This window comes from Xenopus laevis, chromosome 2S (genome assembly GCF_017654675.1).
Source record: "Xenopus laevis strain J_2021 chromosome 2S, Xenopus_laevis_v10.1, whole genome shotgun sequence".
Classification (NCBI taxonomy): Eukaryota; Metazoa; Chordata; class Amphibia; order Anura; family Pipidae; genus Xenopus; species Xenopus laevis.
This window is the reverse complement of record NC_054374.1, coordinates 116,854,606-116,926,694: the sequence shown is the minus strand read 5'-3', so window position 1 is coordinate 116,926,694 and position 72,089 is coordinate 116,854,606. Positions and strand designations below refer to the sequence as shown.

General features: G+C 37.1%; 1 protein-coding gene across 1 annotated transcript; it reads right to left on the bottom strand.

Moving 5' to 3' along the window:
- Positions 1 to 32,685: 32,685 nt before the first annotated feature.
- On the bottom strand, positions 32,686 to 57,224 carry ednrb.S (endothelin receptor type B S homeolog). The gene is made up of 8 exons (XM_018249890.2): positions 56,576 to 57,224; positions 55,687 to 56,191; positions 42,996 to 43,108; positions 40,186 to 40,390; positions 38,487 to 38,636; positions 36,175 to 36,308; positions 35,629 to 35,737; positions 32,686 to 34,045 (listed from the first exon to the last, which is right to left on the bottom strand). Exons 2-8 carry the CDS (start codon positions 56,137 to 56,139, stop codon positions 33,914 to 33,916), a joined length of 1,296 nt encoding a protein of 431 aa, XP_018105379.1. The 5' UTR covers positions 56,140 to 56,191; positions 56,576 to 57,224; the 3' UTR covers positions 32,686 to 33,913.
- Positions 57,225 to 72,089: the final 14,865 nt, after the last annotated feature.

Here is a 72,089-nt window from a genome sequence, read left to right as displayed (position 1 = left end):
CTAGATTCCAGATTACCCTAGCAACCATGCATTGATTTAAATGAGAATATGGAATATTAAAAGGGGAGGGCCTGAATAGAAAGATGAGTAATAAAAAGTAGCAATAACAATAAATATAGTCAAAAAGAAAAATTGAACACCTGTGATACCTCTTTCTAATTAACTGCAATAACAATAAATGTGTAGCCTTACAGAGCATTTGTTTTTAGATGTGGTCAGTGACCCACATTTGAAAGCTGGAAAGAATCAGAATAAGAAGGCAAATAATTAAAAAAACTATACAAAATAAATAATGAAGACCAATTGAAAAGTTGTTTAGAATTTACATTCTATAACATACTCAAAGTTAACGTGAAGGTGAACCACCCCTTTAACACTTTGGTCTCCCCGCCCACAGTGTCTCACCAATCAATCTGCCATTCAGATTGCCCATTGCTGAATTTGCATTGCACCAAATGCAACAAAAAAATAAAATAAACAAAAAAATATCTCTTTATTTTTTTTAGCAAATAATGTGTATTTGTTTAAATGATTTCCTTTTTCTCTATAATAATAAAACAGTACGTGTACTTCATGTAAGTTGCATGAATCCATATTGGTGGCAAAACAGCCCAACTGGGTTTGCTACACTTCTTATCATGTACAGTACAGCAACTAATCAGCAGGTAACATTTACTGATCATCTGATTGGTTGCTATGGGTTACTGCTCCTGGGCAAACCTATTGCCTTTTATTACATATGAGGATTACTCTCTTATGTTCTCTTAGACTGGCCTGCCAGAGTCTCAGTGGATTTACTGGTGGGTTCAGACCATTGTGGGATGTTGCCAAGGGCAAGGTCTAGCATCCCTTTTACATTCAGTGTTGGACTGGCCCATGGGATACCAGGAAAACTCCAGGTGGGCCCAGGTTTCAGTGGGCCTCTCATTTCTAAACATTTGGCCTATTTCATGGTAATTCCCCTAATTATTGGGAAAAATGCTTAATAATGGGAGAATATTGTAAGTATATATATATACACGTAAGACTAAGAGAATAAAGTTTGGAAAGGTCCACTGTCTAAAGGTTTTCTGGTGGGCGCACGGTTTTAGGTTTTCTAGTGGGCCCAAGGTCTAAGGCTTTCTGGTGCGCCCCTGGCATCTCAGTCCGACACTGCTTACATTACACCATAGACAAATAATAATTATAACATGTAGGACTGTCTGCATTTCATTTGTTATGAAAGAGGGCTCTGCATCAGTATTGTTGGTGGGTCCTAGAAGAGTCAGTTTGGCAATATTGCCACATGTTAATATTTTGGGCAGACAAATGATTTCATATTTTACCACAGGCTACCTTTTGGAGGACTATAGATATGGAATAAATTACTATACGTTGATAAGCTGAACTTTTTGTGAAGCTGTTTCAGTGCTTGGGAAACTTTATTCTGCATGATTTGAAAGCCAAATTTGTTGAACGTATTTTATATTTTTTCCATATAGACTATGATTTCCATTAATACAAATTAAGAAAATTCGAGCACTATAAGATATCGAAACATCCTGCTGCAACTAGCATTTGTTCATAAAAATGAATTATGTGTTGCTGTGTTGCTAGGATTAGTACTTTTTAGAAAAAAGTCATTGAACCTGGCTGATATTGTTTCCTATGTAACATTAAACATTCTTATGGCACGTAATTAACGTAGCTTGAAGTTTTTAATACACCATTTTTTTTTACCAATTTTATTGTAAACAGTGCAGGAAAAACTGTGTTGTTTTGTTCCTCAAAAAAGAAATTGTAAGTATATGTAATTTATTATGTAATAATTATAGCATAGACCACTTCTATGTCCCAGAACTACATCTGTACAGGGCGGAACACACGGATTATGAAGATGATCATAAATGCTGAATACCTTTGAAGAAATTCAGTGATCTCGAATGAAGCATGACTGCCTGTGTTTGAAACAGTCTCGTAATAATTGGAAACATTCACTTTTTTTCCTAAATTGCTCTGATTTAGCTGACAAAAATCACCACAGAAAAGAATGTTGTGTCAAGGTTAATTGTTAGGGAAATCAGCCAGTGCAAACAGTGCCAAGTTTTTTGGGAAAAACCATCATAGCGATAATAAAACAAATAAAAGGAAGGAATTCAATTAAGCAATGTGTCTTTTAATGGAAATGAATTTTTATAGATAATTTACATAAATCTAGAAATGTAAGTATTAATGTTCCATTCATTAGTGGCAACACTCTCATTTGCGACAGCAGATGGCAACCATAGGACTTCTTTGCATCCCGACAAAAGAACTACAATAGAATCATGAACTTCTTTTAACCTCAGATATTGTAGTTGAACACATATCCATGCTCCAAGCTATTCATTTTAATGATCATTTCCTTCATAAGTATCACAGAAAAAATGTCTCTGGCTTGGCTTAGGTAATATCAAAGGGTTTATTTTCCAGAATAAGGGAAAGTTGGAATCATTAGCTTGTAGATCATTAGCTTGCAGGGCAATAAAATATTCTAAAGTAACACAATTATTTAGAAATGTCCATGAGGAGCTAAGGTTTTTGTTTCAAATCCTTCCAAGGGCTAAAGGTAACTTTCATATTTTGAGGGTGGAGGTTTGAGCACTTGCAGTAGATAGACAGTACTTGGCATAGGAGGCAAAAATGTGCAAACAGATAAAACTTCAATTTGGCCTATCTAGCAAAAAAATTCACATAAGTCCATGTTCTGCAGAAATGCAAGACTCAACTTTAGTGTATTTAATCTGTATACTTTATATTTAATATATGTTGCTATAATCAAGCCATATAGACCTTCCAGAAAAACACCATAGAGCAGTATTCTATAATTTCTGGTATTTACTAGTTCCTGAAAACAATCTTTACATATGTTGAAGGGAGATAACAAATGTTGTGTTGAGATTCCAGTTAATACCACAATTATATGGTGTGTTGCATTTGTAATTGTATGTGTATAGGGCTGCTAAGTGTAAAATAATGTAAAGGATGATGGAATATGAAGTTAAGGCTTATTTACTAAGTGGATCAAAATGCAAAGTGCAAAAACTTTCCTTTCCCACTGGAGGTGAAAATTTTGCTTGACAAAAGATTATGGGGCAGATTTACTAACGGGCAAAATTTCCCCAGCGTCAGCTTCACACCCATCACACCACTTCGCCAGGCGCAAATGCAATATGAATACACTAATTCACTAAAATGCGAAGTTTCGTCCTGGGCGTCTAATGACTTCGCTAGTGATCTTTGCATAGGGCGGGAAATTTAAAGTTGTTTGAACGTCTTTATTATAAATGTTGCTTCAAATGGTTTAAGTTACTGGTTTACAGTCATGTGAAAAAGTTTTGTTTATCATTGGTTGAGCTTTCAAGTAGCAGCTTCCTTTTAATATATAACATGCCTTATGGAAACAGTAGTATTTCAGCAGTGACATAATAAATTAAATTTGATAGCTGCCGAGCATGGACAGTCTGCTTCAAATCATCCCATAGATTTTTGATGATATTGAAGTTGGGGGACTGCGACAGCCATTCCAGAATATTGTACTTCTCCCTTTTTAGATTTTGAAGTGTGTTAAGGGTCATTGACTTGTTCGAATATCCAAATATCCAACACCTACAATATCCGAATATCCAAAACCTATATACGTATATTCACATTTGTTAAGAATTTGTTGATATTGGGTTGAACTGGGTGTACCTCCTCGCTGCTGTATATGTTCTCTTCCGACCAAAGGTGCTGTGAGTATATACCTATCCACTGATGCTGTATGATCCTGCTTGCTCTTCATGTACACCCCTTTGTGGATTCTCTTGTTCAATAAATATATTCTTTGGTTAAATTATAAAAACCACTGGTGTCCAATTATTGTACCCTGCACCAAGTTACAGTTATACTACACCCTGCCTTCACACCATTGAGAGGGCTTACCCCTGAGTAAATAAGGTCTCATCCAGAGCACAGTATAGGGGATGAAGCTCATAGTAGAGAACGGTGCACTCAATTTACTATAGCACTACATTAACAATATAACAATAAGGGCAACCAAGTGTAGGAGTTTTATCTTGAAAGCAGCAAGTAAGTTGCAGGTAAAACTTAGTCCCTGTATACAATGTAAAATGAAGTAATAGAATTCTTAATGAATCAGAAGACAGTTCAGTGTAGGACTGGCCAGATCAGGGATGACTTTAACAAAGTTGGGCAGCTTAAATATATTGCAATATATGGACAAACAATCCCTGTTTTGTTTAAAGGAGAGGGCATTTTTCAGTAGCAGCACAAAATGTCTTAAATATATTGTTAATTGGTTGAGTGCAGAGGACCTATTGTATTTGTTCGCTCATTAGCAAGGCTTTGGCACAAATGTGCTCTGAGAATCTTATTTTCATATATAACATTAAGGGGCCCATTCACTTAGTTCGAGTGAAGGAATAGAATAAAAAATACTTCGAATTTCAAATGTTTTTTTGGCTACTTTCACCATCGAATGGGCTACTTCAACTATGACTTTGAATTGAACGATTCGAACTAAAAATCGTTCGACTATTCGACCATTCGATAGTCGAAGTACTGTCTATTTAAAAAAAAACTTCAACCCCCTACTTCGCCACCTTAAACCTAGCGAAGTCAATGTTAGCCTATGGGGAAGGCCCCCATAGGCTTTGCTATCTTTTTTAGGTCGAAGAAAAATCGTTCGATCGATGGATTAAAATCCTTAGAATCGAACGATTCGAAGGATTTAATCATTCGATCGTTTGATCGAACGAATTGCGGTAAATCCTTCGACTTTGATATTCACAGTCTAATGATTTCAATTCGGCAGTCGAATATCGAGGGTTAATTAACCCTCGATATTCGACCATAAGTAAATATGCCCCTAATAGTACAGAACCAAAAAAGTGAAGCAATTACAGTGACCGTTTCTAAATATGATTCCTGCACAACGGCGCATATAGTAAAAACTGTGAGGCACCCTGCACACATTTCACACAATAATAATAATAATCGTGTATAAAAGTGTTTAAAGGAAAACCTGTCCACACACCCATCAAAAAGAGAACATTGTTATGAGCTGAATAATTCAGCAAAGAGTTTCCTTTCACAGCAATGAGTTTCCTTTCCGTTAAGACGTAAATAACTTGACAGCTATTACAGTTGTTTGGCTGTGAAGAAAAAAAATAGTTGACACTTATTTTTAAATATATACTTCCTTTTCCTTAATGACAGACACAGTAGCAAAAGCTTGTCTGAATGAATAACTGAGTCTTTCCTGCCCTCAAGGGACTTTTTTTAAAGAGTGCACAGACCAACATTGTTGGAAGTCATTCACACGTTATTAATATGTTATCTGACACAAAGCATTTCTTGTTTTTGCCATCAGATGGTGCTAGAAAATTGCCAGAAGATTACTTTCAATGCAGTATGTGAGGTATGAAAGATTTGGTCACTGCAGTAGAGTGATGGAATGTGGGTTTGTGCATTAAACTATAAACATAGTTTTATTATTTCCAGAGGGTGCCCTTGCACCCAGTCTCAATAGGCACAGGGCAGTGACACCTAAAGAATTAGGCACAGATGTTACTCACAAGGCGAGTTAATATTGGCTACGTCCCCTTGCGACTTCAATGGTGCTGGGAAAAATGCTGCACTGCTGGAAAAATACTTGGCGAAATACAATTGAAATTGAACTTTGCTCACTGCTCTTGCAGACGTAAATATTATGCTTTGATGAAAATTTAGTGAAACCACAAACCTTCACCATGATTGAATTGGAGTCAAAGGCAACATTGCATTGCCATTATGTTTTTAACTCTACTCTCTGTTAGAGAAGCTCCTTTCGACTATGCTACAACTGTTCTTGAGAAAAAAAGTTTCCATTTTGCAAATTTCTTCTAAATATGGTGCCCAAAAAGATCCTTAGATAGACAGGGAGTAGGGCTCTGTTATAGTTTTTGCTCTGTTGTAATCACAGAGGGAAATTGTTTTTCCCTCCATACCTTTAGCAAGTTCAGTTAAGAGTAACCCTTTAACATCTAAGGATTCTAACAGGCCATTGGAAACAAACATGCAATTTTTACCAGTGCAGGGTGACTCTATATTATATTTAATTACATGACACATTTATTTTTTGGTGTTACTGGTCCTTTAGCATTTACTGACTGCTGCTTGAAATGGCTGTGGCTTATTTAAAAATTGTGTAAAATATAGGAAAGCTTAGTTATAAAGCAAGTGAAATGTGGATTCAAATTGTAAATTCTCATAATGCAATTTTTTATCCAAGAATTTTATTGTTTTTAAGGTAATGCCTGCCATAGCTTTTCATGATTATTAGGCAAGTCATTTTTTGTCCATGAATGCAAATCGCTAGCACATAATTAAACAGAACATGCCAAACACAAATTGGTAGAAGCATGTATGGGTATGAGAATAGCATCAATGCGTGTTCAGTTTTGAATCCATTCTAGTGCTTTGCATTTCTTTGGGAAATGAACCATACGGAAGCAAATACATACATTGGACTTATGAACAATATGAATGTATGAAATTCGATCTCATAATGGCAGAAACAAATAGAACATTTTAAACACTTGTAAAATAAATTAAAGTGGCCATATACCCTGCTTTTTCCAGTTCAGTGAACAAAGCTTTTGCTATACATATTATTTGCTTGTTATCAGGAAAATGTGTGTTTTTTGTTATTCTTTGAGCTAAATAGGGAGTCTGAAGCTACTCCTTGTGAAGCTGACTATTAGACTTCAGTTTATGTGTGCACTGGTAAGTGAATTATCTACCTCTCAAGTACCAAACATGGAGTAGCTTAACATTAGGGATGAAGCGAACTGCCGATTTGGTGTTCGAATCGAACGATTTTAGCGGGTGTTCGAAGTTCGCGAACTGTTCGCGAACGTTCGCATTTTTTGCCGGTGTTCGCGAACGTTCGCGAACAGTTCGCGAACTTCGAACACCCGCTAAAATCGTTCGATTCGAACGATCGAAGGATTTTAATCGTTCGATCGAAGGATTTTCATTCGAAACGAACGATCGAAGCATTCGATCGAATGCTTTTCATTCGATCGAATGCTTACAATCGTTCGAACGAATGGAAATCATTCGATTTTTAGCGGTCGAAGGAATTCGAATGGTCGAATGGTCGAACGATTTGTATTCGAATCGAACGCGAACTCAAAATGCGAACGTCGCGCGACGTTCGCGAACATTCGGCGGACGCGAACGGTCGAAGTTCGCGCGAACAAGTTCGCCGGCGAACAGTTCGCTACATCCCTACTTAACATTGAGTATCTTCGTTTTTTTTCCTAGAAATCATCAGGCATAAAGTACTGTATATTATGCACAAGCCCTATTCACTGACCTCATGTTGAAAAGGGAATGTACTTCCCTTTTAAACAGCCTTAAAATAAAAATTGCAATTATGTGATGGCAATATCCCTTTAATAATTGTTTTTGTATTTTGGAGTAATTAATTAACACTTAACTTTTATTTACGGTATGTTTCACTTCTGTCTCTAAGTAGATATGAGTCCCTCTGCAAATACTGTATATATGTTCTATATAACTGATAACCCAGGTTTACAGAATCAAGCCTGCCTACGTGAGGAAGTACAGTAAAGAGGAGAAGATGAAATGGAAATACTGTGTTATCAGAAATAATAATAAAATGTGTTTGATTTGAGCCTACAGATGAACCCTTTAGTGTATAACTGTAACAGTAATTAGGGCTAAGGACCCAGAGTACAAAGTACAGAACTACCAAAAACCGTAATCTGAACACTGCAAGTCTACCATACAATGTATCAGTTGTTTCATCTATATTTCCTAACACCAGGGATCCCCAACCTTTTTTCCCCATTTACACATTTAAATATAAAAAAATTGGGGAGCAAAACAAGCTTGAAAAAAGGCTGTAATTGGTTATTTGGTAGCCTCTGTGTAGACTGGCAAAATACAGGTGTGTCTTTTTGGCAGTACTCATGGTCTTTATGCCTTCGAAATGTCATATCCAAAACAGAAATCCAAACATAAGCACCTGCCTTGAGGCCACTGGGAGCAAAATTAAAAGTTTTGGTGCGCAACATGTTGCTTGTGAGCCACTGGTTGGGGATCATTTCCTAACACTCTTTATCTTTTGATTTGGCTGCTTCCTTTCTAAAGTAGGAATACCCAATGATCTTGTTTGGATTATATGTTCTTACAATAAATTTCATTTGGAATGTTATATAAAGGATTACCCATGCTAATACATATGGCTATCTTTCTATGCACGCACTTAGTGCAGTATCTGTATTACAAAGGGGACAAGAGCAAGACCCTTTGGGCCATTATGCAAAGAAATGCCCCAAAATCTCAAATCATGTTGATTATATTTACATATATCAGTTCTAAAAATATTGGAAAATGTGTTCGAAGTTCTATTATATTCTATGAAACATCTATTAAAGTGCCATTCACTTGTTACATATATTGTGCATGAAATGTAATAGTAGAGCACACTTTCTGTATTGCAGTTAGGGTTGCCACCCGGCCGGTATTTTAACCAGCCTAGCCGGTAAAATACCTGCCAAGGCCGGGGCCGGTATTACAAATTTACCGGCAATGTAGCTTCCGGTAAATTTGTAATACGATTAAAAGGAGCCCTCAGCCTGCCACCAAACGCACCCGATCCCCTGCAACTTACCTTTTCTTTTGCCTCTTCTAGTGTCCGTGGTGTCCGTGGCGTGGTCCGGCTCCTTTTGATGTCACGGCCCTCCCCTTTGTGTCCCCGCCCCCCAGCAGCCGGTATATGTATTGGTCTAACCATGTTTACAAGTTGGATAAAAAAGAAGACTACACTTAGATGAATATATTATGATAAAAGCATTGCTGTGTTGCAGTTTTCTGTGCAGTTAGAGTCCCCACAAAAGGGAAAAATAGTATATATTAACATATATCTTGCTAATGCATATGGTTAATGCATATGGCTAATTATTATAGCCTCTGTTGTTTAATATGCTGAATAACACAGAAACTTTAAATACTAGTCCGATAGTATAACCTTTAGGTTGAAGAGTAACATTGGTGCACTTTATTGATCCAGACGTTTATGGTAAACTGTCACTTTAAGGTTTCCTGAATTTGAGGAATTTCATGAACAGTTTTAGATATGTTGATGTAAAGCTGCCCCAGACACTCAGGGACACATTTATTGTAGATAATAAACTTATCTGGTTGGGCTTTTTGTCTCAAAAAATCAGAAAATGTTCCTAGACAAACCTAGACAAATAAGGGTTGTGATTGGCCATTTGATAGCCCCTATGTCGAGTGGCAGCCTATAGGAGACTCTGTTTGGCCATACATCTGGTTATTATGCAACCAAAAGATGCTTTCAAGCCTGGAATTAAAAAATAAGCACCTGCTCTGAGGCCACTGGGAACAATATATAAGGGGTTGGTTAAAGTTACTCACAAGCCATTGGTTGGGGATCACTGGTCTAGAGTCTAGAATCACCCTAAAGTAACAACTCCTCTCCCTTCCAAACAATAAAAAAGTGCAGAAGCTGTGATATTCTTAGTGATATTATTTGATATTGAGGTCTCGGCATCATCCTTAATGTGTTACGCTAATGCCTGTGAACAATTAGTAGTATTCAGGGTCCTGGGTGAGGGGGGAAGGGATACACAATGGTAGTGCAGAGACTATGATTGCACTCTTTGGACTAAGGCTATGGGCACACAGGCTGTTTGCTCTGGCTTCAGCTTCAGCTCCACTGTGTGTGAGCACACACAGGCTGATTGGATTCAAATCAATGGAACTGCGGCACTAAGCAGATCTGCTTCTTTCAGCCTGGAGAAATATGCAGGCTGAGATAAGCAGATCTGCTCAGTGCCCCTGCCTGTTCTATTGATTTGAATCTGATCAACTACACAGAATCTACAGCTCTGTGAATTTCTTCAGATGTCACCTCTTTGAAGAGTTACAATGTGCCATTGTGAATGGATTAGTGGAAGAGTTTATATGCCGAAAACTTCCCACACCAGTCAGTTGAACTGAAGAAGCTGCTCGGATGAGTAGTGAAACGTCTTCAATGATTACTCAGCAAGTCCAGTTGTTTTTAGATTGACCTATACTAGATATACCATGACCTGGATGAATGAAAATCTTAATAGTCATTGATTACTGTTGCATGATGTACTACTAACTTTTAGAGACATCATAGATTCACCCCAGTCACAGGTATTGCTTAATTTTATGAAAGATTAAATAGATTAACTAAAAGATAGTGAACATCCTACCAGTAGGTAAAAATGCATTATGGGGTAGATGGGTCTATGCAATAAAAGCATTGCAGATAGATCTGAAACATGCAAAGCTAGATATATTGCTTGAGGATACAGTCAAGTAAAGGGAATTGATTACACAGAGACATTTTATTCTATATGCATTTTGATGCAAATGACAGTACAGTAGAATTTTGTTATCCATAAGATGGATGTGAAAACAGCTTATTTACATGCCCCAATTGATTGTGAGGTTTATATGGACCAACCAGAGGGATTCAAGATCAAAACTGAAACAAATGATAGGATGGTCCTCAAGAGGAAAAAATCACTGAATTGTCTTAAACAATCAGGTCGAAACTGGAATAAAATGCTGCATAACTACCTATACACAAATGAATTTGTACAGAATTCAGTAGACCATTGTGTATACATCCAACAAGCTGGAAATGAGAGAGTAATACTGTTGATATGGGTTGATCTTATTATTGCTGCTAGTAATGAGATTTATTTTCTAGGTGTTCATTTTAAACAAACCGGTGAAATGCTAAATATGAATCAAAAGAAATATATATATACACACACATATATATATATATATATATATATATATATATATATATATATATATATATATATATATATATATATGTATTACATACTGTATATATCAAAGATACTTGAAAAATGTGTTATATCATATTGTAAATCAAGACTGATCCCACAGATGCAAAATGTATCCAGAGGTAGTAGGCAGTAGTGATGGGTTAAATAATTTGCCAGGCATGAATTCACAATTGAATTTACTAGTGAATAAATTTGAAAAACTGCAGCAAAAATTAAAATTCACTGCCAAAAATTCCACTGCGGCCAAAATAATTGTTGCGCACCAGAATGGCTGCGCATAAAATTAGCGCATGTCAGTAGTATTCAGACACCGATTTGCTTGCATTTGGACAAAATAGTTACGCATATAAAAATTGTTGATCACGCCAAAATAATTTTGACACCCATTGGGGGTCATTTATCAACACTGGACAAATTTGCCCATGGGCAATAACCCATGGAAACCAATCAGATTTTTGCATTCATTGTTCTACTTGCAGTTGGCTTTAACAAGCTAATCACTGATTGGTTGCTATGGGTAACTGCCCATGGGCAAATTTGCCCAGTGTTGATAAATGAGCCCTTTTGACTTCAGTCAGTTTTGCAAATTGTTTGCTGTTTTGTGAATTTTTGGGTAAATTTGTGAATTTTTTTGGTGAACTGAAATGGCACAGATTTGCCCATCACTAGTAGGCAGTTTAACTTATGTGATAATATGTACAAGACCAGATTTAAGATGGACGATAACTAAGCTGTCACATTACTTTTCAGAACCAAATGAAGAATACTGGACTATTGCTAAACAGGTACTTGAAAGGTACTATTGATTTTGAGTTACAGTATTCTACAGGAAATGTAAAGAAAACATACAACTTGAGGCATACAGTGATGCTCGTGTGCCCTTAGACATAAATGACAGAAGAAGCTTTCCTATGAGGTTGAATACATAGCATTGGCTGCTAACCACACAGGAGAGTTTATACCTTGTACAGTTACTCAAATACATTTGCCATCAGATTTGCAAACATGTTGATATCAAATACAATTTCCTTAGATCTGTACTAAGTGAGGGTAACACAAATGGAAGAATTTATAAGCTACATATTTGAAGTATAAACTATACATTTATGCTAAATAAGTCTTTCTGTAATATGAGAACAAGTGTTAAGATGTGTATTTATTAGTGTGCTCTGATACAGATTTCATACTGATACAGTGTCATGTGATATGATCTTTGTCTGCTAATGCAGAACCCAACTTAGTTACACTTGAATGGAAACTTGTCTTTGGTAAACTGCTGCTGTCACTTCTTGACCATTCACTGACTCCCAAGATGGCAACTGTGACCACCAGTGTCACCACACTGAAACTGAAACAAGGCTTTAACACTTGTTATCTTTGCCACTCTCTTCCACCTGATTCATCACTCCAGGTCATGCACTTTCTAGAAGTGCTTAGTGCTTGCTAGGGACTGCAGGCTGTCCCACATTGTCCATATCTAATGTAATATTATTTGGAGCTGTACCACTCTTTGTGATACTGTCTTCCCTTGCCACAGTCAGATCTGGTGTGTTCAGATCTTCAACTGATAGAGCATGCGTATGTCACATGGGGCTCTCTCTCCTAGGTGGGCCTTTGCTGTTGCAGAAAGAAAGGATTCAACACACTGATATCACATACTTGAACTTGAGTGCTAGTGGTTCTTTAAAGAAGCTTTTTATTTGTTGGGTCTCAATCAGTCTCTTAGGTTTGTTTTTTTGTAACTGTTGGGGCTTTTTTTGTAATGTTTAGAGAAAGTCAAGGTAAAACACATTGGCACAGAGACTTCCATACAATATAACATGGCAGATGAGTGACCATTTCTCAAGGGCACCACTTAGAAATCAGAAAATATCCTACATATATAAAGGTCTTTAGTTTAACAAACTGGAATTTTGTAGGTAACTTTTTGGTCTTGAAAAAAGCTAGTGGAATGGTAAGTGAAGCTTCATAGATCCTTTAAGGGTAGAAAAAAAAGCATGCGCATATCAATATTATTCGACCAGCACTGCGTGTTGCATAGAGGTCTCCTATGGATAAAATTATTTCATACTGTGGATGTAGGCCCTGTAGTCATCATATAGTCTTATATTCCATTTCCCACATATTTCTTACTATGGACAGTGTATCTGCTATTTTGGGCGGGTAAGGGTTTTTCCACTGAAAGGTGATGGACAGTCTGGAAGCAGTTAAGAAAAAATATGTGAGCTTTTGATCTGCAGCAGTATTATGGGGAACAGATTTACTTTAATCAATTTCTTTCAAGAATGGTATAATTTTGAGGCATTGCTACATTACAGGGGTTATTTATTAAAATCCAAAACTCCTGTCAACATTTTTACTGTATTTATCAATAAATTACATTGAAAAAATCTGGTGTAGGAAAAGACTTGATTAAACCGTGAAACCGAAAACTCAGAAATTTTGTAATATCGCCTGAAAACCACAAATTAATGGGATTATTGTACAAAACCCAGAGCAGATCATGATATCTTCAAATAGTAAACAGGACATCTGCCATTGACTTCTACATCTTGGCCGGTTTGAGATGGAGTACTTTTTTTATTCAGACTTTGAGCAGCACCAGGGTTGAATAAATTATGAAACATTCGAGTTTTTTTCTGCAAAAAACGATGTTTTCCCCTTTAAAACTCTGACCGGAAAAATCAGACTTTAATAAATAACCCCCTATATGTTGTTTGTTTCCTCCTATCTCCACAATTTCTTCAAAACAATGGGGTATCATAAGTCCGAAAATCTTTGGTTTCAAAATGATGAATCATATCCATTGTTTGTTATATTGAGTGTTTTAGTTTCACTGTAGCAACAATCATATATTCTTTATATTAGTTTTAAAATTATGGCTGAATATGGCAACATTGTTCCGATTTGAAGTGATCTGATTAGTGTCATTAATCAGATAAAACAATATCAAGATGTCAGACAACATATGGACCATAATCAGCACATGAAAGTCTGTAGAAGTGGCCAACCCAGGATATTAACAATGCTATTTTGGGGCTCCACCTCGCTGCATAACTCTAGGTACTATACTGTCTAACAATAGCTTCCTAAAAACACACGGCCACTGTTAACAACCTAATTGTCTGTAAGGCAAGAGGTTATGCAATTTCCTGTCTTTACTTACTCCTTAGATTTGCCCATGCCTTTGTGTAAATAAATTATACAAAAAAAACATTTGAAGCAACATTCCACAAAACTTGAATTCACATAATAAATATGGAGTTTTAAAACAATGAGTTACATGCTTTGTGTAATATATTGAGTGATTCAGATTTTTATTTTCATGAAGGCTGCAAACAACTCCAAATTGATCCCAGAACGCCCCCTATAGGCTAAAACAGCAAGGTTTAGGTGGTGAATAGTCAAATTAGAAGGGCCAGTACATGATACATTTCGAAAATCAAATTAGAATTTTTTTAAAAACTCAAATAGAATTGTAACTATTCTCTATTCGAATTTCATGAAAGAAACTTATTTAATTTAAAAATTCGAAATTCGACCTTTGATAAATCTGCCTCTTATAGTCAAAAATGGATAATATTCTGTCTAAGGAATGGCAAAAGTAGTTTAAACTTGAATTCACAGAAAAATATGAATCTGGATTTTAAAATAACGAGTTACATGCTTTGTGTGATATATTGAGTGATTCAGTTTTGCCTAGCAACAACATCTATGGTCAAAAATGGATACAATTCTGTCTAAAGAATGGCAAAAGTAGTTTAAGCAAAGTAGATGATCAAAGAGCAAGGAAGCAAAACACATCCCTTATAACCAGTATCATATGGGAGAAAGTGTTGACTTTATAGTACACAGTTGCTGCTTTGCTTGATATTTTATATATTCCATAGGAAGCATAAGTATTTTTGCTTTTGTGCTAATCATTACCATATGCAATGAGAAGAGTTTCCAGTTGCATAATATACAGATTATAACTCATGTATATGCATCAAAGCACTACCAGTGAGCATAACACATGCTATAAAGGGATTTAACATAAACCTTCTGTTAAACTGCCATGCAAGGTTATAAATGCTGTTCTCCTGATATAACTTTTATCATAGCCTAAAACAAAGTTTCAGGTTGATGGGTTTCCAAAACATGCCTATATTTTAGTAGGAATTATTCATTGCATTGGGGCATCAAAGTGTTCGAAATACTGGCAACATTGATTTTAATATGGTTGATTTTTCTTAAATGAAAGTAAGAAAGAACCATAAAGTGTATCAAAACCAATATAGAAACTTATTTAGGGAGGTTCCTGATACTGTCCTTGTCATGAAATATTGGTTTTCTGGGATTATATAATAAAGGGTCTCATGAACTATAGCAACCAATCAGCAAGTAGCATTAACTGACCACCTGTTTGAACATGAAACTGTTAATATGAAAATGAAGAGACATTCCTTGTCTAAATTACCTATCTCTTTGGGGTTAGATTCCCTTACACACAAAGTTCACATAGGGACAGATTTATTAAGGTTCGAATGGTAAATCCGATTTTTTTTTGGTCCAAATTCGAATTTAATTCACCAACTCAAATTCGAATTTAATTCACCAACTCAAATTCGAATGTGAGAGCTAATTTACAAGTCAATGGCAGAGGTCCTTTGAACTATTTGAATATGCTAATTGCCTTCCTGACATTCAGGGTTTTTTTCAGAGAAATTAGAATTCAATTAGAATTTTCTGGTCTTTCGTACTCGATCATATATTAGACATTCACGTTTTTTCATAAATGAAAAAATTCACATGACTTCGGAATTCGACCTTTGATAAATCTGCCCCATAGTCTGGACCATTTTTGAAAAGTATAATACTTGTAATAGGACTCAATGTGTGGTGTAATTAGGAATAGTGAATGAAAGACACCGTCCAGGCTGAAACCAGCTACACCCTCATCCAAGGCTAAACAAATGTAATGTTTGTTACTGGCCCTGCTCCAATCTAAATTGCAAGATGGTCAGATGAAGGCTAATTTCTAGTAGTAGCCTATCTATGATGTCAGCAATGATATTTTTATTCCCATACCTAGATCATTCCTAGATCATATATGGCTACAATGGGCAACCTGGTCAGCTACATGGCAATAACAAGAGACGATGCAGCATCATGGCTTTACCTACTCCACAAATTTGCTCATAACTTTGTATGAACTAAGGTAAAATATAATACACTTTTTTTTTCTGACTCTAAACTGAAGCAGCATTCCACAACATTTTTTTCAAATAATAAATATTCAGTAGTGTATAGATCCCTTGTGCTATTAATAACTAAGAAATATGACATTGTAATCATTTGTTTCCCGTTGGCATCCATAAGCGAGGAAGTATACAGCAATATGGGCACAAGATGATTCTAAAAAAGACATCATAATAAAAGTAAAGTATCTGGCAGAATATACATCTGCCTTTTGTGAATGTGGCATGGGACTGTGGACTTTGAGATCATCAAAGAAGCTGCTAATGAGCTTGCTTTGTTCTCTGAATAACATACATCTGAAATCTGGATACACTCTATACTGTTTAGTATAATTTATGGCAGTGGCATTTAAGGCCTTGTTTTTAATAGAAGGCTATAAGACACAAATGCAGAGAAACATTTCTTGAATTGTGTCAGTTGCCAAAATGTACTTTTTTTTCCATGGCTTCAATAGCATTACTGGAATGTGATGCTTAAATGGAGGGTCAGAAGAAACAATCATAAGCAGCAAAAAGAAGTGCCATGGTGTATTGTGTCCCAGCGGGGACGTTATTTTAACAATGAATTTGTTTCCTTTCAAAAAAGGATTTTCAAAATATGATTTGTTGCATGCACACAGCATCGCTAAAACAATGGGATCTGTTTACTAAAGCGCGGTAAATTTGATGATATGTTTCCGCATGTTATCACCGAATATTTTTCTGCCAGAATATTTGCAGCGACTAAGTTTAATGTGCTCAGAAGTCATTGCAATCACTTGCGGTAACTACGTTGACGAAAAAGCTTATGCTAGCGGTAATTTTAGCTGTGAATTTTCTGGCGACAAATTAAGTCTGCGAATATTTATGCTATAACATTTTTGGCGTTTTGTTGTATGGCGTTTATTATGGCATGATTCATGGCAGTATAGCAATTTAGCAGTATCTTCAAAACTGCTAAACTTTATAGATATTATCAACAACACAGTAAACAGATTTCACCCAGTCAAAAGTATGCATCATATAAATCCACAATTCAATACATCCAGTCACAAGACTTACCCCCTGCCAATAGAATCATATAAATAAAATTCATAAACAAGTTTTACCAATAAATCTGTGTGCATCATATAAATGTAGTTTAATCTAGGCTGACGAAGCCTTTGGTCCCTCCTAGCCGCAATAAATCGTCTTTCATCTGAAAAAGCTGCTGTAGCAGCAGACAAAAGAATTATCCAAAACATCTTTGATTATCCTGTCACTTCTCTCTTCTCCTGTCAGGAACAGAATGATGGGTAAAACAAGGTGTTATGGGATATTTCCTGTCCCCTTGAGAATTTTCTGGCGAAAAAATTAATTACTGCCACTATATAGATGGCGGTAAAATTTTGTGAATATTTTGGCATTAATTATGTCTTTCGTACATTTTGCTGTTTAGTAAACCAGGCATTAATGTGTACGTAGCATTATTTTTAGCAAATGCGATAACTGGCAAAAACATATTCTTTTGCAAGAAAATTCGCAAATTTATATTTGCCTCAGGTTAGTAAACTGGCGAAAACATATTTGGCGACAAATTTGTCAATATTTTATTTGCATATTTTTACTTTGCTTTAGTAAACGGACCCCAATATACACATATCAGACTGATCCCTGTCAGTCTGCCATTCCCCAACTGAACAACAATATCCTCACCTCGGACAGAGGATACACCCTCATTTCCAAATATTATAATATTAGATTTATTAAAGTGTGAAATTAGATCTCAACACAGAAAAACTCACACTTTCTATTCCTTTCTAAGGGATTTTTATAATGTGTATATTTATATTGTGGATAATGTACCCCCTACTGTAATTTCTAAAGATATTATTAGTTACCGAGGAGTTATGTGACCATATAAAAGCACAAGGCCTTGACTTCCTCTGGCATTGCTTTATGTGCTACAAAAAACCTGTTGCAATTGTCATGCCAATGTTCCCAGTACACAACCTCCAACTGCAATAGCAGTTCATGGACGTAAAGGTGTCCAGGGTATATCTGCAATGAATCCAAAGGCCCTTCTATATATATGTGAGTGTGAAATTGCATTCCCAGGATTCTGAGCTGTAAATGGGTTTTCATGTGACTAAATTAAAGTCTGGAGGGTCATAATGCTCTTTCCTATTATGGTTATAGCCATTGGACAGTTTCATCTACAAAAAAGTAACTACAGGGAAAAAAATAAATTGGAGGGTGGGGGGTGTAGGGTAGGGCAAAATGTCTTAAAAGTGAAATTTTGCTGAAAATTCTTTTTAAACACAATTATGAGTGATTTGTTACCCTCTTTGCTCAACACAAGTTTAATTCATAGGTCTTGTGTAGTCATGGGCGAATCTGTTGCACCAAAAAAAAATGTATTTTTGAGTTAAACAGGGCAAACAGGAAAACTGAAGCTTGGTCCTTGCAAGAGTGCTCGTTAAATACCAGTATACAACCCTTTACCGTGTGTTGTGACTGTTGTGTTAGCAGGATTCTATTATGCAAGAGGATTATCTGCATGCTGGTAACCTTCTACTCTACAAAACTCAACAGGCAGATGCGTTTCGGGAGAATATCCCTTAGTCATAGGTTACGTAACCTATGAATAAGGGATATACTCCTGACACGCGTTAGGTTTCTACAGCTGTAACTCCAATAAACCTTATCCCAGATGTGCCGTCTGCCTGCTGAGTTTTGTAGCGTTCACAGTGGGGACATTGTTGCTTGAGAACCTGGATTGAGGGAAGAGCGGTGAGCTGTAGCAGTCTTTTTTTGTTCCTAACCTTCTACTCTACCTTGCAAGGGCCAAACATAGAGTCCAGATTGGGTCTTTGTGAAAACATTAAGGTCAAGCAAAAAGATCAGACCAACACAGAGAGGGGAAGCCCCTAGCTGAAACAACATAATTATGCCATATGTGGCTGGAAATGTTCAAGAATTTTTAGCAAACATCACATGTTTTTCAAACCAAGCAACATCCAGAGACATACTGTAAACTGGTACAACCAAAACACAAGAAAAGGTAATATGATCTATGCTGTCTGATGTAGTGAAGAGTGCACTGATCTATACACTGGGGAGACTAAACAAGCAATAAGTAAGCAATTGGCCCAGCATAAGAGAACTAACTCCTCAGGACAAGACTCAACAGTCTATATACATCTAAGCAGCGGTCACCAACCTTTTTTTACCCGTGAGACACATTCACAGTAAGAAGAGTTGGGGAGCAACATAAGCATGAAAAAAGGGGGTGCAAAATAAAGGCTGTGATTGGCTGTTTGGTAGCCCCCCATGTGGACTGCCAGCCTATAGGAGGCTCTGTTTGACAGTGCACCTGGTTTTTATGCAGCTAAAGCTTTCCTTCAAACCAGGAATACAAAAATAAACACCTGCTCTGAGGCCACTGGGAGCAACATTCAAGGGGCTGGGGAGCAACATGCTGCTCGCGAGCTACTGGTTGGGGATCAATCATCTAAAGGAAAAGGGATGATCCTTTGTGAACAGGTGTGAAGGAGGCCATTTATGCCAAGCTGGAACAACCATCCCTGACAGGAGGAGGTGGCCTGTGTCACTACTTATCTGCACTCTATCTCCACTAGATACTGCAAACCTGGAGTAGTTTCAATTTCCCCGTTTGCCATGTTTAGTTTAGTGTAAGAGTTAGGGTAGGACTCCATGGGCGATCCGATGCTCTACGCAAAAACGCAGGCATCACGTTGGATGCAACAGAAATAAGGTAAGAGATGGAAATGTCGGATGGTGTCGCAGCGTTGATGAGACGTGGCGCGACTGTCGGATGCACCCGCTGCACACTGCATCTACAACCGTTAGTCGCGTTGCATTGGATCAACGATGCAACTTCATCCGACATTTCAATCTCTTACCTTATTTCTGTCGCATCTGACATGACGCCTGCATTTTTGCACAGCTCGTCGGATCGTGCGGAAATCACCCGTGGAGTCCTACCCTTAACTAATCAAAACAACAGGTGAAGTATGTTCAGTTCAGTTCCAATTCATTGAACTTATCTTAAACAAATGGTTATACTGCCTGTTTAAATCTAAAACATTGTGAACCAATTGACGTGGTGTACTTGTAAGAAAGTAAAATATGCCTGAGGAGAATAATAAAGTAATGAAGGTACCACTTTACCAGGGGTAGCAAAAAGCTATGCATTTAAGAGCCATTTTTTTTTGTGAAAATGTGGTTCTTACATTGTACAAACCACAGCTGAACCCCTATAATAACAAATTCACCCCATTGCCTACACTGCAGAAAAGAAAGGGGGAAATCAGGTAATTTTCTCCAGGCAGTGGAGCCAAAAAACCCTCCTTCATAAAAAAAGTCTGATGAATCTTAAAATCTACATAGATTATGGTTAAATTATATAGTATTGCATTTCGCATGAACTTTTACAAAAAAATATATTCCCTTATATATCTGTTCCAGTATTATCTCAAACAGCTTTGCTGAAGTTATTTAATCTATAAAATTGTAAATACTAGAACCCAAAATAAAAATGCATGTTTTGCCAGGATTTTGCTAAGGATATGTTTAAGAGACGAATGCTGTGAACAATTTGCATGTCTGTGTTATGTTGAACAATGTATCACTGAAACGACTTCTTCTGAAGTGAAGAATACTTATTGCACACATTATGGTATAAAAGGGTCTGGAAGAAATTGAGTTAACGTGGAAGTTATTTACAGTACAATTGTAGCTTCAGTAATGGTACGCATCTGTGAAGCAAAAGAAAAAAACCTAATCACAGACAAAACAATTGGATGTCCAATTCAAAAATATTTTGGAAACATATTAAACAACTCAGTTCACCATCTGACATTTTTCTGATTTTGTTTCATAGCATTAGGAAGGTTTCATATTATATCTTAAAGGAACAGTAGCACCAAAAAAATTAAAGTGTTTTAAAGAAATAAAAATATAATGTAGTGTTGCCCTGCACTGGTAAAACTGCTGTGTTTGCTTCAGAAACACTACTATTGTTTATATAAATAAGTTGCTGTGTAGCCATGGGGGCAGCCATTCAAAGGAGAAAAGGCTCCGGTTACACATCAGATAGCAGATAAGCTCTGTAGAACTTAATTATGTTATCTGTTATTCACTATTTAACCTGTGCCATATAGCCTTTTTTAATTTCCACCATTGCTACACATAATTTTTTGATTTTTAGGGCACAAATCAGAAAAAAATCAGAGTTTTCGGGTCGAAAATGCGAAAAATTTAAGTTTATTTTTTTCACAAATTGTTTTCTGTTTTTTTCCCCGCACAGGAAATGTACGGGAAAATGTATTGATAAATAAGGGTAAAAAACTGTGCGGATTTGGTCAGAGTATTTTTCAGAAAATAATGAGATATTCTGACTTTGATAAATGGGCCTCTATGTGTTTCATGGTCAGGTTGCAGGACACTATGGGGTAAATGTACTAAGAGGCGAAAACTCGCCATCGATGACTTCACAGCCATCACAACACTTGGCCAGGCGAAAACTCGCTCAGACAACGCTAATTTACTAAAATGTGATGTTGCGTCCAGGGCGCTGAACGCTGGTGAATTTTCACTATCGTTACTTCGGCAATCAAAGGGAAGATGCGCTAGCGTTCAATTATGGCTAGCGCAAATTCGTTAGGGGTCTTCGATCAGGTTAATTTGCAAGTGCAGTAAAGAAAAGACAGCCTATACATAAATCTTGGCACCAGTTTAGGCAAGCTTAACCAGCAAAACCTAGTTCTATATAATAAAAAACAAGTGGTATTGCTCATTATCATTTAGACGGTTATTTATTAAAGTCCGAATGCCAAAAACTCGAAAAAATTCTGTTTTTTTTAGCTAAAAAAATGATTTTTTAGTGGAAAAAAGTAGAATTTTTTGGAGATATATTAAACCCCGAGGATGGAAAAAGTCAGAATCCAAAAATCTGGCATCTCAGACCTGCCGAGTTTATATATAAGTCAATGGGAGAGGGTCCCTATCATACTTGGAAGTTTCTGTGGTCTGCGCTGGAATTAGCCAGAGAATCCAACTATTTCGAGCTTTTTGGTCAATATTCCGAAAATTCAGACTTCTCATGAAAAAGTCTGAAAAAATCTAGTGATTTGGGAAAAAAATCCGAAAAAAATTCAAGATTCAAACACACTTGATTTTTTTGTGTTTGTCCCCAATCCAATAAAAACTTGATTTTTTTAAATAATAAATAAGGTCCAATCGTGGATTCTAGTTTGGTCAAACTTTTTTAATAAGAATAGTCAGATAAATTCAGACTTTTATAAATAAGGCCCATATAGTGTTCATAAGCCTGCCATTCCTATAAGGTATGTGATTCGTTATCCAGAAACCCATTATCTAGAAAACTATAAATTACAGGAAGGCCATATCCCATAGACTTCATTTTAATCAAATAATTCTAAATTTTTAAAATGATTTCTTTTTCTTCTGTAATAATAACAACATTGTTCTTGTACTTGATCCCAACTAAAATATAATTAATACTTATTGGAGGCACAACAATGCTATTGAGTTTATTTTAAGTTTAAATAATTTTTTTAGTAGGTATAAAATATGAAGTCCCAAATTAAGTAAAGACTCTTTATCTGGAAAACCCCCACCCCCAAGAATTCGGTATAGTGGGTCCCATACCTGTATAGTTTTTTAAATTAACAAACTGGGTCTTGAATAAAAGAGGACATTGTACAATTTTATTATAAATATATATATAAAATTATTTTGTTATGTAAATTGTTTTGTCATGAGTGGAGAATACACCCTGTGTATTCTATGCTGTCAGCTAATACATCTGCATGCCTCTGTGATCTGACATTTTCCAGTGCTCTAGACACACCCAGGCACAAACATAGTGTGAGAAATCTGAGGATCTGCTGGATATATTGGTGCTGTTTTCTTTAGATCATCATTGGAATAGGTCATTAAAAGACCATTGGAGTTATGTAATAAAAGGCTCTAAGTTTGCCCAAGAGCAGTAACCCATAGCAACCAATATGAGGTTTGCTTTTAAACAGATGACCAGTGCTACCCACTGATTGGTTGCTATGGGTTACTGCTCCTCAGCAAACTTAATGCATTTTAATACATATAATCCACTCTTTAATCTTTTTCCCTAAAAAACAAATATTCTTGAACTTTTTTTTCAATTACATCTCTCTCCTCATTAAAATAGTGTTCAGTCAGTAGAAGAGAATGCTGTCCTTATTTTATTGGAAAGTTGTACCTAAACAAGCATTCTTGCATTAAAGGGATTATGTCATGATATTTATGGTGTAATTTTTGTTTATAAATGACCCTGTTTACACTGCAAATAATTCACTCTACCATGTAAAATTTCATTCCTGAACCAGCAAGTGTATTTTTTAGTTGTAATGTTGGTGTGTAGACAGCCATCTCAGGTCATTTTGCCTGGTCACGTGCTTTCAGAAAGAGCTACACTATGGAACTGTTTTCTGACAGGCTATTGTTTCTCCTACTCAGTATAACAAAAGGAGTTGCAGTGGGACATGGATTTTTACAGTTAAGTGCTGTTCTTAGATCTACCAGGGAGCTGTAATCTGGTTACCTTCCCATTGTTCTGATGATGGTTTGATGGGGGGGGGGGGGGTGAAATCACTCCAACTTGCAGTATTGCAGTAAAGATTGACTGAAGTTTATCAGAGCACAAGTCACATGACTGGGGGCACCTGTGAAATTGGCAATATGTTGAGTCTCAAGCCAGATTTCAAAATTAAATCGAAAAAAATCTGTTTGCTGTTTTGAAAAATGGTTTTCAGTGCTGAAGTCTGCTGCAGCAACACTATTAACTGATGTATTGTGAAAAAAAACATGTTTTCCCATGACAGTATCCCTTTAATGTGGAGACCCTTTGTGATGTTTTGTTGACATATGCATTACTGCTTAATAATTATTGTACCTAATATACTTGATTTAAAAATCACGTTTTAGGAGCCTCTGAGATCTACCTAGGGGAGGTTGGGCAGCACCCATAGAAGTATTATTGACTTGTTTAGGGAAAGCTTTTGAAGAAATAGGCAATAGCAAAAATAATTATGGTGTTGCTCATATTCTATTGAGCTCAGTGTGGCACACTGCACACTGGTTATATGGGCTGAAGTAATTTTCAAAGGACACCCCCATCAGCATACAAATTAGTTCCCCAGTTGACACTAACACATTTGGCTGCAGGCTATAGGGCTATAGTCCAGCCACATTCTGGTTTAGCTCCTCCTTTATTCATTCTTACATTAGCTGGGCTTCTTCCTTCTTTTTGCTCTCTCAAACCATCACTGTGTGGCATGAGTTTTCTCTACACTAAAATTTTCATAACTTAATTGCATCCGCATATACAAATCTTTAACATAACACTTTAATTATCTCCTTTAAACCACTTTTAAAATTACCAAGGCAATCCGTAAAGGTGACACAGTACAAAGAAGCTGGACAAGCATGTTAGGCGGCAGAAAGCTTTTCTTTCCAAACTGCTAAAAATAGTAAACATAATTAAATCATTACTTCATCTCCTCTCATCAGCTGAACCAAATCTCAATAATAAACCAAGTAATGTTGTGAGCATTTTTTAAAACATTTATTTGCCTCCATTGCAGGATAGAACAAAAATAAAAGAGGAAGTACACAGTTATTCCAAAATTACCCCTATACTTATACATATATTTTACACTACAACATAACACAACAAAATGAAAATGTTAAGTAAACAAATAATATGTTGCTGCCCTGCACTACTTGTGGGTTTGCTTCAGAAACACTACTATAGTTCATATAAATAAGCTGCTGTTTAGCCATGGGTTAGCTTTTTAAGATGGGAAAGGAGTAAAGGCACAGAGCAGAATACAATGGTGTCTGACAGAGCTTATTCACTATCTGCCTTATATATTTAGCCTTATTTCAACGTACCAGTGTTTTTATAACTCTGATGCATTTTCATTTTTTATGTTTCTGTTCCTTTAACTCTTCTTTAAGTGTGGATTTTATTTTATTCTCTAATGTTAAAAAAGCCACCTGCAGTGGGTTTTTAGCACTTTTTGTTTTAGCTGTTTTTGGTGAAACAACATCTAAAAGAAATGACAACTAGAGTATTGTCACGATTGGTATCCTAAACCCAGAACAAACCCCAAGGTTCTGGCCGTGACTCACGCTTCTGCTTATAACAGTTGCCTTTCACATCCGGAGAAGCCCTTCTTAACTCAGATACCACCAGATCTTAAAGTGAGAGAACCAAGACAAGAGTTCTGGGAAGGCAAGGGAACTGGAATGTGTGACTGGAGTATTGGGGAAAGAGCTAGGTGTATTCAAAGAATAGGGTTAGGGTCAAAACCAATCAGTTAACTCAGGACAAAGTCAGGATTTGGAAGAAAAGTCAATAGCAGGCAAAAATCGGATCAGGCAGTAATACTGCGGTGGTCAAGGACAGGCAGAGGTAAAGGAACTTAAAATAGATCTACAGTATGTTGGGCAAGAAAAATCAGACAAGCACGATGACATCAGACACCCCTCTAGACCACCAGGTATGATGTTTTGTTATCAGTCGATTAAAAACATCCTTCAGTAGTATCATAATGCATTATTAACATTTGACCATTGTTTGAAACATACAGGCAACCAAATATGTACTAATTCCCATAATGTGAAGGCAATATAAATAATGTTATTTTGACTGTTAGCCCTGCTGACGATGTTGCGTCTCGTCTGTTTAGTTTAAAATTTCCACTTGCTTTCGTCAGTGATCTCCGTCCTCCTTGATCTCTGGCTTTGTTTGCAAAAGTGGTGCAATGGAAAAATTATTTTATTTCCTTTGTTGAAGTAATTAGTAGTGTTGAAAATGGAACTATAAAAGTTTTAGGATGAACAAACTAGCCATGTATCTTGTTTTGCCAACAATGACCTCTGAATGGAAAGCCTTTTATATACTTTTAAGTCATTGTGCACCATCAAAGTTTTTTGCTTGTATTAATTTATTGTAAAATGGACTCCTAATCCTAGATTATTTCAAGCGTCTTCATAAACATGTTGTTTTCATTGTAGGTTCTTTCTCAATGGGTAATAGATCTAATAGCTCAGTGATTGATTTCTTTCATTGCTTATTGTTTTATTAACTGTAAGTTTGCGACACATTAAAAAAAAAAACAGGATTAGTGAACAAATTTAAAATGTTTACATTACCATTAATGTTTCTTGGAGACTACTACATCACACAAGGACCATCTTTTCCAGCAGTCTCCCAAGACATATTACTGTTAGGGAATACAGTCTTATATTCTATAGTAGTGATGGGCGAATTTGCGCCATTTCGCCGAAAAATTAGCGAATTTCGCGAAACAGCGAAAAATTCGCGAAACGGGGCCGGCGCCCGTTTTTCAACGCCGGCGCCCGTTTTTGACGCCGGCGTCCGTTTTTTCGAAAAAAAATTTGACGCCGGCGATTTTTTTCCGCGAATTTTCGCGGGCGTTTCGCGAATTTATTCGCCTGCCGCGAATCGCGCAAATTTGCCGCGAATTCGCGCCTGGCGATTAAATTCGCCCATCACTATTCTATAGGATAAACAACACCAGTAAAGCAATGGTGTTAGCCCTCCTTACTTTACCCTTGAAGTTATGTTCTCCATACTTAAATATAAGTAAGTTTTGGTTTACAGTGTTAATGGTTTTAAGTGTTGTAATGGTTCTGCACTCATCCCTATACATCATGTTGCAGATAATCCGATTGACACTACCTAATCAGCCACCAGTTAAAGAAATACTGGTAACTACCCAACATTACCAGAGGATACATATAGACATGGAATCTAAGGTGCAATACTCACTAACATCAGCCACACTGTTTAACCATAATGATATCTGTGAATATAATGTTTTACTCCGGTACAGGTTAACAGGTTGACCAGATGGCAGACCCCCCGGCAGGAGGTGTCAATTGAAATTGCTAGAAGCTCTCACCTTGCAGTCAACCATGATGCTTAAATTAGTCTCATTGAATGTCAAGGGCCTTAATATCCCTAACAAAACACATGCTAGCAATGAAATATCTCAAGACTAAAAGCAGATATAGCTATGTTTCAAGAATCACATTTCAAGGCCTCAGAAGAGGCACGCTTAAACTCCAGAAATTACACCCAGATTTATCAAGCCTGCAACTCTCAAAAAAAAAAGCTGGAGTGATAACCTTAATTCATACACCATTACCTGCATACTTATTACTGGGACAACCTATCTCGAAAATTAAGCGCCCAGCCCAGAAATTGATTAATCATATCACGACTGCTCTTAGCCTAGCACTTACATCTAAATGGAAACACAAATGATACCCACCATAACAGAGGTTATTTAGAGAATGAGTAACAATAAAAACTTCGAAACCATGACAGAGTATATAACTAATGCAACCCAACTTGAAGAACAGACCTGGTCCCCATGGGTAACATATTTCTCTGCAAGAACCTAAAATGAGCCAACAGGAAAATATCACCACCAAGGCACAAGCAGTTAATCTGGAATGTAGGGCAAGGTGTCAGGTCTTAAGATATACACAACAAAATAAAGACACACTTGGGTAGGGTATAACAAAGGTAATTCCAGGTTCTTTTTATTGTTACTTTCTTCTTCTTTTTCTTTTGTTGGTATAGTTAAAGGTCTCAATATTTGTTCATATTGTAGGCTATATTTGTACAACTAAAAATTGCAAAAACAAACTGGCATGAACGAAACTTAACATGTGAAATGTGTGTAATACTTATTTACCTGGCAAATAAAAGTACGACTGAATCAAAATGTGGAACTAATCCGAATACCAACATGTAAACCTCAAAATCCTTTTGCCAACACCAATGAAAAAAACTACTGAAAAAACTACTGAAAATCTTGAAATAAAGAAAGATTTAACATTTAGAAAAGGACAACTCCCATTGACTTCTACATGACTTTGACAGCTTTTAGATGGCAAAGTCTTGTATAAGTGTTCATTTGTGGTTTTTAATACTTAGGGGTCCATTTACTAAAGTGCGGTAAATCTGACTTTAAGTTTCTGCATGTTATCGCTGAGAATATTTTTCCGCCAGAATATTCGCAGTGACTACGTTTACTAAACAGAGATGCGCTCAGAGGTCATTGCGATCACTTGCGGTAACTACGTTATGGAACCAGCTTACGTTATCGGTAATTTTAGCAAGTTGCGAATTTTCTGGCGACAAATTACATTTTGCGAATAAATATGCTATAAAATAGTCTTGTTTTATGGCGGTTATTATGGCAAATTTTACTGTGACATTTATGGCCAGAAATACATCTTCAAAACTCAAACTTTATTGACTGATGATTATACCATCCAACAACATTACCAGAGTAACACCAATCAAACATTTAGGCATCATATAAACCCAAGAGAATCATATGAACAAGAAATCATACCAGTCAATCTCTTTGCTTCATAGAAATGCACAGTTTAATGTAGCCAATCACAATGAAACCAAAAAAACGTAGAGGCTGACGAATCCTTGGACTGTGATGCCGCTGCCAATAATACACCTCTGAGCTGAAACTGCTGCTTTTGCAGCAGATAAAAGCAGAAGCCAAAACATCCTGTCAGCAATAGCTGCAGATCTGTCTCCTGTCAGCAAAGAATGATGGGTAAAAAAAAAGTATTATGGGATATTTCCTGCCCCTTGAGAATTTTCTGGCGAAAAAATACTTTTACGCCACTACATAGGTGGCGGTAAAATGTTGCGAATATTCTTGTGTAAATTTAGTCTTTTGCACATTTCGCTGTTTAATAAACCAGGCGTTAATGTGTACGTAGCGTTATTGCAATAACTGTCGAAAACATATTTTTGTGCAAGAAAATTCACAAATTTATATTTACCGGAGGTTAGTAAACTGGCGAAAACATATTTGGCGACAAATTTGTCTATATTTTGTGCGAATATTTTTACCGCGCTTTAGTAAACGGACCCCTTAATGAATTAACAGTTAATGAAGGTTCTTAATAGTCCCAATTCTAGTAATACAGCTAATGATGCATGGTTCACACATGAGGAAATTCAAAAGAGACTAGAACATGTTAAGATAAACAAAAGTGCAGGCCGGATGTTATTCATCCCAGGGTACTTAGTGAGTTAGCTCTGTGATTGCCAAACCTCTTTACTTAATTTTTCAGGATTTATTGAGGTCTGGCATGGTGCTGAGAGACTGGAGAATTGCTAATGTGGTGCCACAATTAAAACAGGGATCCTGTTCTCAGCCTCAAAACTATAGGCCAGTTAGTCTGACGTCTGTGGTAGGAAAGCTTTTTGAAGGGTTAATAAAGGAATAGATACTGGACTTCATAGCAAATCATAATACTATGAGTCTGTGCCAGCATGGTTTTATGCATAATAGATCTTTCCAGACTAACTTAATTTTTTTTTATGAAAAGGTGAGCAGGGACCTCGTGTCAGGGGGCCTATCAGCTCGCAGTCGGGAGTAGTCGGGGCCAAGGAGGAAGGAAACAGGAGTAATCATTGTCTATTCCAGGCAAAAGTTCAGTAGGCAGGCAGTAGAGTAGCAGAATCCAAGTTCAGGCAGGGTCAGGAATTTCAGGAAACAATAAACACAAATTATAGAAGCACCCAGGAACCAAACAGAAAATCCTACAATCGGGCATCCAACCCGTGAGCTGGAAGTCCTTAAGCATTTGAATTTCGCGCCAGGCGCATGACATCATTGCACCGGCATCGTCTCGGACCACGTGGCTCATGGGCGCCGCCATCTTGGATGCGGCACCATAGAGGAGCGGAGCGCCATTGGGCGCTTCTGACACCTCAATTCTGGGATGGCAGTGGATGTGATTTACTTGTGATTGACTTTGCTAAAGCATTCGATACAGTGCCACACAGAAGGTTACTAGTTAAATTAAGGAATTCTGACCTGAAACATAGTATTTGTACATGGATAGAGAACTGGCCAAAAGATAGACTACAAAGAGTGGTGGTAAATGGAACATTTTCTAATTGGACCAGTGTTGTTAGTGGAGTACCGCAGGGCTCTGTATTAGGTCCTTTGCTTTTCAACTTGTTTATTAATGACCTGGAGGTGGGCATTGAAAGTACTGTTTCTATTTTTGCAGTTGATACTAAATTGTGCAGAACTATAGGTTCCATGCCGGATGCTGCCACTTTGTAGAGTGATTTGTCTAAGTTGGGAAACTGGGCAGCAAACTGGTAAATGAGGTTCAATGCTGATAAATGCAAGGTTATGCACTAAATGGCAGTGTGTTGGGCGTTTCCTTAAATGAGAGGGTTCAAGGAGTTTTTGTAGATTACAAGTTGTCTTATTCTGGGCAGTGTCATTCTGTGGCTACTAAAGTAAATAAAGTTCTGTCTTGCACTTAAATTATGAGGGTAGACTGTAAAGGTTGGGGTTGTTTTCTCTGGTAAAAAGGCGCTTGCGAGGGGACATGATTACACTTTACAAGTACATTAGAGGACATTATAGACAAATAGCAGGGGACCTTTTTACCCATAAAGAGGATCACTGTACCAGAGGCCACCCCTTCAGACTAGAAGAAAAGAACTTTCATTTGAAGCAACATAGGTGGTTCTTCACAGTTAGGAAAGTGAGGTTATGGAATGCACTGCCGGGTGATGTTGTGATGGCTGATTCTGTTAACGCTTTTAAGAATGGCTTGGATGATTTCTTGGACAGACATTATATCAAAGGCTATTGATTGTGATACTAAACTCTATAGTTAGTGTAGATATGGGTATATATAATTTATGTGAAGGTATGGAAGGGTGTGTGTATGGATGCTGGGTTTTTATTTGGAGGGGTTGAACTTGATGGACTTTTTTTCAACCTGATTTATCTATGTAACTATGTAACTATTAATATGCCATACCTCCCCTGATGAATGCCAGGAAACACATTTGGAGGGTGGAGCTCAGGGATCATGTAGTATTAGGTGACTATATGTGCATGGGGAAATATCTGATTTATTATAGCACTATAGTAGGGTACTATGAGAGTGGCTATTTCCTTTTATGCTATAAAATGGTATAGGGTGTTGTGGAGCTTCTATATGATTTTTGGCTCATTATTGACATGACAGTTTTTATGCTGTTAGATATTTTTTTCTTTTTAGAAATATCATTTATCAGTTGTATCAATTGCCAATTATAAATACTAGAATTATAATCTTTCGATAATGGAATGGTTGGGTGCAATATCCTGGCTGGAGTTGAACCAGTGACCTGGTGTTTCTTTGCTGCCTGAATTACCTCTGCCCTATGTGAGCAGACAGATAAGGTCCTGGTTCACTCCTTTTGCTATCCTTGTATTTGCAAGTTGGCATGGCTTGTTTCACCTGTTACCAATATGGCCACAGTTGATCTGTGTAAGCCATTGGTCTGCCTATAAAACCCCCTGCTCTGCACTGACTTGTAGTTCCTGGGTGTGATTCTTATCTGTTCTGACCTTTGCCTGTGTTTGACCTCACTGTATCGCTGCCTGAACTGACCCATGCCTATTTGACCACTCTTCTTGATCTTGACTTTGTACCGTGTTACAGATTGATCTTGACCCCGGCCTGTTTATCCTGACTACGCTACTGGTTCCTGAATCTGTACTTCACTATCTGGTTGGTATTATCACTGCTTGTTCCACAACTTCACTCTCTGTTCCCAATTCCTCCTGTATACTTTATGTTTCCCTTGCCTGCCCAGAACTTTCTCCCTGGTCTTCTTACTTTAAGACTTGGCAGCATCTGATTAGCAAAGGGCTCCTCCCGAAGCCAAAGGCGGCTGCTACGGGCAGACGTGTGAGACCAGGACCTTGGGGTTTGTTCTGGGTTTGGGATACCATACATTACTTTGGGTTTGTGGCAACACACAATTTTCCACATAATATGAAGGCATCATTATCCTGTCAACCATTTTCTTTTATATTCTTTACAATTATATATATATATTTACAAATGTATTTTACAAAATAAATGAACAGTTTCCCTTTCACATATTCTTGTTATCATTTGGCAGTTCACTGTTTACTTTACATCAGAGAAGAAACTATAAACTAAATTGGCATTCTTTATAAAAGAAAATACAGATTCTGTTTAACACAACATGCCATGGAATTAAGTTTATATTTTGAGAAGAATCATGCAGAAGCATTTAGTGACTCAAGCAAAAACACATTTTTTTGAATTTTTATTTTATAATAAACAATGAATGTCTCTCTATTAAACAAAACATTCACCCGTTTTGAGTATAAAATGCATTTGTTGTCATCTAAATTTGTGTTAACTAAAGCGGATACAGAGACAACTCTCAACCATAGTAACAACTGTAATTTAAGAATTTAACAGCCTCTTAGCTTAACTACAACCACTTCATAAGGCATGTCATACTCTAACTGAAACAGTGCTATTATAAAATATATCTTAAATTAAATAGATATTAACCCTCTATTGTTTGAAAGATACACATATATTTTAATAGTACATTAAATATCTGCCACACGATCCATTTATTTTTCGATTTTAACCAGTTATGGAATGTCTTTATTACATGTTATATACAGTAAATAAATAACCTGGATTGTGGTTGCTTGGCAGAATCCTAGGGCAATTAAGTTTGCTATATTTATAGTTATGGTAATGTTATGAAACACAGAAGATTATATTTCTGTCCTTGTTCAGTAATATATCAATTAGGTGTTTATATGAATGCAGATATTTATCCTGCAAACTATTTTTTTACATTGCATGTATTCAAAATAAATGTATTCAAAATAGGCCAGACTAACATATGCAGGCAGCTTGTTGTCAATCAGTATTAAAAATTATACATTCCTTAAAGGACATGTACACCCTACATTCTCCTACCATGTACTGTATATATGTTGGAAACCCCCAACCAAACCATAATTTGTACTCCATATATATCCTCTGTTCGCCAGCGGTATCCCATTTCCCCAAACAAATAGCAGCTATCACCTACAAGCCATTTTCACTGACACTCTATTTACATCTGCTAGCAGCACATGTGAACATGTGTGTTTAGTAATCAGAGTTAAGAAGAACTGAGCATGCTCAGTAGCCGAAAGGCAAGATAAATTGCTAAGGAAGGGGGCCGAGTGGGTTGGAGGAGGAGAAGGAATCCTAAGTGATTAAGTGTATGCTGCAACCTTACTATTAACATTTTAACAAGCAGAGAGGCAGATATTTAAATATTTCAAAGAGGCTGTTTACTGAGTACATCTTTGTGGGGGATTTACATGTCCTTTAAATCTATTGAAATATTAATACTTTTGAGTTTTTGGGACACTTATTTTATTGTATGGTGGGTGGTTTAGGTAATTTCTGGGTAGGTTAACAAAAAAAGTGAATATACCAGTAATGGTCCATTGGTTTAACGTAAAAAACACTGCAATGTTTGTAATTGTAATATTTGATGTTGGTAATAATGATTCCACTGTTTAATACACGCCAGTTAGGGCCTTTCACAAAGTTTTTCAAGATCCCACATCAATCCTTGCTTAACTTGATAAATCTGACATTTCTTCCACTTGCTTTATCAGTGACAAAGTTCCTGTTCTAATGCATAGCTTTATATAATGTAATGTAGTTGTTGACCTAGGAACTAGGAATAATATGTTAGGGCCTGCAAGTATTCTTACTGGAAAAAAAAACGTATTTTCCTGGAAGTTCCTATTCACTGATCACTAATATCAATGTGAGTTGATAGCATCTTTTGTTTCATGATGAGCTGTCTTTGCTTATGGAGTGGAGTTTGTCATATTCGTGATCATGAGCTTTCAACTGCATGCAAGAACGCTTATCTTCCAAGCTCAGCATCTCTTTAGACTGGCACCAGCAGAACAAACATGACTGGAAAAGACAAATTTGTTAAAAATGAAACAAATGCAAATGGATAATGGGTAGGATAGTCATTATGAAGTGTTGAATTATTTCTATCTTGAAAAAAAGGATACCAATATTCAATCTTTTTATCACCTACTTGTGATCTTAAAGGAGAACTAAAAATTATGTTTTGGGCTTTTATACCAGCCAAAAACAACCACAGTCCTTCAGCAGTAAAGATCTATGTCTCCAAAGAAGCCTCGTTAGCTCCCCATCTTCTTTTCTGCTTTTCTTAGCTTCTCAACAGCTACTCAAAGCTTACTGAGGATGCGCATGTTGCAGACATTCCTAAAAATATCCAAAATCGGAAACTTCTGTGACAGCCTTGAAAGCCAGGATTATTACTACTTTAATGATTGTTGGTTCAATAAGATCAGTATATAAAATATGGCATTTTTAGGGTTTAATCCTCCTTTAATAGACTAATTTTATATTCACAGTTATTCACAATAAAGGAGATATAAAATGAAGCGGTGTTAGCTAGTTGTAACTAGTGATGGGTGAATCTATTCCATTTCAATTTGCTGTGACATTGGGTGTCTATGGGTGTTTTGTCTCTGCATTTTTCGACCAACTTTTGCAATGCTTTCTCAAAACTATTTACTTATGGTGAAATATGAAATTTCCCTGTGAAAGTTCACTCATCATTAATTGCAACACAAAGACCTTTATCTATTTAAGGTATTTATACAAAATTGTTTTACAGGTATGGTACATGTTATCCAGAATGCTCAGAACCTGGAGTTTCAGGATAACGGATCGTTCCATAATTTGGATCATCATACCTTAAGTCTATTAGAAAATCATATAAACATTAAATAAACCCAATAGGCTTGTTTTGCCTCCAATAAGGATTAATTATATCCTAGTTGTGATCAAGTACAAGGTACTGTTTTATTAGTACACAGGAAAAGGAAATCATTTTTAAAAATTTGGATTATTTGGATAAAATAAAAATTTCTGGATAACAGGTTTCCGGATAATGGATCCTATATCTGTATCATCCCAAATTGTTTTCAAATGTAGTAAATGCTAAGTATGGCTTAAAAATATATATTTACATCCCAATTTCCATAGTCATGAAAGGAAGAGGGAGTTGTGAATCCTGTGACTTTAAGGATTGTTATAAAAAACAGAAAGAATCACAAAAACACAGTCAAACTGCCAATTTGTCGAAAGGAAAATGACAGCCCCAGGTTTATGAGTATCAAGAACCATATTACTCTAGTTCCACTCTTATAGAATTCAATTTTATCGACATTAAATGCAACATAAAATAAACTCTGTGCATTCTTGTCAAAATCCCCCCTGCCTATCATTGTTCTGCATTGTACTGAGAGAATCAGATCATTTGTAAGATGACATAAACAGATACAATTAGCTCACATGCTTTACTTTAGTAGGAACCATTTAAGATCCAGTGACCAGTTTGTGAGTCTGTGCAGTGTTTTATTAAACTTGTTACGTTATTATTATTTACAAACAGATAAAGAATGAAAGAAAGCAAATCAAAAAATAGTACTAAAATATGTGTTATATTTGCAACATACCTTAAAGCAGTTTCTAAACCTTGTGCTCACTAAGTAGAGAGCTATTGGTTTGATGCACGAATTCAAATTAGCCATGTTTATACCAATGTAATCCAACAGCAAGAGGAAACTGTAATGGCAAAAAAAAGTTCAGATATACTTTAATACTAAAGATTATCAATCAATAATACATTATAACCATTGCAATGATGAATTGTATATACAATATATATATATATATATATATATATATATATATATATATATATATATATATATATATATATATATATATATATATATATATATATATATATAAAAACAAAGAATGCAGCTCATCCAGCTGAGAGAGAGAGAGAGAGAGAGAGAGAGAGTCTTTCAAACTCTCAGATGAAACAATTAAACATGACCCTAGTGAGCTACAAGTGGCAGCTGCTGATGTTGTAATAAAAGCAAGCATTTGGTTCACTGAAGCAGCACACGTTTTTCAATGATGCATTCTTGAATGAAAATGATTTATTACAAAACAGAGAAAGCTGCATGATGCATTCAGGCAGATTTATTTACCTTAGAAAGTCACACCTCTTAGCATCCTTTTCATCATAAAATGTGAATTTTAAAATCCGACTGAGGTGCAGAGGAAGCCAGCAAACAGAAAATACAAGCGCAAAGTAAAAGACTGTTTTTGCATCCTCCTGTCTCTGAAACAGTTAAAAACACACTATTAATTGTAATTCAGAGGAGGGCTTCATTTAGTAACGCCTTCAAGATCTTCTTCCTCATTGCCATTGTCATGATTCTATTACACTGCTATGGAATATGTAATTTAACTTCATTTTACATGCATATTGCTCTATTACTATTTCTCAAAAAAATGTATTTTCAAGAGCAGAGTAATAGTAAGAAACCAGGATAGTGATTTAATGATGCAATATCTGGAGAATGCTGATCTACTGATCACTGACAGATGATCTACTGCTGGATGATGATCTGTCTTTTGTGCTGCACTGTAAATGTTTGGGACCTGTTATCCAGAATGTTTGGTACCTGGGGGTTTCTAGATAAGGGATCTTTCTATAATTTGGATCTCCAAACATGGGAGGGGTGATTTATCAAAGGTCAGATTTTAGTGGTTTTAGAGGTTTTTAAAAACTAAACTCTAAAACTAGGAATATCATGAGATATATTTAAAAATCTGAATCATAAAAGTATGAACGGAAAATTACGCTGAGCAATGCACTATAACATTTCTGACAATTTTTAGGGGAAAAAAAATACAAAAAAGTCCATATTTATTTAGAGTGGTCTAATCCGCACAGCTCCCACTGACTTCTATAGCACCTCAACAAGTCATTAATTAATAAACCCAATAGGATTGTTTTACCTCCAATACGGATTCATTATACCGTTTATACTGGGTCTATGGGAGACTTCTTTCCATAATGCTTTCTGGATAATGGATCCCATACTTGTAGTAGCACATATACAGTATGTATTTGTTAGACATGTATAGATGTTTGGTTATAAATATGTAAGTTCCTGATCTCATGTGGTTTTTCAGCAACTGATTGCTTTGGTTTGCTGCAGAATAAAAGGGTGAATTGTCGCCAGCGACCACTTTTCACTCATTTGCCAGGTGCAAATTCGCTACCACTACACTAATTCACTAATATGCAAAGTTGCATCCTGGGAGCCGAACGGTGGCGACTTTTTGCTAGCATTACTTCAGCAGTGTGAGCATTTCGTAGCGAAGATGCGCTAGCGTTCGTTTGTGCCTAGCGGAAAATCGCTAGTGATCTTGCGCTTAGGTCAATTTGCATACGGTACTTTAAAGTTATATGGAGGTCTTTATTTTAAATGTTGGTGCAAATGCTTAAAGTTACCACTTTTTATTACAAATTTCCAGGGAACCTTAATAAAGACAATTTATATAATGCCCTACACATGAGCCCACTGTAAAATGAATGTTCCATATGTTATGAAAAGTCTGGAGAAAACGATTGTTAGGACTTTTGCATGCAATCCCGCTTAAAAAAAGGAAAAGTCGCCAGCGTTTTTGGAATTTTAATGCATTTTCAGCACACAGGATATGATGTAAGTGACAGAAGATTGAGGAAGATCTAGCTGCTTTGTTTTTAGCACTTCGCCTGGACTGAGGTGGCAAAGTCAACTCTGACGAAAGAGGTAACGTTCAGTAAAATCTGCACTTCAGTGAATTTGCAGAGTAACGATCGTTCGCCTGAGCAAAAAGTCGCCTGGCGATAGAATGCTAATGAATGGTAGCGATGGTCCCGTTTCGCTAGAGCAGGGATCCCCAACCTTTTGAACCCATGAGCAACATTCAGAAGAAAAAGGAGTTAGGGAGCAACACAAGCATGAAAAATGTTCTTGGGATGCCAAATAAGTATTGTGATTGGCCATTTGGTAGCCCCTGTGTGGATTGTCAACCTACATTCAGGTTTTTATGCAGCCAAAACTTGCCTACAAGCCAAGAATTCAAAAATAAGCTCCTACTTTGAGGCCACTGGGAGCAACATCCAAGGGGTTGGAGAGGAACATGTTGCTCACGAGCTACTGGTTGGGGATCACTGCGCTAGAGAATTGGCGCCTGCGCCAGGTAGTGAATTGCCGATGTCCCTGCAGGTCGCAGCGCTAGCAAGCAGCTAGCATTAGCCGCTTCGCCCTTTAGTAAATCTGCCCCTATGTGTTTGATTGTAATGCAGTTATCATGTATAGAACTCTATGTCAGACATTATTTGGCAATAATGGTATGTTGCAGTACTAAGTTTAATAAAAGTGTTAAACACAATAATTTCTATATTGTTCTATCACTGTTTTAGCAATGTTAATGTACAATATCAAACCCCATCATTATGTACCTGTCGTAAGGTGTCACTAATAGCAAGTCCCATTTCATTTTTCTTCCTGAATAGCTCAAACGTCATCAGGGTGTAGAAGATCACCGACAGAACCAAAGGGAAGCAGAAATAGAAGCTAAACAGCCACATATCCTTGTACATCTTATAAAACTGGGAAAATAAATAAAGAGTATATTACTTTAGACAAACCTTTATACAACAATGGGAACCATGCATCTTAGTTTTATCCACCCACTGATTGGTCTTATTCTGCACCTGAACAGACTGTGATTTGATGTAGCTGGAAAAAATGCTGATGTTTTGCTATCTTAAAAATCATATGTAATGTACTGTATAGCAATTTTTTTAGCCATAAGGCCAACACTGACCAAACTCCCCTGCTGCATTTCTCCTTGTTTGGTCACCTAAACTTTAAATAGCATGGATATAGTTAAAGAAACGATCCACAAAATATTGCTTTTAAAGGAACAGCAACAACCAAAAAATGAAAGTGTAGCAAAGTAATAAAAAATACAGTGTACAGCTACACCGCGCTGGTAAATGCAGCATGTTTGCCTCACAAAGACTACTGTAGTTATATAAATAAGCTGCTGTGTACCCAAGGTGGCAGTCATTTAAGCTGGAAAAAAAGGCGAAAAGGTTACATTGCAGATCACAGATAAGCCCTGTCAAATAAAATTGTGTTTTATCTGTTATCTGCTATACAACCTGTACCTTTTCTCCTTTTTTTCCAGCTTGAATGGCTTCCCCCATGGGTACACAACAGCTTGTTAATAGAAACTAAAGTTGTGTTTCTGAAGCAAACACACCAGTTTCACCAGGGTAGAGCAACGGCACATTATCTTTTATTTACTTTGATACACATTAAGTTGCTGCTGTTACTGTTCCTTTAACTAGGTACATGACAGGCTTTGGACAGATCAGTCTGTCCATCCCACAACATTTTGTCATGTAGTTAAGTATGACAGCATGCTACAAATTTCATCCTAAATTGACTTACTGCCATCATATAATATATCATACTTTAACTGCACAACATAATCATTAAATGATGTAATATATGGGGTAATTGGTAATTAAAGCTGCTGGTGGTATTCCCCAATACAAGTTGTATTTCTAATCATACTAAGGAATTGACATGCTAGTTTGGTTGGCTATACAGCCAAAACTCATCAATTAAGAAAGTAGATTCATCTTCCGGATAATGTCTCCTGTGAATGATGCTGGTATACATGTGTATATGCTGTCAGTTGAGATTGTAAAGTCGGTTACATTATATTATTTACTGTACAATTTTATATTACATTTGGGGTACAAGACATCCAAGGAAAACTGCTGTGTAATTCAACATACAGTTTCATGAGTTGGGTTAAGCACGTAACTTGTAGATATACTGACGATAGATATATAACCACCCCATCCCAAGCTACAGTAGATTCATAATAATAATTGTGACTTTTAGATTTTAACTCTTTCTACTACTCAAGCTGCCTACCAGTCAAAAAATAAACATTTTAAAAAAAGTAAAATATAATATTAGCTAAACAATATGATGCAGTTTATGTACAGCGCGATTTACCTTTGATAAATCAGCCCTGCAATGTTGATGCTATTTATTGTTGATTTTGTGCATGCTACTGTTACTTATAAGCAAGCATTAACAGGTGTTCATTAACAGGGAAAGGAAAGCAAAACTTACCCTCATAAAGGAAGTTGTTTGTACATGATGAAGCATACAGGTCTGGAGGTGTTCCCCTCGATAGTTAGTTACAATTAAATCATAACCTATCACTTCAGGTACTGCCAGAAGAGATGATATAACCCAGATGGAAGCGATTTCCACTGCAATCCATTTTGAAACACCAGTGGTTTGAACATGAGACCAGGAGACGACAGCCCTGTACCTGTGTGAATAATATTCGTCATTCATAGTTTCTTTGATTGGCTACATATCCTTTTTTATCCGTATTAACCAGTATTAATAGACAAACAGGCAAATTTACTAAAGGGTAAAGTGGCCAACGCTAGCGAAAATTCGCCAGCGTGACATCATTTTGCCACTTCACCGATTTACTAACGGGTGCTGGCGTAAATTCACTAGCGAAGTAGACCTACTCTAGCGTTACTTCGCATCCTTACGCCAGGTGAAGTTGCGCTCTGGCGAAGGGACGTAATTCACGCTAATTCACTAAGTTGAGGATTTTCGCGAACGTTACCTCTATCGCCAGATAAGTCCCAAAAAAACGCTGGTGTCTTTTACTTTTTATAGGGTGATAGGCTGAAAAAGATCAAATTTTTTTTTTAGGGTAACCGCCTTCCCCCCTACATTTGATAACATATGGCACCTAAACTATACTGTGGGCACATGTGTAGGGCATTAGAATACATTTAAGGTTCCCTGGCCTTGTGTAGTGTAATGTGTTTGCTGCTGCATATACGGCCATTGTACTTTAACTGCACGCCGGTGCAAATTTTCCATCGCTAGCGTAACTTCGAACCGCTGATCGTAATATCGCTAGCACAACTTCACAAACGATAGGTACCTTGTGCGCAACTTTGGATCCTTGTGAATTTGCGCAGCCCTGGCAAATCTACGCATGGCGAAGTGCGGCGAAGCCAACGCTGGCGCAACATCAGAGGTAAGTAAATTTGCACCAAATCCTGAGCAGACTATACTGGAATGTCTGGTAAACTAAGGCTAACTGTGCACAATGGAAATATAATTTACCCTGTGGAGACAGCTGTTTTATTAAAGTTTGATTTATTGGTACAGTAATATTTCCTTAAACATACTAGTGAATGCTGAAAGCTCACTTGAATTCCTTTCAGAATAAAGCGAAAGCATCACATGGATAACATTATTTCTTAATATGTGCTCCCGCTTCTCATTTCATTCTTTTTGTCATACAGCTATCTCTGTAAAAATCTCCATTTGTATTTTCAGATTAAACTTCCTTTCTTCTCATTTGCATGGATGCCTTGTGAATAAACCATTAAGCAGTATATTGTATGGTCTCCTTGTATATTTATACATAGCTATCATTAAGCACTGTGTATCTTGGCGGCGCTATAGAAATAAATGATGATGATGATGATGATGATGATGATGATGATGATATAACCCCTTTATGTAAACTATCCCAGCTTGGCCAGCCTTTCTTCATAAATTTCTTCATTACTAATCCTTTTAAGTGTACTCAAGATTACCAGTGCCTTATAAAGGGGAGGAATAAACCTCTACATCCACAAATGTATACACCATTTAATACAGGACAATATACTGCTGGCTCTTCCTGCTTCTGACTGCTTGCTACATCTAGGTTTATTACCTACATGTACTCCCAGGCCCTACTCCTATATATAGTGATAATGTTACCTTCAGAAGAAAAACCCATGTGGTTTTAGTTTATTCCAAATAAGACAGTTTTAGAAACAATGGGGCTCATTTATTAACGCAGCGCAGCGCTAAAAAGAGCGCAGTGGCCTGACATTTGCCCAGCGCATGCGAGTATTTAATAATGTAGCGCACGATACCTTAACAGTGCGATTTGTGCGCTAATGTAGACACAGACAGGTGCGACGTGTGAAACTGCGTATCAGCTGTCGCAGTGCTTATAATAAATTGTGCGCACAGGAAGATACCGCAAAGGTAAGGATTAGTTGTGCTCATGTATGAATGCGCTGCTTTAATTAGTTGCGTCACATATTGCGCATATTGCGTTCACTTAGACGCATCTGCATTTGTTTCTGTGCTAATATTTGTTTGGTTGCAAAGGTGTTTAGCCTACCTGATACCCTTAAAGGAACCTTGGTCAATATAAACATGTTGGGTGGAAGGCGTGGTTAATATGCACTTTACAGGGGTTGTTCATCTTTGAGTAAACTTTGAGTTAACAAACATCCCCACCAACAGCAGCACCATTGTATTTGCCAGAACACAGTTTAGCAGTGTGGCTCTGCACACATATATAAAATTCTCTTTTAAGCAACATGAAACGCAAAAATGTGAATATACTAGCGCAGCTGGGCAGGAATGCGCATTTTGAAGAGCGTTACTATTACGCCACGAAGAGGCAGTCGTAAAAATTGTGGTGCTGTTGCCCGGGTGCAGTTTTGCACATATACAGACGCAAATCTGCGACGGGCGCAGTGCAAGCGCATTGTAGCCACGCCCACAGCCACGCCCCTAACAACCACGGCATCGTTTGCGACATAAATGCCCAATCTTTTGCGCAATGCGCATAAACAAAACCATCGCAAAAGCTCTGTGTTATGCGCAATATCACGCAAATATATTAGCGATCACGCTTGTGATGGCGCAGACAATCTTTTGCGTCCACTTATGCGCTGCATTGCTTTAATAAATGAGCCCCATTGTTTGTTGCTTGGCCATGTGCAATTAGCCTTATCTCATGGCTTGAGCAGGCAATAACACTATGTAAAACCAGTGTTCTGTTTTACAAAACTGACAATTCTTTATAGAAGATATGGAAAACTGTTGAAGCTTACCTGTCTATGCTAAGGGCACATAGACTCAGCATAGTGATGCCCACGGTAGCCTTTTGCAAGAATGGAACTAGTTTGCATATTTCAACTCCAAATGGCCAATCTTGTGCCAGTAGCTTTAAAGAGAACAAAAAAGTACATCTGTATTATTGTCTCTTAAATAAAAACTCTAACATTAATATAACAGTAGTGTGCAGAACCAACCAATTACAAATGTATATTATCTGTACTGAAGAAACTCTGCTTATTATTCCTCAACACAATATTATATCTCATAGCAAAATGTAACTTAATTACTGCATATGACAATATATAGATATTTATTTAACAAAATATAACCCGTTTTTTATACCACACACACATTAGATGCTTACCGGTATATTATTTGCCAGAAGCCTTATACACTTTTGAATGTTGCTTATGTTGCTTATAATGGAAAATTGTTTGCAAAGGTAATAATGGGATATGGGATACACTTACAAGTCAGATAAAGGATTATCTTGTGCCTTATGAAGGCATGTAGCATGCTGCCATTATAAATGCAAGAAGATTCAAGAGTGTTCAGTATGACATTGTGATATATAAAATACTACTGTCATTATTTTGTATAGTGCTCATTGTAACAACCAAAAACAAGACCATTTTTTTTTCTCAATCCAAACTTTGTAAAGGTCAAGGAATGTTGTTATTCTAAAATTCCCTTTTTATTGATTCCGACCTATATAAACATATATTTAAAAAGGAACAGATTGGCCGACATTTGTACTCATCTCACTAAGCCACCTGTGACTGACCAGGCAGATAACAATGTTGAAGGCAGGACCCCAGTAGTTTCTGTTGACCTGTGAGCTCAAGCATGCACCAATGGTGGTTCTATTTAAAATTGATTTACTCTTTTAGTAGCTGCTTGGTTAGACTAACCAAGTCACACTTTATCTAGGCTTTATCAAGGGACACTTTTAAAGTATTTTCCCAGGCAACTGTGATTTCAATAGATCCCAACTACACTTATATAAGTTTCCCCAGTTGAAGAGGTGGTATACTCAACCCAATCTTGGTTCAGATTCTAGTTTCATGTTTCCTTTTTTTTTGAGTGTGTCTTTATTTTATTTTAAGACTCTATCAAACATATCAACCAATTTATTGCTGTATGGGATTCACTTTTTTTTCTGATTTGTTGTTTTGTATGTAAATCTGTGTGCTCAGTGTATACACCTATTTATTGTACAACACTGTGGAATATGTTGGCACTTTATGTGCTAATGACAAATGATATCTATATGACATTTATCCTTGAATACAGTGCATATGTCTATTACTATTAACCTAGAATCTATACACGTTCACTTTCTGCCAGTCTTTACAGGAACCATTATATTTTCTGTTTTGTGAAGCCTGTGATGGGCCAGCAGCTGCCTGTCCGAGGGGAGCCCATCACGGGAGGGACGCTGTTCACAGAAGACATGAAGAGCTCCCGCATGATGCACGATGACTTGGTGCAGGTGAGGTGGTGCAGTCGGGATGGGCGCTATTGCAGTATTACTCAGTATTACTCAGTATTACAGTATTACTCAATATTACAGTATTACTCAGACAGGTGGTGTCTGCCCTGGGGGGAAGGGGCAGTTATCTTAGGGCCCACTGGGAAGCGTGGGGTGAGGAGCCCCAGTAATCCCTATAGTCGCTCCTGCCTGTGCAGAGAAGCAACCAATGAGCAGTGGGGCTGGGAGTTGTACTGAAACCGATGAGGGGTCTCATGTGGCCCCTGGTCTTTGCCAGTAGTGTAACTAGAGATCACTGGACCCCACAGCAAATCATGTTTCAGGTCACCAACATATCTAAAGATTGACCAATATTTATTGAAATTGTATATGAATTAGGGCCTCGTGGGCCCCTATACCTCCTGGGCACCAGTCTGCTGCCTCTGTCGCTAGAATACAAGTTACAGTTGTGCATTTTGCTTTTGCTAAATCAAAAAACTAAATTCCACAAATGTCAAAATGTCAAAAATGTCGCATTGATTTTAATGCATGTGGAGTGAGAAAAAGAAATTGTTGGATGTAAAAAAATTGTCGCCTTTTTCACCCATCACTATAAATAACTGTTTCACCCATCAATAAATAAATGTTTACATTAGGTGGATTCATTAGAAAGTTTCATCTATACTCTGTAAAGGTTACTTGATATTTTTTTCTTCAATTATAATAAAAGCCGTGGAACGCGGAGAAGATCCAAAACACAGATGAACCCAGCTTTGGCATCAAATGACTCATATAGTGTAATATTGCACACTATGGCCGACAATCTCCTAGCATTAATTTCAATGAAGATGGCGCAATAAACATCTATTTAAACAGTGGGACATGATGAACCATCTAAGCAAAATGTCTAAAGGTCTAGATCAGGAGTCCCCAACTGCTGGGCTTTTTGCATGTGTTTTTTTTTTTTCAAGCTCACGAGTTAAGCAAAAATGAGCAAACAAACAAACATTGCTGAAGTGGTTCTTTGAAAGGAGGAAATATCCACTGATGACACAGCAGGAGACTCCAACACAATAAGAGAGCTGCATTTAAAAGAAAGTACTATGGGTCTTACTTACAATATGGTTTCATTGCAACAGGTTATTCACATTCTCCATGCCAGTTCTGTATAATATGTGGTAAGCGGCTATCTAATGAAGCCATGAAACCTAAATTATATATGCACTGTGACTAGTTTCTGTTTTATTATACGAACCCCCACCCCTAGTCCTTCAAAAAATGGTCTAGCCTGAAACCGGTCCCTGGGGCAGAAAAGGTTGGGGACTGCTGGTCTAGATAATGTCTGAGAAGAATTCAAAAATTCAGAGCAGTGCTTTGAATGAATTTGTTTTGGTATTCCAAATTGTGGCAATCTTTTATTCTCACATTCATGTTTTATCTTATAATTGGAGTTGAACTAACTCAGCATTAATTATCAATATTTTAGTAAACACAGATAACAAAGAAGAGAGGGCAGAGCTACGCACCAGCTTAGGGCAGAGATTCTGTTTTTGCTCACTAGGGAGGTCCCTAATAAACTTAAATCCTCCGAGACCACCATCTGGAACTCCTTCAATCACTCTTTGCTTATCACCACTTTTTATCTTTCAAAAGAAATCAATGGAAATCTGTTGCTTTTCTTTTCTCACACATAATTCCCATTTCCCAAATGTAATTTAATTTTCCCAGATCAGTTTTTTATTTTTAACTTTAACCTTATGTGCCTACTGTACCTATCCCTATGAGGGTGTTTGTTTTCAGCCAAGGCTTTTTATCCTAAAGTGTTTTCTACTGTTTTGCTACATTTTTTTTACATACTGTATCCCAAAGAAACATTCATTTATGCTAGATAAAATATATGAATGATTACAAAAGAAGTTCTTTATATAACTTGGGATTTCAAGCTGGTTTTTCATAAGTACTTCAACATTCAGAGCACAATATTTGCACATTTGTCTTAAATAATCAGGAAGAAGTAGTCCCTGCCAGGGAAAGGTTTAAAGGCATCACATAATCTCATATTCTGCAAAGTCTTTTATGTTTATGAACTTCACTAAATGCGTTGGTTTTCTGAGTGGTGGTAAGGCCTTTACATTGAATACATCAGCAGGGGTTTCACTTAAAGATGTTTTTGCGGTAAACATTTTGTGCTTTAAGCAGAGCAAACAGCATATAGGATGATGTTCTTCAACATGTGAATTCTATTAAAAATGCCTGTAGGGATTAGACTAAATAAAGAAAACACATTCTTTGCAAAGTCTCTCGTCATTTTCCTTCAAACTTCTGCTGGAGATTTCAAATTGCAGTAAAATGTTACATGAACTGACACAATAAACCATAATGGATCACAGGAATTGTTGGGAGATTTATTCTATTTTTTATTTCCCCCCTCCCCTGCGCACTCACTTTTATGCCCTGGAGGGGGTCGAGGGGGGGTCCACAACGCCGGTGGAGGGGTCCATGGGGCTTACAGGAGCGGAATTTTTGTGGTGCATTTTGCAACATTTTGGGGGCGCTGTCGTCTGAAACAAGTTTCTCAACTATTGGCAAAGCGCCCCTGCCCCATGTCACCACAATTCAGTTATAATTTAAATGTTGAAGCTGATTACTAAAATACAACTAACCATTATTTTTACCCATAGCAGCCCATTAAAATTTATTTTTGATCTGTCAACTACAGTTTAAAAATGAAAGCTAAAGTCTAATTGGTTGCAATATGTAAATAGACTAGGGCAATTTAGTACCTATCTAGTAAATCAGCCCGTTTGTCTACGATTGCTCCTGTCCTTTGGATGTTCCTCTGCTAACTGTCATACCTTAAATATCTTAGAACAATTACGTGTATGGACTTAAAGCGAATGAAATTTGGTATCTCTGGTGCAAAATGATTAAAGCTGACCTGATGGCTAAATATAGTCCAGTAATCAGATTGTCCAGTACACAGACTATATGCAATTTTTAGTTAAACAGAGACCAATACAGAGATACCCAATAATAAGAAAATAATAAGAATCATATTTAACTAAGACTTTATTCCTTACCAACCACTTAATTATCTTTGGCTCTTTAGGTCAGCAACAGTGGTGAAACTGCATGATGGCGGCCCAGTTGCACAGCCCACTCTATGCCCCCACCGAGAACATGTGTGTGTGTGTACCTGTAAATATTCTTTGCACATGCTGTGTCTGATGGGCCTTGGGTTAGTGAAGTCACATGCCATGACCCCCCAGTAGTTACACCCGTGGCAACAATAAATAGTTGGATATCTAAATGCCATATGAGACCTACTACTATGCATAGGGCTTATAAGGTCTTTATTAAGGCATACCACTCATGCGCCCTTGGGTTTGTGGATATTGGTGAACTGAAATAAAATAATGACAAAGAAGAATTAATTTCCGTATATCCGTATGGCATATCGGCAAATGATGCCTATGCTTGAAAGTACTAGAGATATTGAAAATGACAGCAAGGGAAATAAACAGTTCTGGCAGTTTGGATAGTTTCTTGTCCTTAGTGCCTTTGTGTGAGATCACATTCCATAAATTCACTAGGCATGCCAAGGAAATAACATCAAGATGGCAACATAAAATGTCATAACTTAACAGAAAGTCAATCTGATTATTACATTGTTGAAATTTACTTTCCCACTGTACTTCAAACATTTTCACACTTTCTAGCCCAGAAACTTTCCCCTCGCCTAACAAAGCAGCAGATTTCCCTCCTTCCTCCCCAGGACTGAAATAAACACCGGCCAGCACACTCCACCACTTCTCCTCATAAACAAACACAGTAAAGCAACAGTTCAGTGTAAAAATTAGATAAATAGATAGGATGTGCATAATAAAATATGTTTCTAATATTGTTGGCTAGTCAAAAATATAATGTATAAAGGCCGTGTGACCGGATGTCTAACATAATAGCCAGAACACTTCTTCCTGCTTTTCAGCTCTCTAACTCTGAGTAACTGTTCAGTAAGTTTGCAATTGATCCGCAGCATTCAGCTCAGATTCAAAAGCAACAGTTATGACCCACGTGCCTCCTCAAGTCACTGATTGGTTAATGCTTGGTAACCAATCAGTGGAAACCAAGGGCGCTGAAAAGCAGGAATTAGTATTCTGGTTATTATGTTAGACATCAAATCACTCCAGCCTTCATACATTACATTTTTGGCTAACTAACTGTATTGAATTTTTTTTTTTATTTTGCACATCCTATTTACCCAGTTTTTTTTTTATTTTTTATATTGAACAATTCCTTTAAGTGTTTCAGCCTACAATCAAATATCCACAGCCACTCTTGCTATGAGGCAAGGTGAGAGCAGCTACCTTCCAGGGGCAGCAAAAAGCCGCATCTCAGCGTTAGTGATGAGCCCCCCCCGGCCCTCCATCAAGTAGATGGGGGAGCAGCATCAGGGCTGCTGTCTCAGGTGGTGGCAGCCCCAGCAACGGCACTGCCGATATCCATAATGTTAAGATAATTGTAGAGGTGCAATACACATCCAGTATCTGCATAGTTATTATCAACTATCTCCAGCCAGTATGACTATAACTCTGCATGGAATCAAATGCATTCTATTAGCTCATGCTAGCTCATGTTGTGTTATTTCTGATTAACAGACATTTTGAACTTGAATCACTTTTTGCCATAAATGTATTATGCACTATAATTTACAGGTCATTTATTAACTGCTCCTATTAAATAAAACGTCATAGAAGGCGCTATAATGAGAAAATATGGGGGCTCTGAAATACTGTATGAGCATGCTCTCCATTGCTGCATCTGTCTTTGGTGACATTTTCTCTGGGGAAATATACGGAAGTACTGATTTTCAGACAAGGTATTAGATACAATAGACTGCTGACAGAAGTACCAGAGCTTGCTTAAATAAGGAAATACAAGGGATAGCCCTAAGGCTTTTCTTAATACCAAAGAATTGCAATGCTATCTTTCAAGTATTCAAAAAGGGAAAGGCCAGGTGGTAGTTTAGTCCCATCTGCCATCCAGTTTTGTTTCTATATTTATAGCTGCACATAAGGAAACACCCATTTAGCACTTTAAGAAGTGGTTACAATTAAGACAATAATTCCCCTACTTTGTAAAATTATTTGAATTGTTTAAAACCCAGCAGAGAAAAGAAAACAATCTAGGCTTTGTCTATACATCTGCAGAAAAGTCTTGTGCCTTCAGCTGTCAAAATAAGCATTTGGATCAATCAGTATATGCATTTTTGCTTAAGTCTCTGTTATCATTTCCCGCATGTTGACTTAAAGGATCCTGCAGCCCCCTCCTGAACTCAGTGTTTATCATTTGCTTGACACATACAATTCTGCTCTTTACATTGCACTGTTCTACTGTACAATAACATCGGTACAATAGCGTGAAATAGTGAGAATGGTATTATTTTACACTTGTGACATCTCTTTTGTATTGAAATATGAAATGTCGAAAGTTATAGTATAGATGCCCACCCACCCAGTAGCTCAGTCTTGTTACTGTACTTAAGCTCCATGAATCCTCTAACAGCCTGCAGATAGGGTATCAGTTATGTATTAGAAAAAATATGTAAATCTACTAATCCGTAAGTCAATAATATACTGTAGCTAACTATATACATAACTAATATGTATGATGCCCTTTCTGCAAGGAAGGCCAATATTAGAGGGCAGGCTTTGCTAAGATATATGTTGAACAAAATGTTACAATGTCACTTTTGCCATTTGTAAAATAATGATTTTTGAGATATTCAGTACATTTGCACTGCCTTTTTGACAATGGCATATTTATAGTCAATGGGAAATTGTAAAAAAAAAAAAAAAAAGCAGCATAAAGTTTGCCTGGGTACAGGAATTAAGAGCAATCCAACAAGATTTGCCTTTAAATAGGTGACTAGTGCATGCTACCTAACTTGTGGATAAGTTGAGATAGGTGCCTAGTTCTTTAGCATGCTTGCACTTTTCATTATATAATTAAAGTTTGCACCACTTCTATAAAAGTAAAACACCCGATCAGATGCAATGGGATGAATTTTGTTGCATGGAACTGAAGCCGAATGCATTTCAGAGTTATGCAGCTGTGAAATAGTAAAGAGAGTTGGCAGAAGTAGGTACAGAAGTTCAGTTAGCTGCTGGTGACTATAATAGAGGAGCTGATGTAGAAGGGCAAAGCTGTATGACTATTTAAATTCTTATCAACTGGTGGAAGGAAACAAGCATTAATGTGAGATCCTTTTAGTACATCTGAGTGCTGATGGATGAAATAGAGGCACAGAGCTGTAGGACCAAGTTGGCTTTTGTAGTAGCAGGAGGCTGATAGATAAGGGTTCATCACTGGGACTGATTTGGTTAACTCTGCTAAAATGGAGCTAAACTTGGAACCAACACAAATAAAAAGGGAGACAAATAAAAGGGGCATTTATAAAGTCAGCAGAGTTAACCCCTACCAGTTTAATAATAATAGAATAAGGCTGTTAATTTTTGGAAAAAGGCAATCAGTTACTTTCTGATATGCAGCCTGATGTAATGGCAGGTATATGTAAGTGGCTAATAAAAGTCCAATCTTTCAGAACTCTAGTCTCCGTGACTGAAAAAGCAAAGTAATTCATCTTTAAATATATATACTTAATGCAGTTTCTATAAAATATATTTATTAGCATAATCTAGCAAAAATATTCAAAGTGCTTCATTTCCACCCAACTGCTATCACAGAGTTTAAATTACACATACAGTGCTATTCAAAATACTGTTTAAGTAGAGGTGTATGGTTTATATCAAGGCATAGCCTTTCAAAGAACACAATCTCAGAAGCATAAAGTTAGGTAGGTGACAATAGATGGAACAAATTGGAGCCATTTACAAAGACCCCAGACAGAAATGCAAGAGCACTGAGTGTAAATGTATCCTGCTTACTGCTCATTCAGGAAGCACTTCTGTATGGGGTCTGGCTGTGATTGCTGGTAGTAATTAAAGAGCAGCCAGTAACTATGATACTGCCTGTGACTGGTGGTGATGCTGTATGTCAGCACTGTAGCATCATGGAATGGGAAGGGGTGTATAGCCATGTTTTTATGAGCAGTGGTATAAAAACCTTAAACTGTTATACCTTAATGTGTTTATTCTTCTAAGCTGACTATGTTGTTTACCTATTTTCTGTTGTAGTGTTGTTGATCTATTTTGTCAGTGTAGTAAGAAGTGGGTCAGTATAGTAAGAAGGTGGCAGACTTTCAGTTAGGATACCATTTATTGGAGCAGTAGTTTCACCTTCATTTCAGTATGGTGCGCTACAGATAAAAGTGACAAATAATATGGCATCTTCTGTGACTAGAAAGTAATAAAGGTTGCTTTAAACTGGAAACTACTGCATTATGCACATTTTTATGTCACATGCTTGATTAATTATTTTATACATACAGTACATGTGAAGCATGATTACTATTCTGGTGAGTCCCAAGTGGGCATTGTATACAGTATATTATAGTAGCGCCATCACTTCTGCATAGTTACATTCTCTCTTCTTTTTCACTAAAAGAGATCCACACTCCAGATTTAATACAATATTAGAATGGTGACTTCAAAATATTTTTTCAAATATTATTACTTTTTAAATTGTTTCATTAGCCCTCATTTAACATAAAGCAAGTCCATACATATTTCTTGTTCTTATTATTTTATTTTTGTGGGTTGGGAATAAGAGGACAGACATGCCGAGACAGTGGCATAGTTGTCTGTAAATATAACAACAAGGTATATCTAAAGTCTAATCTGTGTTTTACTGCTACATACTCTTTCAGGTCTCATTCAGAATTTAAAAAGCATTTGGAAGCTATTGCACTTTATGATAAGGATCAGGGCACATGCTGAGATTCGGGGAGATTAGTCGCCGGGCGACAAATCTCCTCTTCTTGGGGGCGACTATTCACCCCGAACTGCCTCCCGCCGGCTAGAACATAAATCATTGACGGGATGGCACTCAGAACGCTTAATTTTCCGAAGTCGACCAAAGTTGCTTCACAAGGAAACTTTGAGCGACTTCTGAAAATGAAGTGCTCCGAGTGCCATCCCGTCAACGATTTACTTTCTAGCCGGCGGGAGGCAGTTCGGTGAGATTAGTTGCCTGAAGAAGAGGAGATTTGTCGCCGGGTGACTAATTTTTCCTGAATCACAGCGTGTGCCCTGACCCTTAGGGGTGCAGCCTCAATGCTGAAAGGGCTGGACTCATTGATTTCTACTGCCTTTGCAGCACAAATATGTTATCATCAAGTATCATAGCAGAACGTTTTTTCTTCTGTATAGTGTCTCGTTAACCACGTACCCGCCATAGATTTTAAAATCTACATCTCTGTCTATCAAACACTGGTCTTCCTTATCTTCGAATAGATGAAAAGTGAAAATCGTAAATTAGGTAACCAATAACAAACCAATTTTTGTTAGATGGAGAGAACTAACCAGATTGGTTCCTACTTGGGTTATGCTGGGAAAATGCCACACAGTGAGAGACGGATGTCTAGTTTTCTATGAAGACTAGTCAGTCTATTTACTATGGAGAATTTATCCCACCAACTATGAAAACCAAGGCACATTTTCACAAGAAAAAAATTATTTAAAATATGTAATTGTTACAAAGAGATTTTCTAAAATATAAACAGCATTTATTGCAACGTTTTTGTAATAATTTTTCATATACATTGTCATAAATGAATATTTCATAGGCTTTTTTTGGGGGGTGTCATATTCATACTGGCATTAAAGAACCAGACGCGGAGACATACATAGATATTCCAAATGTTTAGCAAACACATGATTGCTAGGCAAATAGTAACTGGCATGATTAGCTTTGAAGTTGTTTAATGTTTGTTTGTCACTTGATTTTTATATCCATGTTTCCCATTATTTGAACTAACTGTTTCTGCTACAAGCTGGTACTGCATTAATTTTCTGCTTCATCTTTATACATGCCAAACAATTTCTGGTTAATAATACGTTTTAATATAAATACCATAAGCTAGTAGCCTGCAGTTTTACTGTAGTAGAGTACAAATTGCAAATAATGGGCTACAGAAAAAGTTATCTACTGGTTTATCATGTGAAAACTCACTCAATTCGAGGAGAAAACACATTTTCTCCTAATTCAGTTCAGTTTTTTCCCCCATGGACTTCAATAGAGTTGTAACTTGATAAACAGTGAGATAAGTTTTTCTGAATTAAATTGCATCGCAAATTGAATTTTGTCCACAAATTTTCACATGATAAAACTTTTTCTCGCTGAATTGAATCTGGCGCAATATGTGTAAAATTACACACATTTAAAAGCTGTTGTTACTTGTACTTGTCTCTACATTTCCCCCACTATATTTGCTCCTTTTGCCCCTAAATGCAAGTTGCTTCCAATTTTTGAATAAAGTATAAAGAGCAAGGTATATGGACAGAAGGGAGTCTTAGTAGTAGCACCTGGCATGGGGAGACACACACACACACACACAAGCGACTTGCACTTACAGGCTAATGTTTTTAGCTGCAACTAATATACAAAGTTGCACTTGTGAATTATCAATTATGGTGCATGGTATTTAGTGGGTGTCAGCTATTCTGTTGCAATATTGTATTTTGTAAAAAAAAATAGGAATTTGTGTACAATTTTGTACTTTGCACATTTGTCTTGCATTTAACCCTTATGTATTCCTGAAGTGCTTTTGTTGCTTTGGGGTTAAAACCTACTTTTAAGGTATTAGGCAAGATATATATGTAAATAGCACATTCCAAATACTAGTGAATCTGTAATTATACTATAGTTTTGAGATAAAAGTTGTAATACTCGTGATATGCAACATTGAATTGATTATTAATAAAGCAGCAACCCCATTTTCCAGGAATCATAGAGCATATCTTTTACTACAACCATATACTGAGAAATCCCACATATAGACACTAATTTACTAAACTCCAAATGCCAAAAATCCGAAAAAATTTAGTTTTTTTAGTACAAAATCTGAATTTTTAGTGGGAAAAAAACAAAACACATTTTTTTTGGAATTTATCATACCCCGAGGATGGAAAAAGTCCAAATCCGAAAATCCAGCATCTCAGACCTGCCGAGGCTGCATATAAGTCAATGGGAGAAGTTCCAAAGATTTGTTGATCCACGAAGGGTTTTGCGCAATAATCCGAAGATTTCAGTGTTTTTGGGCAAAAATCTTTCCCCCTGGGAAAGTGTATTAATAAATCAGGCGAAAAAACCTGTGCGGATTTGGTCTGAGTTTTTTTCAGAAAATATTGAGATAAATTCGGACTTTGATAAATAACCCCCATAGTATCAGTACTGTATATTGACAAGTAAACAAAAAAATCAAGAACTGTAATTCCATCAAGGCACATGTCTGGACCTTACAAAGGGGTCTGGCTTGAGGTAAGAGCTTTTATTCTGATTATTACCATATGGACTCAAATGTTTATCTTTTCTGATCATCGTTAAAGATGTGCTATTGCGTAAGCTTTTCTTCCTCTGAACTGTTTTTGAAATGGGCAATTAAATGAATTAATACATCTGTTGGCCTGGTGCAATCCAAAGGTCACATGGAAAGCTAAATGCCTATCCTTTTTGTTAAGGATTTGCTGGGGTTCAGTACACTAATGCTGTTTAAAAAAAATTCATAACCACTAAGCAACATTGCAACAGTGCATCAGCAGCTGGCTTTGAAAAGTGCATTAACAAAGTAAATGTTTGACTGGTTGCCAAGGGCTCTTTACCTTGTGAAATGTAATACTCCTTTTATAGATAAGCCTCACCAGTGCTAAGTTAACATTGTCTCATAGGTATGGGCAATTTATCAGTTTTACTTGATTTGCTCTTAGTTACAATAGATACATAAACTCATTATTTCTGCATGGTATTTAAGCAGGAATGTATGTTTTTTTGTGTTTCTACAGTGTTCTTGCGATGTTAGTACAGTATTCATATACGATTGTAAAGTATACTCAGTATTTTGCTTATGTGTCTGTTCAGAGCAGACAACTGGATCCACTGGATGTTTAATGTCATTACAAGGCCAATGATTTATTATGCAAACATACTGTACCTCTTTTATATGTTTCTTTAATTGTTTAGTCAGTAGATTAAATGGAATTCTTTCACACCTTACTCTCCCATCCCATTTCTATATTTAAAAAAAAAAATGTTACCTTATACGTGTTGATTGGAATATTGATGATGATATGGAGAACATCTCCCAATGCCAAACTTGCAATGAGCATGTAGGGACCATTCCTCATGCAGGTGTTCTTGTAGATTATCCTTAGCAGTGCTGTGTTACCAGTGATGCCCACTATAAATATCAGGCAAGATACCACACTGGTTATGTATCTGAATGTGTCTTTGATCCCTGTTGGCCTGTCACACATCGGAAACCTGTTTTTTCCATTTATAAAACTTTTGTTAGCTTGTATGTTTAGGATTGAAGCATTAGCATTCATGGTCTTGAGGAAAGAGGAGTTCATAGTAGCAGTCATGCTTCCCAGGAACGATAGCCTGCCATTAGAGGATGACTTTGGGAATGACCCATTCTCTTCTCCAAATGCAACAATAGTAAAACATAGAAGAGCAGTCAGGGTTATACAATATTTTGTATTCTGCATTATGACTTGATTTCAGCAATATTTGCAGTAGGTCTGTGTATTCACCCAGGACCTGAATAAATAAGCAAAATTTTAATTAACCTTTCCTGAAAAAAATTAGAACATCTTATAGTCCCCCCATATGCACAAGCACATGTATGTTTTTGGCTAAATAAAATTCAGTGCCCTAGCTCAAAATTTTTAGTACATAATAATACAGCAATAATATCAGGATAATACATACTATTTGCCTACACCATATTATAGCATATAGACATATAGAAAGATGAAATAAATGTCACTTGACAGTTTTTGAATGAGAACTAAATAAATCAAATAAATAAAAATATTATACATAAAAACATCTGGAATGAAAACATTGCATGTCAAAGCAGGCACACACACACACACATAGCAGAACAGATTACACAAAACCTTTGCACAAAGCACCATTTACCTTATTTAAGAATTAGCAGAGAATTCCAAACTAATAAAGCACTAAAGGTTCTCAGCTTGTGAGTTTCTCAGGCAAGTTGTTATCATGCAGAGAGGCCAGGGAAATCTTTCAGGGGATATCAGTAATGAGCTGTTCAGACCTTGCTCCTGGTATGTGTGTGTCTTTGAAACCCTCTAGATTAGTCAAATACTTTTACTTCAATGACTGATAGACTCCGCCTGCTCCCTCCTTTGGGATAACAACCTTTAGCCCCTTTTTCCTTTTAGGTTGCCTGGAGTACATTATGTGTACAAATTAGCATGATAATCACTCAAATAAATAAATGTAAAAAAAAGCAATACATTTCTTGTCTTTTGGCATTATGCAAGAATATTAACTGGGTCCTGGTTTCTGCTCAGGTAATTAGTGGCTTGGACAGACACTTCATTAAGTTCACTATTTTCTTCACTGGATTAAAGTATTTAACGAAGAAAGTTTCAGCACGACTCTACAGCAATACCAAACCAGTTTATTTTTGCATTGCAGCTCAGTTTTCTGTAGAAATGTGATGTATATGTGGGAATCCTTCAGCAGCAGCAGCAGCAGCCTGTTTGTGCAAGCTAAATATGCACATGGGATATCTAAAGGCAGGCACACCAGGGGAACCTCATTTTTCTGTTTTCTAACAACCCTTAATCCCACTCTCTGCAAACTTTGTGCTCGTAAGCAGGAGATTTTCAGGACTCTGTTTTCCCATTTTACTGCACTGTGGAATTCAGGGTTATTTATACTTGTTCCCATTCTATGCAGGGTATGTGGTATTTGTGTCTTGTTCACATCGGATTGTAAATGCTGCTCTCTGGTAGTAGAGTGACTTAAAAACAGACTTCATTAATCTGGAGTATGCTCTTATTTCAAGGTGGTTACACTATTAAAGTTTATGAAACTCTCTGTGTAGGGTTGTGATGCATTATGCCTTCTAAAGGAATAAAGAAGGCAACACAGTGGATCACTTGGTAGAACTTCTGCCTTGCAGTGCTGGGTTGTATGAACTTCATGAGTAGGGTAAAACTCAGTTTTATTCCTGGCTGTTCTCTCCATACACTCGGCTCCTCCCCCTTCAGGTCCCCTTCCTGTATCCATAACTTTTCTCATTACCCCACCAAGTGCTAAACTGCTAATTCATATTAAAAAACATTTATATCTTACAGGAATGGATTCCAGGTAGTGATGGGCGAATTTTGGGCGTTTCGCTTTGCCGAAAAATTCACAAATTTCCCACGAAATTTGTGAAAAAATTTGCAAAACGGCACCGGCATCCATTTGTTTCAATCCGGCGAATTTTTGCGCCGGTTTCGCGAATGTGTTTGTCCGGTGGTGAATCGCTGGAATTTGGCACTATATGCAGGCAGTTTGTATGTTCTGCCTCTAGGGTTGCCACCTGTCTAGTTTTGAACTACAGGTATGGGATCCCTTATCCAGAAAACTCCAAATTATTATAAGGCCATCTCCCATAGGGGGAAATTTACTAAAGGGTGAAGTGGCTAAAGCTGGCGAAAATTCACCAGCGTGATGTCATTTTGGCACTTCGCCGATTTACTAACGGTAGCTGGCATAATTTCACTGGTGTAATTTCCCCAAGGAGACAGACTCTGGCGCAACTTCACACTCTTACGCCAGGCGAATTTTCGGTCTGGCAAAAGAGCGTTACTACGCAAATTTTTGATTTTACTGACCATTACCTCTATCGCCAGACTTGACTTCGCCACCTCAGACCAGACGAAGGGGCAAATTCACTAACCGCCGAAAATTCGCCAGCGCTGGCTTTGCGCACATCGCAACACTTCGACAGGCGTAAATTCACCTGGACAATGCTAAATCACGAAGATCCGAAGCTGCGCACAGGGTACTGAATGCTGGCGAAATTACGCTCAGCAGTTCAAAGTTACACTAGCGTTGGCTAATTAGCATATGGCGTGCAGTTTAAGTACAATGGCAGTATATGCTGCAGCAAATACATTACACTACACAATGCCAGGGAACCTTGATAAAATGTTATAAGTTGTTATAATGCCCTACACATGTGCCCACAGTATAGTTTATGTGCGATATGTTAGCTTCGTGAATTAGCGTTGTCCAGGCGAATTTTCGCCTGGCAAAGTATTGCGATGTGCACGAAGCCAGCGCTGGCGAATTTTCGCCGGTTAGTGAATTTGCCCCATAGACTCTATTTTAATCAAATAACTCAAAAAATTTATATAAACATGATTTCCTTTTCATTTATAATTATAAAATAGTACCTTGTCTTGATCTAAGACATACGTTATCCTTATTGGAGGCAAAGCAATCCTATTGGTTTAAGGCATGGATATCCAAATGACAGAAAGATCCCTTATCTGGAAAAACACAGGTTCTGAGCATTCTGAATAACAGGTCCCATACCTGTACATACCTGGTCAGATTGGTTTAAATTGGCATGTCCAGATTTCAGATGTCTCAATCCAGGACAAAACTTGCCTTTTTGGCCAATCACGGGCTGCCGATACATACCACTGCCTAACATCATCAACACGCTCCTAAACATTCCAACATGCTCCTAAATATTTTTGCTCTATTCCCAACATCACCTACTCTGCCCCCATTTGTGCAGTCTGTCAATCAAAAGTGGGACCCTATCTTCCTGTGTCTGCTTGGATTTCTCAGGTACATCAGCTACAAAATAGCAGCTCAAGGGAAAAAATATGAAAGGGTAACATTTACTGATAAGTGAACGCTACTGTGTGTGTGAATGTAATTAGGGATGTAGCGAACCGCCGATAATGTGTTCGCGAACGCCGTTCGCGAACACCGGCAAAAATTGCGAACAGTTCGCGAACAGTTCGCGAACTTCGAACATCCGAAAATCGTTCGATTCGAACGATCGAAGGATTTTAATCGTTCGATCGAACGATTTTCGTTCGAATCGAACGAAAATCGTTCGATTTTAGCGATCGAATGGTCGAATGGTCGAACGATTTTGACGCGAACGCCTATTGGCGAACGTCGCGCGACGTTCGCGAACTTGCGGCGGACGCGAACAGCCGATGTTCGCGCGAACAAGTTCGCAGGCGAACAGTCCGCGACATCCCTAAATGTAATAGCGCCTTAGTTTGTTCGCTGCATTGGTTTTTCCACCAATTGACTCCAAATAGGTTCTAGGAGGTCCCCCGTAGGCTAAACCAGCAATTCGGCAGGTTTTAGATGGTGAATGGTCGAAGTCTAATTTTTAAAGAGACAGTACATGATACATTTCCATATTCAAATTTTTTTCAAATTCAAGTCGAATTTGGATTATTCCCTAGTTGAAGTACACAAAAAAATTTTTTAATTCGAATTTTCACTTCGACCTTTGATAAATCTGCCCCATAATCTTTGTAAAGCACTGTGTAAATGTGTAAGCTTTGTGAATAAGAGAAAATAAATTCAAAACTGGCCACAAAAATTAAGTAAAATATAGGGTATATACTTTCACTATATCAGCAATCAGGGACTGTCTCCTTATATGTTTATAACATAATGTTTTATATTGTATGAAGGAGACAGTTTGTGGATGTGTACCCTGGGAAGTAAGAAGGTGAAATGGTTTGAGTAACGAATCACATTAGTAGTACTCCACATTTGCTTTTCAACAAGTGAGTGGGATGCCCCACATATTCAGCCAATTCTTTCCTATAGGATGCAAAAAAACACTAGGGGGCACATTTACTTAGTTCGAGTGAAGGAGTAGAACTAAATAAACTAAGTTCGAATTTCGAATGATTTTTTTGGCTACTTCCACCATCGAATTGGCTACTTTGACCTTCGACTACGACTTCGACTTCGACTCGAACGATTCGAACTAAAAATCGTTTGACTATTCGACCATTCGATAGTCGAAGTACTGTCTCTTTAAGAAAAACTTCGACCCCCTACTTCGCCATCTAAAACCTACCGAACCTCAATGTTAGCCTATGGGGAAGGTCCCCATAGGCTTTGTAAGCTTTTTTTGGTCGAAGAAAAATCGTTCGACCGATGGATTAAAAATCGATCAAACGAATTGCGCTAAATCCTTCGACTTCAACATTCGAAGTCGAAGGATTTAACTTCGGCAGTCGAATATCGAGGGTTAATTAACCCTCGATATTCGACCCTAGGTAAATGTGCCCCTAGGTGGTGCTCTAGATACTAGTAACTACAAAGAGTATCTCAGCAGTAGCTATGAATAGTCTCATGTACATATATACTCACAACACACACGTAAGGTCTCCATAATAAAACCTGCTAGTCACTTTGAGGCTCTATATTAGTAGGACAGACACATCCTTTGATTTAGGTCAAAGTAAATTGTGAATTTATGGGCCACGGTTATAGCTGGACCCAAAACAATTGTACCCCTGCATTTTTCTGATTATTGTCCTATAAACACCCCGACACACACTCATTAAGATACAGTATGTTATGGCAGTAAGGTTGCAGGTTATATTGAACCTGTCATTCTGGCTTAGTTTATGCACAACTGGATGTTATACTCTTTGCAATAATTACTTTCTTGGCAAATGTATGAGATTCTTAGTTAAAATAAACTATTAAAGAGACATCATCATAAAACTTCTCTCTTTCAACTCTTTTGGCACCATAAATATATGTCCTTGGCATAAAAAAAGACCATAGGTTCAAATTGTCCAGTCAACTGTTGGTTTTATATGGCAATGCAGGATGGAGTTATTTATCTCATTTATTTTTTTTACACAGAATTGTGTGGTTTTATGCTACATAACAGATCTAGCAAGTATTTCACACATAAAAAGGATGTTCATAATAAATGCATTCTTTTTGTTTCTGCTAGAATCTGGCATATATGGAGGGCTTAGACAGATGGACTGGAGTCTTTAAAGTGCAAAGGTGATCTGTTCATTAATTGGGAGAAGAGGTATTAAGACTCATTTATGAATGTAGAGCTATCATGGACCGTCATGGGATTTGGTCTTTTGTCTCTGTAGGGCAGTACCTGTAACATTAGATTTCACTTAAAGGAAAACTATACCCCCAAAATGAACACTTAAGCAAAAGAAAGTTCATATCATATTAAGTGGCATATTAAAGAATCTTACCAAACTGGAATATATATTTAAGTAAATATTGCCCTTTTACATCTCTTGCCTTGAGCCACCATTTTGTGATGGTCTGTGTGCTGTCTCAGAGATCACCTGACCAGAAATACTGCAGCTCTAACTGTAACAGGAAGAAGTGTGGAAGCAAAAGACACAACTCTGTCTGTTAATTGGCTCATGTGACCTAACATGTATGGTTTGTTGGTATGTTTGTGAGTACAGTGAATCCTACGATCCCAGGGGGCGGCCCTTATTTTTTAAAATGGCAATTTTCTATTTATGATTACCCAATGGCACATACTACTAGAAAAGTATATTATTATGAAAATAGTTGAAGCAGGATTTTACATATGAGCTGTTTTATGCAATATCTTTTTATAGAGACCTACATTGTTTGGGGGGTATAGTTTTCCTTTAAGCTACTTGCTTCATCAGTGTAGAAAAAGTACCTATAAATCTTTTTCAATATATGTACTGTATTTACTGTTCAGCATTTTCCTATTATATATGAATACTTTCCAACATCGCCTGAAAAACAGCCTCCAGCTTCATTGAGAAGTTACCATAGTATTTTCTGCTGTGGTTAAACTGTAAAACCCAGAACTCTTCAAGTATTATTTGCCAAAGTATGTTTGAAGTAATAGTCCATCTATAGCTGAAGGGTCACACACTGCGGATACCTGCGAGTGTCCAGACATCCAATACACATTTGTTTTGCTTCTATGCCATGTAGCTCTATAAATATAAATCCACTAGCGTTTATTGTTGTTTTTGTTCTGTGTGACTGGAGCTCACAGGAATGTGCCATGAGAGACAAGGTACTGAGCAGCCCTTGTTTGTGCTTACGAAAACGTTTTCTTTTTATAGACCTGTACATGGAGTACAATCCCAGAGCAGCACAAATGCAAGTAAAGCAATAAAAACACAAGGAAAGTAGTTTCTACATATCTGAACACTTATGAATAAACAAGCTCGGCAATCTTATTCGTTTGTGAACTTGTCCCTCAAGGAGCTGTGGGAGGTCATGATGCACCATACAGAGGTTTTTGGGGATGTCTGTGCAGCGATGTCAGGGGTCTGACAAGTTGCCTTGATAATGTACCCATATGGATCCAATTACGCTCTTGCTATTTGCACATGGATTTCCATCTTGGTCATGCCTTGTTACCCTGATGATAATATGATACAGTAGTATGGAAAGCTGCCAAGGAAATGAGAGGAGCATAGGAGGGCAGACGTCTCCCACAACTCATGTACATTGTAAATGTGAAGATTCATGTTCTGCATCAGCAATTTGCCATTTGCCCTCAATATGTGCATATATAAAAGAACCGGTGTATTATTTATAAGTTTATTATTTGATTCCTAAATGCCTGTTTATAAGTTTAATAGTATAATGTATGGCTCGGGGGCTTTTTCTTATTATATGCCTATTATTATCGACTAGGAGAAAGCAGTGGTTGTCAGGGTCTGCTGGTAGTTGCTGCAAAGTAACATGTCATGGTGTTTCCAACTATGGCCATGTGTCTGGGTATAAGACCCAGTTTGTAATGCAATAGTGGACTGCAGAGAGAATGCATATAGAACACATGCATTGTACACCACTATTGCTCAAATCCCCCGGCTTCCTATGTTGAGAAATGCTACCAGTGGGCCCCAGTTGATTGAATTAGGGGTCTGAAATCTCTGTGTGATGCTTCTGTCAAAAGTCAAAAATTAAAAGTTTGCTAATCCTGGTTGACCCTGGACAAATGCCCCTTTTGCTGCCCATTGGCTCCCCTGTTGGTTCCCCATAAGTTCCATTTCTACAACAATCTTTCTCAAGTGTGTATGTCAACAACAGTGTTTATATTTTATAGTAAATAATGTATCCCCTGTTACTACACATAAATATACTCCTTGTATATATCTCCTTGATAGTTGTATTACCTGTATATGTTCACAGAACACCTCAATTACTGTATTGCAATCCTGATTTAGGGATACATAGGATGTGACTATAACACTGGGATCTGTATATTCACAACTGTTGCTCATACAGGATAATATGTTTGTGTTGCAATCTTCTGATTTTACTGTGAAGTGCTAGTCTGGAATGTCAGGGAGGATATGAAGGAGAGAACATCCCCTGGGGCACAGATGCAGATCGCTGAGTGTCTTTTCAGTGCCCAAACAAAACGAGCTCAGTCTGTTTCATTCCTTTCCTGTACTCAGCGCCGATCCTGTGGCAATTGCCTGAGGCGGCTCCAGTAATGCCGCCCCCCCAGCCCGATTACATTTCTGGGTGGGTAGGCAGCAACGCTAGTGCGGAGAGCGCAATTGCGGTCTCTCGCCCTAGTAAAGCCGAATTTCCGATTTAAAAAACAGAAATTCGGATCTTAAAGGCACCAGGAGCAGCTTTTTGCTGCCCCTGGAAACCTAGCTGGCGTTGCCGCCTGAGGCGAGAGCCTCAGCTCGTCTCATTAGCGGATCGCCCCTGCCTGTACTCCCTTTTTAAAAGTTTATTGAATAGATTTTTATTTGCAGACAGTGCTATGGCAATTATTTGCAAGCTATTTATCAATCATGAGATGTTAGTAACTGATAATTAAATTAGCATTGAATTATTATTACAACTGCAATGCAGTTGCACTTTGCATAAGAGAGACTTCTGCTCCCAAATTTTTGCTCATATGCACATATCCATTCAAGTGGAAAGTACTGATATATAAGCAAAACTGAGCATGAATTGATAAATGAGCTTGTACAGACAGGGGCAGATTTATCAAGGGTCGAATTTCGAAGTGCTAAAACTTCGGAATTCGACCATCGGATTGAAAAATTCGATAGTCTAAGTTTTTTTTGTTTAAATTTTCGATCGATTTAATCGATCAAACGAACGATTTTCAAAAGAAAAAACTTTGACTTCTAAAAACTTAGCCAAATATTGGCTATAGGTTGTAGGAGGTCCCCTTAGGCTAACATAGCAATTCGGCAGGTTTAAGGTGGCGAAGTGTCGAATTCAAATATGTTTTTTAAAGAGACAGTACTTCGATTTTCGAATGGTCGAACATTCAAAGTATTTTCAATTCGAATCAAAGTCGAATTTGGCCTATCCGATGGTAGAAGTACCCAAAAATTACTTTGAAATTCGAAGTTTATAAATTCGTAAATTCACTTTGAATTCACTTTGACCCTTAGTAAATGTGTCCCTTCAAGTGCTCCGAACAATTTACATCAGAGCCAGTGCATGCATTCAGCATTTTTTAATATAGGTGCAAGTGAACACATTGGGAATTACGGCAAAATCGGAAATGGTAGTTTCAAGGAAGGAACCAACTAAATGCGTCCATGTTATATATCTATATCTTTGCTATATCTTTGGGACCATTGTTCTTCTCATGCCTGCCATGGCCAGTCCTCTCAATACTTATTGCCATATACTAAGTTTGAATTTTTCAGTTTTCATAGGCTGTGTTATTTTGCTTAGTAAGTATAAAAAACCCCATAAATGTCTTATAAACACTCCCACAAATGCAGAACTATCAACATTAGACTGCAGTTGGCTATTAGCCCAGGAATCTAAATCATTCAAGTGTATATATAAATAATAAAGTTAGTGATTCATTTTTATACACATTTAAGTGTAAATAGTTCCTCAGTATCATAAACAGCTGTAATGCAGCCACTTAGATGTTATATTTGCCTAGCCCTTCAAACTCACTGAAATATTGGAAGGCTGAGTGTTACCAGTCCATATCCCCACAATAAATCATGACTGTGATGAAGTCTCATAACCATGTGCTTTTCTATATTCAAAAAAATAATTTTTTTTCATATACACATGAAAAGCATATGCGATATTGAGTGAAAATAGTCAGTGAAGTAAAGCAATGCGGGGAATATGAACAAAATGATCACCTTCTCTTTTGTACTTGTTTGTATGGCCTATAGTATTTTCTGGTAAGGGTGTATAACTAGATATGCTTCCCCACCTGTTAAAAGCTATGCTATATCACTTAAGTTCTAGTGTTATTGGCAAAGATCTTATAAACCATATGCTATTAAAATAAAGCTGCAGTACCTTAAAAATAATAATTTTTTTTAAAGCTAAAATGCCAGAAAATTGTGTGTGCCCATTACAACTGACGCTCATGAGCCCATTTTCTTCAGTTTGCCTTAAACCCACACCCTCCAGTCCAGGTTATTTTTCCATTAGTTACTGCAGACTTTGAATCTCAAAGTGCTGACTTATCTACTAATGTACCAACTGTGTGCTGATGCATAGTTTTATTTGCTGCAAAAACATTCTATGGGGCTGAGTGAAAATTCAAATAATTACCACTATTGAAGGTTTTTTGTGCTAAAACTCATGAATTTGATTTTGAGTTTTCAAAACTCCATTCTTTTAAATTTATTAAGTGCAAAAAAACTTAAATGTAAAAAAAAAAATGTAAGTCCCGTTGAAGTCAATGCAAAATGTTCTAGGCAACATTTAAATGATTTATTTTCAATTCAAGTTTTTATTTAAATTTTTTTTATTTTTTTGAGAGTGGGTAGACATTGAAAATAATGAGTAGAATGCAAATTCACTGCATTTGAGTTTTTGTAAGTGTTTATTCAATTGAGTTATTTATATTCAAGTTATTTTTATATTTGGCACACATTCAAGCATGGAAAGTTTTCATGGATGTTCAAATTTTCACAAAATTTGAATTTTGATAAACAAGCCTCCCCATGTGGTGACAGTTTTCTAATTACTGAGATTTTTAGGATATTGGATGTCACCAAAAGAGTGACAGGGGATGATTGCTGTTATACAGGTCAAGTGACTTGTAGTATCCAATCATTGGGGAGCATTGTGCCATATTAAACATTTACAAAGGGTAATTCTTACCCCTCTGCCTCCCTGAGATGGGTTTTGTGCTGCTGCCATCCCTTCTCCCCACACTTACTTTTCTAGTGAAGGAGGGGGTTCAAGGGGGGGGGGTCATCATTGCTGGTACAGACAGCACCATTGAGCTCTCTGTATTAGAATAGACACATTTCTGGTTGGATAGCCAGAAATTCAGATCTTAAATTTACCAGAAGCAGCATTTTTTCCACCCCTGTTAACTTGTGGGATGCTTCTGCCTGATGCGAGTTCCTCAACCAGCCTCATTGGTGCATTACCCATAAATGAAAGCCTTTGACAAAGCAATGGCATTAAATAATGAAATGGTCACAATTTGTAAATTGGAAAACGTCAATAAAACTTAAATAAATACAGCATATTCAAAATAATGAATTGGATCTCATAGTGAAAATATCGGTTTAGCTTCATTTGGAGGACTGCACAAAGCACATCTCTGCCTTAGGTTAAATGATGTCTTAATTTGAGGTGCATTAAAATAGTCATACATATTGTAGGCCGACCCTTAAGGGTATCAAATCAATTAACATATGATCTAAACAGACAAATACCACATGACTGACTAAACACAGAGATAGTGAAATCCTGCGTCTTTCATGGAAGTCTGCAATAACTAACATTTTTTTTATGTTACAACAAGGGTTACATTCTGTTATTTACAGATTATAGTCATATTTTCAATAATATTTCCCTAAATAATGAAATATGTACATATTTCTTTTTGCTTTTTTTTTTTTTTTTTGCTTTTTGTGTTGATTGATTCCGTTGCTATTGCTGTCAGAATCGTTTGTCTTAAAGATGAGAACAATAATGTGAAACTGTTATAATCTTGCAGTACAGTTAATGGATAAGAATATTGCATTTCTGTATACGTTTGTTTACATGAATTGATACTCAATGACGTCGGTTTCCTTGCAAAAGTTGACTGACTTCATAGGCACTAAAAGTGAATTCTATTTAATATAAATATTAACATTCTGGGACAGGATGAGAAAATGTATACCATAGACATTTCCAAGATATTTTGCGGAATGTGCATTAGGATTACATGGATTTTTCATTAGTATTCTGTGTAACAGATGATTCATTTAATTTGGATATTTTATAAATATCACACTTTGTGCACAGGAAATATGAGAAATACTTTAATTTACATTGCATGCTTTTATTGACAACTTGGGGAATATTCACTAACGGGCGAATTTTCACCAGCATCAGCATCGCACCACTTCGCCAGGCGCAAATGCGCTACCAATACGCTAATTCACTAAAATGCAAAGTTTTGTCCTGGGCGTCAAACGCTGATGACTTTTCTCTAGTGTTACTTTGGCTGTGGGAGCATTTCATAGCAAAGATACCACTGATCTACATACTTGAGTTTTAGCTCATAAATTTCTAAACTAGCTATGCTTGCAGATTTGTATAATACTTTGGTTATATGGACCATCCTTTGTTCTGAATTGCTAGGGATCCATATGAGCCTATGAGTTACAGGGTTGTGACATCAATTGTTTAGAGGTGATTTAAGGTGCCCAAAATAAATAAATTTTTCAGAAGATTAAAGAAACTGTCTTATCACTTATGTCATATAAAGGAACCATTTCACATAACAAGCACAGGTCAACATCAGCTGCTCCCATATGCATGTCCCTTCACTGGCTCCCAATCTCTTCTAGAATCAAATTCAAATTACTTACACTCACATTCAAGGCCCTTAATAATGAACCCCTCCCTATATTTCATCTCTAATCTCCAAATACACTCCTTCACGAAACCTACGCTCTGCTTCTGATCTTCGCCTCACTTCTCCTCTGATCACTTCTGCCCATTCTCGTCTACAAGACTTCTCTCGGGCTTCTGCTTTTCTCTGGAACTCTCTGCCACAAGCTGTCAGACTTTCTCCTTCCTTCCAAACTTTCAAGCGCTCCTTAAAGACCCATCTGTTTAAAGAGGCTTATTCGATGTACCTTAATTAATCATTGCTGTATCAAAAATGACAAAGTGTTTATATAATCCTAATGTCTCAATTGTACCCTAACCTTTTAGTTTGTAAACTCTAATCTCTAGGTCCTTCTAACCCTATTGTACTCTGTAATCCTTGTTTTTATCCACCATTTATTCCCTGTTTGCTATAACTGCAGTAAAGCACTGCGTATCTTGACAGCGCTATATAAATAAATGATGATGATGATGATGAATGATGATACTAGTGCATAGATGGTGTTTGGATATGGTAAGGTTCACCCTTTATGAAACTTTCCCTTGGGGACATGGCCTCTGGGTGCCTCTACAAATCCACACTACTAATAATGCTGCGTGAATATTGTTTAAAATGAGAGGGACTCCTTTATTCTTTATTAAGATTTATACTAAATACTATAAGGATCTTTTACCATACCTTAGGGCATAAGTGTTAGAGCACGGGCACTTTGCACGCTTGGTGGTACTTTGTAAATGCACCCCATAAATGTTCTAAAGTGTTGAAATGGTATTATAGTATGTGCTGGTATTAAGCAATAATTAGCAACACAATTGTGCTTATGGCTGGCTTTTTGTCCCATAAGGTGCAAATAAACTCTTCGGGAAAATTTATCATAGATCAACTTGATGATTTCAGTTTTATTTCCCCATTTGTCAAAATACATTTTACTGAATTGAAACGTTTATAAATGCCGATATGCATGCTTGATCACCTGACCGAACATTTTTTATTAGTGGTACACACACCCTTAAATTGTTGCACAAGAAGAAGCCATATTTTCTGAAACGATCATTATAAGGTGGAACTGCAAAATTCAAGTTATGAAAAGTAGTTTTAATGTTAAAGTTAAAGTTAATGGATATAATTTCAGTTTCAGTTTTCAGTTTAAATGTAATCTATTGTAGTGCCTTTATATAGTGAGTGGTCATATTTGTAACAAGTTTGTGGCCCTTGCTTAACTGTACTTAACAAAGTTAGCCTATGAGAGGTAGATATGTCATGTATTCTGTAGGAGAATATCGCATACCACTGCTGCTCAGGAAGAGTTTTTGATGGCCTTATAAATGCGTTCTTACACTTAGCTGCTTAATAAGGAGGCAGTTTACAAACTGGATGTGTAAATGATAGACAGCTCTATTCTTTCCCACACAGGAAATAGAGGTCACTGGGGTGAAGTAAAAGTGTGTGTAATTTGTCTGCTCTTGTGCACATGAAAACAGTACCCTTACAGGGAATAAGTATATGTGTGTGTTTGCTAGACTTTGCATCATTCCTACTCTATATCAGCATATCATTCCTTGACAAGCTACATGTTATGATGCAGATACTGGAGTTTTATTGATGCACCATTAGCAAAGTTGACATTAACAGATCTGAATATGTGCATGTGTACTAGTAACCCACAAATCGAAACTATACCAGATCCTGTGAAAATTGAACTGAAAGCTCTGTTTGTGTTTTATTTACATACATTTTCTTCTACATGATCTGTAGCTTCAGTTAAGGCTGTCCCTACACAAATAATATAAATATCTTTATTTGACCATGTAACCAAACCAGCAGATCTTAACACAGTCTGGCCATAAAAGTAGTGTGGAAAATCAGAATGATCCAAATGTTCAGACCTCAGGCTAATGATCAAATCACAAACAGTATTGTTGTCTGTGGACTTCATACATGGCTTAATTCTGTCCTAAACCCACAGACATTTCCTCCAGACTTTCAGTTGATATCTAAAAAGCGCTGACCAAATAGCAATCTGCAAGTTGATTATTTCAGTTAAATACACATGGTTGTTTATTCAGAACCAATATCTTTCTATGGACACTGTAGGTGTAAATGTGGCCATACACGGAGAGATCTGCTCATTTGGCGATGTCACCAAACGAGCGGATCTCTCTCCGATATGCCCTTGAGGTCGGCAATATCGGGTCGATCTGATCGTGGGCTCTAGGGCCTAACGATCGGATTCTTACGAATGGTAATGGTGGTCGGATCGCGGGACCACATCAAAGAACAGATGCGAGTGCGATCTGATGGGATTTTTTGTCCCATCCGATCGAGATCTGGCCGACATTCGGGGGGCCCCATACACGGGCCAATAAGCTGCTGCTTGGTCTGTCGGCAGCTTTTATCGGCCCGTGTATGGCCACCTTAAGGTTGTAAAGAAGATCACATTTTATTTTGAGATTGCCTGACAATTATATTCCAGTGGAACATTACTCAGATACAAATCAAATGGCCCAAAAGCAGGTTAAATTCTATATGAATAAACTGAAAAAAAAAACCAAATATGACATTTTTAATATAGGTATAAATATATAACTATGATCTCTACATAGTCTGTGTTTTATGGAGTAACTAAAAATTTCTGTAAACTGTCTGTTTATAATTTAATTGGGCAATCATACATGTTATCAGCTATTGAAACATTATGTCCAGTATGGCCATCATCTTCTCTTCTAGATTCATTTTAACAAGCTCATCTCATGTTCTCAAGGTCAGTTCTTGCCCTGGCTTTGAACATCACCCAGAATGAAATGTGACTGCTTAGTGTATCTAAACAAGTCTGCAACAGTGTGTGCTTAGTGCTTATACTGCTGGCTTGTAAACTTTTAAACTTGTAAAATTTTAGGATTCTGTATTGCGTTAGCTAGAGGAATGCCTGGAAATGGAAAAGGGTTAATTATCCACTGATCCATTGCATGAACACAGCAGTATGATATTGTTTCAATGTAAAAAGTAGAGTGAACCCATTGGTGGGCATCCAGATGATAATGGGTAACATACACGTGGGGGAATGTAATAAAAGTCACAAAGAAAAACAATTTGCACAAATAAGAATATCAATTTCACAATGTAAAATTCTTGCTTAAACTGTTATTGCATTGCAAATTCTAATTGCGCATTGCCCACGTTTAAGAAGTGCTTGAAGGTGTTGTAATCTTCTGGAGCAAACAACTTTTTCAGTAAGACATTTTATTACATTCACTGAACACTGGCGCAAACGACAACATTCGCAAATCTTCTTCCGCTGTCGGGGAAGGTCGCTATGAAGTTTCCTGGTTCGCAAAAGCTAAAAAATAAAATCTATTCACGAAAAGGCATAACTTTTCACATTGCAAAATTTTCTGTTACCAACTTTTATTACATTCCCCCATTGGGGTTTAATTTAAAATATTTTACAAGGTAATGAAAGCATATTAACCAGGAAAAAAATTATTATATTCTATTTTAATCCCCTCCTATTTTCACATAAAGTAGTAAGAGTAGTACAGAATCAGCATGCTATAGACTGGACTAATGCATTTTTGCAAAATGGTTCTTCTATAATCCTGAGGATATTGTTTAAAGTAGAAAAAGGAGTCCAGGTTCAACTTGTCACTGTTGATTTTCAGGCTCTTTAAATGTGTATTACTGACTATACATCATTATAATTGTTGATAAATGCAGCATTTTGAAGTTCTTCCACTGAGACCCTCATTATGAAAAGTCATGATGTAAGATCAAGATGTACCATTACTTAACAAGAAA

Bases quoted from the DNA above. Each gene is read 5' to 3' on its own strand.
- ednrb.S (XM_018249890.2), bottom strand. From the start codon at position 56,139: ATGCAGAATACAAAATATTGTATAACCCTGACTGCTCTTCTATGTTTT. The intron at 43,109-55,686 runs GTAACATTTTTT...TTCTCTTTAAAG, and splicing joins TTCCAATCAACACGTATAAG to CTACTGGCACAAGATTGGCC. The intron at 40,391-42,995 runs GTAAGCTTCAAC...TTATTCACACAG, and splicing joins TGTGCCCTTAGCATAGACAG to GTACAGGGCTGTCGTCTCCT.